This window comes from Echinops telfairi, unplaced genomic scaffold (genome assembly GCF_000313985.2).
Source record: "Echinops telfairi isolate 266 unplaced genomic scaffold, ASM31398v2 ScPeMD7_3;HRSCAF=10, whole genome shotgun sequence".
NCBI classification, from domain to species: Eukaryota; Metazoa; Chordata; class Mammalia; order Afrosoricida; family Tenrecidae; genus Echinops; species Echinops telfairi.
The window spans coordinates 29,465,288-29,526,804 of NW_022103899.1; the positions used below are offsets into that span (position 1 = coordinate 29,465,288).

Consider the following 61,517-nt stretch of genomic DNA (forward strand, 5'->3'; position numbering starts at 1 on the left):
CACAGTGACCTTAAAGGGCAGAGTAGAAGTGTCCCATTCCGTTTCTAAGGCTGTAAAGCTTATGGAAGCTGTCAGCCCCATCTTTCTCCTGTGTGGGCTCAGACCCTCAGCCTCTGGGTTAGGAACCAAACATTTTGCACTGTGCCACCAGGGCTCCTATCAGAGTAGAACTCAGCTGCAGGGTAGCTCACCAGCCTGGGGAACAGGCTGGAATATTTATGGAAATGGACTCCCGCACCTTTCACTTGTGATGAGGTTGAGGGGCTCAAACTAGCAACTGTTCGATTAGCAGCCTAGCACCAGTTTCTACACTAACTGTTACGTACTGGCACAAAAAGTAGAGTGGAACTGAGGCAGGTGGGTCAACAGGTGGTACTTCGACTAGGTCAAACATCTCTAATCCTTATTGCTCTTTCCCCAGTGGGGTAAGACATAGCTGAATGATAAAGGATCTCCCTTGAGTGAATATATGCTATTTGCTACTTCATGCTGCCTTATCTTCCATTACAGCTCTGGTATGGGAGCTTAGCATAGGTTCTAGAGATTCTGGAACATTCTCTCTCAAAAGAGAATGCTCATTACTGATGAATCTTTTTACCGAATGTTAATTATGTGACCTGTTACTAATGTTAAAGAAGTGTCTGGAATTGCATTGGTGCTGGGTTCCAGAAGCAGACGAGCCCACGGGCACCGTGCCTCGAGGCAGCTGGCCCTCAGGTGGGGGAGAGAGAAAGAACCACAAATATGTCCTGAGTAAAATAAATGTGGTCATTTGTGAAGAATGAACTGGATATTGAAATAGAGCCTGACTGGAAGCAAGCACCTAGTTTATAGAGGTTAGTAAGAGATTATTGTCAGGAGAGGCTTAGGAAAATGAAGGAAAGAACATTTTGGACAGAAGAAAAAATTCATGCTAATGGCCCGAGACCTAGAAAAACCAAACCAAACCTGGTGTTTTAGATGATTTAAAAGATGTGAGTGAGGGGAGAGTGTGCCTTAATTGGCTGAAATCCTCCAAAGAATTGTGGGTCCACTGTTACGGACTGGCTGGGTGTTGTGTTTGTCGAGTGGCTGGGGGCTTTACACTTCCTTCTGTAACAATAGGCTTGAGTTTGAGTCTCAGCTACAATCCTGTTGAACAACAGTGAGCAGAATTGAAAAGTTGGAATTCACTGAGAGTGTAGAAGAACAAGTGCAGGGCTTATGGTCCTGGTCAAAGTATCAAAGGACCTGGGAACACACAGTTGTGAGAGGCCATCCACACCCCGCCGGTAATTGGAATTGGAGATTTTAAGAGACTACTGATACTTCGTTGTCTGGTGTGACTTACTCATTTTTCTGATCCCTGATCTTGTGTGATTCAAGCTCACTAGGAAGGGTCCTTTGCGGGTGCCAGTAAAGGGCTGTCATATTACAGTCCTGAGAATAAAAGACAAGCAGTGTTCACGGCCTCTCCCTCTCCTCTCTTCCGCTCTCTCTCTCTCTCTCTCTCTCTCTCTGTACGTGCTTCAGCCACAGGCAGCACGAGCGGAGCTAGACCAGACGCTGATCACGGGCAGATGGGCCAACTTCATCTGCTTTGTAACCAGGGTCTCCAGGTTCTGAAAGTTTGGGAAAAGCTACAGCTTTATCTTCACTAACCTTCCACCCAAATGTAGCAATTCAACGATCTATTTAGACAACAAACCACAATAGTTTTAGCAGCACTAATTTTGTCATTAATGGGAATTCCAGAGCTTTTCATATCACATTGTAGTTGCTGCATAAAAAAATCCTGCGAATGCTTACCACTACTTCAAAATCACAGCACATCATGATTAAATCTTGATATTTAGTGTACAGATAGTCCCTGATATAGAACATGGTTCTGTGGGGATGACTCCATTGTAAGTCCATTCTGACATAAGCTGAATCTCTCTCTTTTTTTTTTTCTTTCAGTTTTCATTATTGCTACCTTTTATTATCAGTATCTTTATAAGTCTGATCTTTATTTGTCTTTGGGGACAAAATGCTCACACATCCACTTGCATATGTGGCAGTTTGCATTCTGAGTGAGTAGAAAAAGGGAAGAGGCTATAAGCACGTGTCTACCTTATGTTTGTGCAGAAAAACACATGTTTCCCCACCCCCAGCTTGTTGTCCAATTCAGAGACTGAACTTCTGAGAAATATAAAGGGAATGATAGATCTAAAAAGAACAGATCTGAAAGAGTCTGTTCACAATCTTGGGAACAAAGAGTGCATCTCCACAAACCTTCCTTAAGTTCTGGAAAAGAACGAACATCATTTTCTTGACATGCTGACCCTCCAAGGCCTGGAAAAAGTCCATTTAGCCAGCCGGAGCCCGCCCTGGTGCCCTGGGCTCGAGCCTAGGAGTCCTCAGAAGGGACATCTGCAAGTGCGGAGCAAATCATTAGCCAGTCTGCCACCTCCCGCCGCTCAGCCACCTCATCGATGCTATTTTTAGGAAGTCTGAATTTCTCAGCACCAACAGTTAGCCCTGAGAAGTCAGTCTGGTTTCCCAGAAATCTCAGGTGGCACCCAGAGATAAGCACTCCACCTTCATGCCCCCACGCAGAAATGAAAATGCTTCTATTTCTGCACCTTGAAGGAAGGGAGAAGGGAGAGAAGAGGAAAGGAAGGATGTTTGTCCACCTCCTCAGAGAACTGAGGAACTTAAAGCTTATGAAGCTATTCACCTTCTCGCACCCGCCACCTGCCACCGCAGGCAAGCAAGTGGTGGTTTGGGAAAGTGGCTCTTCCAAGGAGCTTTCCCTCGACTTTCCCAAAGTCGTAAGCTTAGATCGGAAGAGATGTGTCTGAGTGCTTTTAGACGAGCTGTCACCACCCATCACAATGGGCCAACGGCTCTGGCAGTGGGCTTTTATGAGACCATGTGTGTGAATTGAAAAGTGCCCAATCCACGTTCCAAACCAAATTCGCCACCGTCCACATCCATGCTGACTCGTAGTGTGCCCCTGGGAGTTTCCCAGACGGTCACTGAGCGCAGGAGTCGAAAGGCCAGTCAACTGCCAACGATGCAGACTGCAGTCTAATGCACAGCCCCCTGGTCGCCGCGCTAGTTAACCTCTAACTACCGAAACTGCCGTTTTCCTCTCAAGTGCGATGGTCTTACAGGAAGTTTCCTTCTGTTTAATTGCCCATGTCGTAGATCATCTTTTTCTCGTCTTCTCTCGCCTTTTTGCTCTCAGATTATCCTCTCTAATTTTGTCGGCCTTTCTTTCTATGACGGGAGACAGATGGGACTTTCTGCTCACGTTCAGAGGTACAGTCTCAGACACAGTCTCATAAGACAGGGCGCTATGAGTTGGCATCCACTTGATGGCGGTGACTTCTTCCTCTGATGTCTTCAGCCCCTGAGGATGGAAACATCCTCACATGTTTCTCACCTTAAATCAACCTGCCCATGACCTTCTGTCTCTCTCTGGCACCCGCTGTCCTCATTCCCTGCCCCCACCCCATGTCTGGGGACCTGCCTCAGCCATGTGGTCGCTTAGTGGTGAAGACTCTGTTTTGTGGGTGGAGCCGGAGGGTTGCCACCAATGCCCGGACTGTGAGTGAGCTTGCCTAATTCTGGGGTGCTTGTTGTGGTCACACATCTTAGCCACATTCTCCGGTAGTACTCTATCTGATTTTTAATCCCCACCATGCTGACTTAGACCCCTCGCATTAGATTCCGAACTGAGTCAGCAAGTCAAAGGGAGTACTTTATTAGCTTCCTCAAACCCCAAGACTGGAACATGCCAAGATTTAAGGAATAGGTGGGGAGGAGAAGCCAGCAATCTGATCTGTATTCATGGCTTTATTACGCTCCTGATCAGGGACTCATGTGAATGTCCCTCCCCATTCTCATGCTTCCACTGAATCGAGATGAGGCTCAGAGCATCCCTGTCAACACAGCGAGTCTGGGAGGTCATATCAATCATTCTATCAGTAAACCCCTTTCATTCCCTGACGCTAATAGGCCAATGCCTCCATGTCTGGAGCAGCGGCAGGGATTTGTCCCACTGATCCATAGCATTCACATCCGGAACGGTCCTCATTGCTCTCTCAGGACAGAGGCCAAACGAGTTGGCGAGGCATGACAGGTTTTTTATGACTTGACCTTGTCTACCTGCCACCTCCTTTGCTTTTCCTCATGCCCTTTTGTCACAGCCCAATCGATGTGATTCCCAAAGCACATCACATTCTTACAGGCTTCTAGACTTTTAAACACAATGTATAGGTTGGTCGGAAGGAACGTTTTTCTTTCCATCGTGGATCTGACTTGGAAGGAAAGTTCTTCTTTCCATCATGGATCTGGCCAAATCAGAGGGTCCTAACCACGAGAAGTCTTGGCCTGACAGTGCTGGGCAGATTAGGGACTTTCAACTCAGTGTTTCTTCCAGGCTTGCACCGGAGGGGCAGCACTCCTCTCTTTGCCAGCCCTGGATCCTCAGGATATGGAGTAACACCTTCCTTATTAGAGGCACCGAATGCAGGCTTGTTGAGTGAGTGAGCAAACTTTCAAGGTTACTGTAGACTTATGTCTTCCTAGGTGGCCCAAGTGACTAAGCAAGTGGCTGCTAACTGAAAAGTTGGTAGCTTGAATTCACCAACAGGTCCTCAGAAAAAAGAGCTGGCAATCTACTTCGTATAAACCAGCCACCCAAAAACCCTATGGAGCACAGGTCTGCTCTGGACCACATGCGTCATCATGAGCTATAGTTGAGGAGGCAGCAACTGGGTTTCTTTTTTTTGTAAGCAAACCTGGTCTTATTTATTCTGCTTAGACGCTAGTTGGGCAATTCCAATTTTCCTCGAGAAGTGCTCTATAAACAACTTGACACAGAAAAGCTGGGAGAATTTCACCCTAGGAGTGACGGCCCATGAAAGTGGCATCAGCCCCAAGTAGATTTCGGAGGTGGCTTAGAGTCCCCTGTGACTGCACACTTGATTCTGCCCCTTCATTGAAGACAAGCATGGACTAGGTTTGAGCCACTGGAAATTCTATGAGAACAAATTTAGTCTGACACTGACCTTATGAAAATGTACCCAGGATGTGGTGTGTCATGTCCGATTCATGGATGTCTCTGGAGGGTTTCTTGCAAACATAATAGATGTGTCTGGACCTTACTTAGGCCACAGCCTCTTTATCCCCGCCCCTTTCTATTTCTCTGGGGCATCATGTAACATGCTGGCTACAGCATTTTCCTTCCTCCTCCCCTCTGAGTTGCTATACCCACCTCCAGTGTCTCTAAGAGACAACCCAAAGTCTCAGGGTTATTACTTGTATCCATGGGGGACTGGCAAACACTTTGTGTATGTGTGCGTGTGGGTATTAAGATGTGGGAGGCTATTGCTTTAGGGAGAAAGACAAGGGCAGTCCTTAAAAAAAAGACCAAGGTTTTTGTATGGTATCTGATACATAGCAAATGCTTACTAAATTGTAATCATTCATATTATTATTAGCTATAACAAGAGCAACAACTTACAACTTGTTTTATAGCTCAAAGCACCAACAACAAGTGTGGGAAGTACACACTCCTGGTCCTATAGTCTCCATAGTTAGTGGAGGTTGTATATAATAGCTGGCACTCACCCAAGCCACTTGTGGGACAAACAGGGTCATGTGTTCAGAACAGAGGTCAACAGCTGTTACTCCTAAGGGGCATTCCAGAAATGTAGACAAATGTATTCAGATTGACCTTCATTATTCAGTGAGTGTGGGAACCAGTGAGAAGGGGTCCGGTGAGGGGAGAGAGCAGGGAGGAGGGGGAGGGGGAGCGGGTTCCACGGGGGTTCAGTAATGTGAGAGACCATCGAAAGTGACATTGCAGTTAGTGGCTCTATTTCCTATAGGTGATCCTGCTAACTAAGGTGTTAGGAGATGAAGGCTCTTAAAACTTGTCCAAAAAAGGAAAACCAAGCCTGTCTGTTTTCCCAAGATGTGGACAAGATTGCAATTCCTGAAGGGGTCAGAGGTTGCTTCCTTGCCATTCCACCAGTTGCACAGTAGGGAGCAGAAGCAGGTCAACTCAGGTCCAATAGAAGATGCAGCGTGAAAGGCCTTCCTTACCTTGCCCTCCCCACTCCCATGTTATTCCTTTACCAAAAATATCCAGATGTCTCAGTGGGGTCCAAAGAATTAAGAATCCAACCTGACCCAGGGCCCTTGTCATTTTTGTGCCCATGAAGCAGGCCCCTAGGCTACAGAGAGACCCAAAGAACACAGCACAGTGAGACCAGTCGGTTTTCAGTATCATAAAATTTTGAGATCGGCACAAATAGACTTCCCTGGTGACAATTTCTTTGGGTAAGTTTACACAGCTATAACCATTTATCTGGATCTGATTGGTTGGTGATACTCTTTCTCAACCTTTCATGTTGGTGCTTGATTGTCCGTATGTCATCTTCCTTCTGTTCTTCCCCACAGATTATCAAGGGAACCAGTTGCCATGGAAACATCCTTAAACTCAAATGAGCAGTGGAATCCTTGTCTTCTAGGAGGGAGGCTTTGATTCAAGTCCCTGACTACCCATCTGCCAGCTTGTGTGTTGCTCTAAAGTCAAACAGGTTCCAGATTGAGATGAACTCAGAAGAAAGGGCTCATGATCTAGTTCTGAAAATCAGCCAGATGACAGAGGACTGGGCAGGGTTTGGCTCCGTTTGCACAGGCTTGCTCTGAGTTGGGGACAGACCCGCTAACCACTAACAGCAGCAGCATCCCCTTTATCACTTAGACCAGCGGTTCTCGACCTGCGGGCCGCAACCCCTTTGGGGGCCCAGCGACCCTTCCACAGGGATGACCAAAGAGCATCGGAAAACACATATGTCTGATGGTCTTAGGAACCAAGACACCACTCCTCTATCCATCACCAGGTGGGTCGTCCACATGCAGACAGGCTGATCTGGTGAGAACGAAGCTATCTCAACCTTGGCACTGACGTTGGCTTTTTTGCATCCTGTCCCGAAATGTTGCAATGTCGTTTACTGTTGTTCTGTTAAGACTGGTACCCATGCTACACCATGCTTCAAGACAAAATTCATTGATTTGTAATTAAAAATAAACATTTCAAAATATACAATTTCATATTGTTTTTGTGATGAATCACTATGCTTTCATTATGCTCACACTAACAATGAAAATACATCCTGCATATCAGATATTGACATGATGATTCATAACAGTAGCAAAATGACAGTTATGAAGTAGCAACGAAAATAATTTTATGGTGGGGGCATCACCACAACACGAGGAACTGTATGAAAGGGTCTCAGCATGAGGAAGGTTGAGAACCACTGACTTAGAGTGACCCAATTGCTTCTGTGAGTGATCAAGGATTTTTAAATGACTGTTTTAAGCTACTTTTCACCATATAGTTCATATAATCTTTGATGAAGCCTCATTGATTGCTACTGAAAGTGTATCTTTTCATAATACTTTGTTTACCCAGTGGGGTTTGTCAATTAATATGGCTGCGTGCTTCTTCCTTAGTTTTCATTTCTTTCAGGCTTTGGTCCCGCTGCCTTGTGATAATATATATGTCTTTCTTAATATCATCTTTGTCTTAAAACAAAAATAATGTATTTCTTGCTAACAGCCAAGGCAATGCCACTCAACTAGTAGAAAGAATCTTGGACTTTGTTGGTTTCCTTCAGCCGCCATGTGAACATACGTACCTCTGTGAGGCAGAGCTTTGGAGAAAAGGAGACACTGAAATGAAAAACAAGTTTCTAGCTGGAATTCACATCAAAGAAGATATTACCCTGCGAGGCCTTGCTCTACACCAGTTAGAGATAGCCACGGGCCTTCTTGTTGGCCAGCTTGGCAGCTGTAATTCTTGAAGCTTCTTTAATGATACTTTGTAGTTTGTACTGCGATCTCCTATTATTAAAAGATTGGGCTCTACATCAAGGAGGCATCCCATGCTAATTTCTAAATGAGGGTCGTAGTGGCACTCGTGCTGTGAAGAAAATCAATCCACACAGATGCGTTGAACATATAGCTTAGGATCACTTTGGTTGATCCCCAAACCTCCATGATTGTGAAATGAGAATTCACTAAATCAGACTTCTAAATCAAAAGGTAGAGAAGATTCAAACATTGTGCAAGAGATGAAAAGCATATTGAGAGGAGCACTTGTATCCTATATGTTATACATGAGGAATTGTGTCTAAATGGTATTAAATTATTTCCTACAATCACATAGTTAAAAAATGTCCACAAAGGAACCGATCCCTAAGCATGTAGGACTTGTGTTTTCCAGCATTGTGAATGTACTCAAAAGCAGTGGATTGCAGACTGTAAAATGATTAATTTTACCTCATAGGAATGTTACCTCAATAAGGAAAAGTACATAAAAAAATTAAAGTCTATGATTTTTAGCCACCAGAATTTCCAAGTCGGGTTTCTCTTTGCTGTTCTTCCTTCAGCGTGGCAAGATGAGGTGGGCAGTAGGCACTTTGTGTAGAAGGCATATTCATCTCCCACGGCTACCCGTGAGCCTCTGGGAGATAGAGGGATGTGCCGAGTGGTCCGGGATTGACTGCAAGAGAAATGAATTGGAAAGGAAGTAGACTTTCCCATGGCTTACGTTGCCCAACTCGGCTCAGGATAGGTGGGCCCACAGGCTTACAGCAGTGAAGACCTTCCTAGTGACAAGCTCTGTGCTTGAGCTGGAGTGGTCCTGGGGTCATATTGTGAGGAAACCAGGCATGATGAATTTCTTCTTGTGAGTGTAATCCACAATTACCACCTCATAGGTTGAAGGCTCAGGATAGTGATAGTGAAGAGATTCATTCACCCACTGAGCCTCATTATGTGCCAGCCTCAAGGTGCATAGCGGTTGAGTCAGAGACTTGGATGTCCCTCATCATGTTTATAGCTGAACAGAGGACACATATACTGAACACACAAGGGCTAATAAATATGTATATACAATTACTTTTCCCTCAGGGCATGTTACCACACTGTATAAAAAGATGGGATGGAGGTTACAGCAGGGAGACCTGGCTGAAATTGGTTGGCGGTACGTAGTGCATGTGGTGGGTGATGGTGCTTGAGAAAGCATCTCTGAGGAGCCCGTGTTTCCTCTGTCTCTGAAAGGGGAAGGGGAATGTCGTCAGACCAATTAGAGAGAAGGCAGTGGAGAGGCAGAGTTGGGTTAGACCTGAAAGCTCAGCAGGCCAAGTCAGACAGATCTAAGATCTAATTCTGACTCCATTTCCTGAGGCTTGCCCGTCTCTTACCTTGAGTTTTCTCATCTGAGAAATGGCGATAATAGCACCATCTTTCCCCGGGTTGAGTGACGATTAAATAAGACTGAACATAAAGTGCTTGGTCTTTTTGGGGTCTTCCTCATCTTTTGATCTGTCATCGACAGTCCCAGGAGCAAAGAAGCTTCTCCCAGTTATTGCTTCACATTCAAAGATGTTCACAGTAAGGTCTTTAAGTAGCCAAAAAAAAAAAAAAAATGGTAACCATACTTTTGTGGGCTGTCAAGTGAATTCAGACTCCTAGCCACTAGGAGGTTGCTAAACAACTTATATAATTATATGGTTGTGTAATATCAATTACAAAGTGCTGTTTATAAAGAATTCTCTACTGCCATGGGAAAATATTCAAGATATAATCAGGAATAGTGCATATCTCTCCTGAACTATTTTAAATAAACTCTAATGTCAAGTCTGTAAAAATAGTAATAGACAGATGCATGACCATGGAGTGGAATACTAGCATTCTTTATATCTGGGTTTGGAGTCCTAGTAGCACTGTGGTCAAAGCTGCCAACTGAAAGGGCGGTCCCTTGGGCCCACCAGCCACTCTGCAGGAGCAAACTGTAGCAGTTTGCTTGTGTGGAGGTTTCAGCATTAGAAACCCAAGGAGATAGTTCTGCCATGTCCTACAGGGTGACTGTGAGTTGGAACTGACTTGACTGCAGTGGGCGGATGGACGCATCATGGGGTGCATTGTTGTTGTTAGGTGCATAATCTACTGTCAACTTGAGGAAGGGGTAGAGTCTAGCCTGTCAATCAGGCCATAGTTTAATGTCCTCATTTGGAGGCATGAGGGAGGTAAGTAGCTCACTGGAGGCTAGATACACTTTCTCTGTGAGACATTCCTGATGACAAGCCACATGGAGCTACACTGATGGAGCCAGAGCCCTGGAGCTGAAGGAGCTACATGGAGACCCACATAAGCACTGAGATGCTTCCACCACCGCTGGATCCACACGACTTTCCACTCACTGGCCTGAGATCTTCCTGAATTTGGCTTCAATGCATGTGTTGCGTGAGCCTAAAGTAGAATTTAAGGACTGGTTTCAGACATGTTGGCTAATATCAGACTTATGGACTTGATCTGGACTGGGCTGGGATGTTATCTTAATACACAATTCTCTTTGATATAAAACTCTCTCTTACACACATGTAAGTGTCTCTGGATTTGTTTCTATAGTCAATCGGACTAACACAGTGCCCTTGAGTCAGTCAAGATTTATTTTATAGTAAAAATGCCATGCAAAACATGTTGTCTTAAAAAAATAGAAAGCCAAAACCAGGCTGATCATATAATGCCTAGTTTATCAGGAAAGGAGGAAAGAATGGTTGGATAAATGTCGAGAGAACATCCAGTACAATACACGGACTCAGAGGCCAGTGGAGTAGCTGCCATGCCAATGGAGGCCCTCTCGACAGGCGTTTCACGGAGCAGGATGTAGAGTGAGGTGAGAGGCTGTGGGGAGCTTGCTATGGATTCTCTGTCCAGGGTGTAGTCCTTCCTAGTTGCTGTTGATTCCATGCTGACCCATGGAGACCCCATGTATGCAGAATCGAACTGCTCCATAAAGTCTCCAAGTCTGTGAACATGTGGATGCACATTGCCAGACTTATCCTCCAAGGGACCCTTACAAGGGTTTGAATCACCAACCTGTCAGCCAGTCATCATGCAACCATTTGTGCCACCCAGGAATCCCTTAACTCTTCGTAATTTCTTGTGGGACATAAGGTATCAAAGGACTTCGGATTACTTACTATCCTTTCTTTCTTACTTTCTTCTTTTTTAAAAATTTCCCTTTGCTTAAGAAACCACCTCTAGACATTCAGCGGGCTGAATGCTCACAAGTGGCATATATTTGGCATGGTTCCCAGAATCAAGTTGATCCCCAGGCTTACTCCAAGCAAAGCAGTGTGTGCTAAAAGCTTCATACGGCTTCTTTGCAGCCAACACAGAAGCGAAGTCCCTAATATTTCTAACTCCTTTAACCACTGATTTAAATGCTTCCCAATCCCTGCACATTGTTATCACTTGCCATTTTGTCACTTTCTATGCCCATCCCGTGAAAGACTTTCCTCCCCAAGAAGTGTTATTCCCTTTTCCAAACTGCTTTGCTTACCGATCCATAAATTTCTGTTCCATATCAAGCACTCCTTTTTACAATGATGATGCCCATGAGCAGAGAATGATTCGCACGAGCCCATTATAGAGTGGCTCTCAATGACAAGAAAACACTTTGCCCTTCAAAGAAGAGATAAAAGACTAAAGTCATCAAAATCATGTAATATCCTGTGTGAAATGTCGCAGTCACGATGCCTGTGGTTTGACTGCCTTGATTATATGTCCCCAGAGAGGTACGTCGGTCGGCAGATGACTGAGCCTCTTAGGCTTCAGCAGAAGCATCTTCAGCTCTTCATTGCTCGCCAGGCTTTATAGGGAGAAGGGGCTGGAGTTCTGGACCATCATTAGGACAATGATCCTTAGGCTGCTCTTGGCTCTCAACTTCTTCCCCTTCATTGAAGCAGGTAAAAAAAGAGAATGATTTCTGCCTTTGCTTTTGAGCTCTTGTCATCTCTGTTGGCTTATTTTAAGTGTCAAACAATCGGTGAAATTTGGCCATCTGAAGGGTAGTTTAGCCCTCTCCATGGCAGACTCGTGGATGCTCAGGCGATGGTATAGACTTCACCATAAGCCCTTTGGAATGGAAGATTTATTAGTGATGGGTTGAGTGTGTCCTAGGAATTTTAGCACATAGTTTTTGTCCTCCCCCCTTTTTTTCAATTTAAGAAAACTGCTACAAGCAGATTGATTGGGAGGGCTCTGAATACAGACTGTCCGCATTCGTATCACAGATCCATTTCTTACTAGTTGACCTGGGCTAGTATTTAAGTCTCTCATACTCAGTGTGCTTATCTATAGAATAGGAATGCTAGTTAACCCCGTCATCCCATCATTGTAAAGATAATATGAGGTAACCCATGTAAAATACTTACTTAGCTCGGGCAGTGCTCCGCTAAAAAGATGCTTGTTGTAATTGCTATGTCTATCCCAATTGAATGTGTTCAAACGTGAATTTTGGAGACATCAGGGAAGTTAGTATCATACGATGCTAATACATTTATGTTCATTCAGGATTGGTAGAACCTGTATTCTTAGATTAAGTCTCTGTAAGCTCCCAATGATGAAGAGGAGGATGATCTAGCTATAGAACTTTTAGAACATTTACTTTGGTGCAACATTCAATTTTGAAACTACAAAGTCGGTAACTACAGTTCACTACTTGTCAGATGAGGATACTGAGGGATGGTAGGATATACAGGGAGTTAATTTCAGAAGCAGGAGTCCAACTACTTTAGCCTGATTCCAGAGACTTGATCTTGAGCCTTGTTTATCCCACCTATGGCGATGTGGTTTGAAATTTCATGGATGTAGAGAAATTCAGGGCTAACTCATCTTCTGAAAAACATAGATCCAAAGAGAATTGGTTTGTTCCTTTGTTGGGCTGTGGTGAGGTGCTTATTTAACTTGCTACCAGAACTAGAAAAGAGTCCCACTTGGCTCCAAAATTGGACTGATAGGTATGGACTGACTTGTATTACTGATAGTTACTTTTTCTTTAACAATAATAATTAAGGCTTACCCACTGCTCTCAAGGCCATGTGGACTCCTAGTGACTCTGGAAGATAGCGTCGAACTGCTCCTGTGAATTTCTGAGACTGTAACTCTTTATGGGAGTAGAAAGCCCCGTCTTTATTCCAAGGAGTGGCTGGAATTTTGAACCACTGACTTTTCAGTTAGCAGCCCAATGCTTAACCACTATGCCACCAGGGCTCCTTGGAGTTAAGATGATTATTTAAAATTTTCTTTCTCATTTATTTGGGGGGGGGTGCAGAGACTGCATTTAAAAATTGTTGTTCATAAGCGCCATATTATGTGCTCTAAAGGGTGTAACTTTCCAACCTGCAGAAGTACACTAGTTACACATATACCCGTTTCTTTCATCTGATGCCAGTGAATCAGTATATTTGCCAATTTTGTGTACTTACTAAAAGATATTTATATGATACAAGATTTGAGCTATTGGTAAGATACATTATGCCCCAGTTTCTGGAACCAAACACTTAGAGCTACCAAATGCATATAGTGAGAAGCTTTAAAGTTAAAAATAAATCTTTAAATTTTATTTTAAGGGATCTTTAACAATTATTTTAAAAGAATCTTTAAAGGTTATTTTTTTTTAATGTGTGTAAAGTGTGGCCAGAAAGGAAAAGGCAGCCTCCACCTGACTGACAATTCTTCACATGGGTATTGTGTACAGACGTCTTCCGACTTGCCCTACATTTCATTTACTCTCTTTTGAAGGTTTCGTGTGTGTGTGTGTGTGTGTGTGTGTGTGTGTGTGTGTATCTAAAAGGATTATATTTTCCTTTAGGACATGTATTAAAAGGGGATAGCAAAAAGCAAGCAAGCAAGAAAGAGCAGCCAGCGAGTTCCCACACCCAGAGGGTTGGTTTTCAACTTTGTGTGAAATTTCTAACTTTCAAATGTCAATTCAGCCTGTGTCTGAGAGTCTCAGGAAAATTGGCCATCGAATGAAGTAGAAAATGGGAGAGGATGGAAAGAGATACTAGTGAAATGCCTCTTCTAGTAAGACCACTGATGAGAAGGAAAATTATTGTAACCTACATAAACATATGGACCAGTCTAAGCAAGTGGTGCAAACCAAGTGTTCCATGTGCATTTGTCTCTGTTTATAGTCTCCTTCCCTGGAGAGATTATAGATAAGGCCAAACTCTCTGGTCAAAGTGTGATCGTCCTCCCCAGCATCATAAAAAAACAAAACAACCCATATGGTATTAATGGTATATCTGTGTCAACATCTGTCCATGTACACATATATCTACACATTTGCTTATCTATCTATCTTTCTACCTACCTACCTATCATCTATCGATGTATCATCATCATCATCATCATCTATCTACCTACCCATCATCTATCTCTCAATACTGTTAGGTGCCCTGAGCCGGTTCGGACTCATGGTGGCCCTACAACAGAACAAATGCTGCCTGGTCCTTGCCAGCCTCACAATCATTGCTATGTTTGAACCCATTGTTGCAGCCACCATGTCAATCCATCTCGCTGAGAGTCTTCCTCTTTTTCACTGACCCTCTACTTTACCAAGCATGATGACCCTTTCCAGGGACTGGTCTCCTCAGAACATGTTCAAAGTGCGTGAGAAGAAGTTTCATTTTCCTTGATTCTAAGAAACGTTCAGCTGTATTTTCTGAAGATGGGTTTGCTCGTTTTTCGGGCCGGCCGTGGTATACTCTGCGAATGCCATCATTCAAAGGCATCCGTTTTCTTTGTTCGTTTGTTTTCACGCACATAATTATTTACCTGTTAATTTAATCATTCTAATCCATCGATGTCTAGCATGTCGTAAACAACTTCATCCTAGGAAGGGAAAGCTTTATTCTGACAATCCTTTAGAAAGGTCTTTCCAGCTAACTAAAGAAGTATAGTTTAGGAAACGTGAGGAAACTTTAGCTTAGAAAAGTTCATGACTCGAGTTACATGTTTCCCAACCAGACGTGCATCAGTGAGCGAATGAGAGCCACAAGAGAGGGTGTGTGTGTGTGTGTGTGTGTGTGTGTGTGTGTTTAGAACATGAACCCAATGTGGACCAACAGACCCTTGAAAGGGAAATGACTAGTGGTTGATGATAAGAGTGTGTACAGAATTCATGGCGAGTCTACATGTTTTCAGTCAATATTGGCTATATCTCAGCAAGCTGATCACCTGGCTAAAGGCGACATCAGGACAGTACCCCGCATTTTCCAGTGGGAGCATTTCTTTTCATTTCTCCTCATACTTTAACAAATACGCCGTCCACACGGTCAGCTTGGACATGAGTGATTTCCCCTCAGCCGCTGCTTTCTCTGAGAGAGGCACCAAAGGCAGGGAAGTATTGGTGTTTAATTTTAAAAAGTCACTGGCGAAGCAAAGTAATTAAAACCTTCATTTTTGATCCAGCTTTCCACAAAGGGCCCCTGTGAGGCACTTGGACACAGCGAGAGCTCAGTGACCTCTCCTGGAAGGGGGTTGGAACTCAAGGCAGGAAGATGAACACGGCGCAATGCAATGGCCCCGGAGTGTGGGCATCGAGGAGGCAGGCCGGAGCCAGGTCTCCTGACGGGGGGCACATCCACTGAAGGGTTTGCCACGCCAAGCAAACCTGACAGCTATTTCAGCAGGACAGACGTTGCTGAAGAATTTGTTTACCCCACTACCATTTCCTCAAGTAAAACACTGCTTTGTTGTTTTTTCCCCCCCAGGTAATTATTAGCAAGGATGTTTACAGCAAGGACTATAAAATGATGATCAATCTACCAATGCTAGGAATGAGAGCGAGTCATTTCCACAGATAGATTAGAAATAGAAAATGAGTCTGTGATCTGAACTTTGAAGTGCTTACTGGGGAGGGAGGGGCTCTCCTCAGGCTGCCCAGGTTAAGACACAAGCCCTCTTCTTCTAGAGCCGTTGTTTTTGCTTCATGGGTGGAGAAATGTCATACCACTGCCTCCATGCTTTTTTAAAAAATCGTTTTGTTGGGGCTCTTACAGCTCTTATAATAATCCATACATCACTTGTACCAAGCACATCTGTAGAGATGCTGCCACCGTCCTTTTCAACACATTTACTTTCTACTGGAGCCCTTGGAATCAGCTCCTCCGTTTCCCTTCCCTCCCCCCTTCCCCAATGTCTTTCACCAACCGCTGTCTCCCCTCACCCATATTTCTGTATGCGGCAGTCATGGCAATCGGTTCCCCCAGCCTGGATTCCGTGTTCCTGTCTGCATTCATCAGATGGGGGTATCTTCCTCCCAGGATTCCTGCACTCAGTGTGCTGACATTCACCAAACGAAAAACTTCGTCCTGGAGGAAAACTCTGTGGCTTATCATTCCTCCCTCCCCCCCAAATAGCGATTTATTAACTAGCATTGGCATTGATACAGAGACCCAGTCGCATCAGACTTTCTGGTGTAAACATCAGAGGGCAGGTCCTTTTTCCAGAGCATCATTATTTTGCAGTTGGCCACTGAAGGAGACTATCGCTGCTGGTTCTCATTTCTGTGAAATTATGTTTGCCTTTCTCTTCAAGGAATTAATTATTTATAGAATTTTCCAGAAGCGAGAACTTTTTTTCTCAGTAGATAATTTAGTTGAGCAACAGGAAAAAAAAAAATCAAATAACCCCAGACTATGACATCTCTGTAGCTTGCTGACGGCCTGAAGTGTGTCTGTGTAAGTGGGGAGGGCTCAGTTTTACTAAGTTGTGTTAGAGCACCTGCCTCTCTTTTTTTGTGGTCATTTCTTTGAAACTTTTGAAAGAAAATCTTGATATAGTGCTGGCACAATAAACCATGCACACCAAAATTTCAGTCTGAGATCCTGTATAAGATCCGTCAGTGCCTGAAGCTGGAGGGATGGGAACCCAGGCCCACTGAGTTGTTTTCAGGGAGGTCTACCTTCTGGCTCGTTACTCTCATTTCGACATGTGAGGAGAGGTGAACTGGATGGGATCGAGAACTACCTACTCACTGACAGAAGATCTGAAAAGAGAGTTTAGACGTCTTCAGCTTTAGTGCTTTGATGCTAATGTCTTAGCATCTTAAGCGAATCTACGTGTCACCATGCAAATCGCGTGTGCATGTATGTTTTCGTTGCTGGGAGAGAAGCGGCTCCGGTGTCACCTGACCATCATCTTTATCTTTGTCATCATCTTCATTATCTGGGGGACTCTAGCTGACAAGGTAACCACGTTGCATCAGGAAGCACCTCCTCCCAGTTTACTTTGGCCTCCGATGAAATTGTGACTCCTTTTCAGCAGGGTCTGAACCATCTACTGTGTTGAAGCCTATTCATCATCCGCAGGGTCACAAAGGAACCTGAATTATTCACACACACACCCATTTTACCCTTGTTAAATACCCAGGTGGATACATAATTTTTTTTAAAAAAAGCTTGCTGAGAAGGTGGAAAGTCACACTTTTCATTGCCTGGGGATACCTGGCACGTGCCTGGCATTGGAACAGCTCTGTGGTTGTATGTCTTTGCAGCTGCCACATAACCAGATAGCCTTTGGTATTGGACCCATATTTCAAATTGTAGAAATAGTGAGTCCAGGAGAGTTTTATATCTGACCCACAGATTCTCTGTCCCATAGAGAGTAGCTGAGAATGGAAGGGTCTGAGAAGAAGTCTGCTCGCCACCAAGAGACTCCTGGGGGCTAACAAGGGCGTGAGTCAGTCTCTGCACACTGCAATCCTGTTGTTTGAAGTGTCTGCTCCTTCGTTTGCTTGGTTCTTCATTTGTATTCAATTGAGCAGGTTTTCACGGAGCCTGTTCTACACGTAAGACATTACGGGACTCTATGTGTGGTGATCCGTGGCCAATCCCAATTTGGGCATTCAAAAAAGAATAACAGGTTGTGAAATCTTCCTGGATTTTCTTTTTCTTTTCATTTAGGTTCAATGTAAACAATATGCCACCCATACCAATATAGTTCATCAAAACGAATTATAAGCGGAACCATTTATAGAGTTGCTGAATTCAACCATAGACACACGATGGGAGGGAATTTAGACATCTGTCAGCATAGAGACAAAGAAGTGTTGCTGGCTCTTCAAAGAAGTTCATAAAAAGATGATTCTGCAACGTTTACTGGCATTTTGTGTTGTTCTTTAGCCGCACGCTTCTTTTCTTCTTTCATACTCTATTATAACTTCTTCAAGAACAATTTTACAGATTTTTCAATGTTCCACACACCCGTAAACATACTAATGCCTTTATAAATCTACTAATGCTCTTTCCCTTTTTGGGGAATGTTCTCTCTACACCTTTGCCCATCAAAATTCCACTTGTCTTATCTTAGTGTAAAACCACCTCCTTGATCTTTCCCTGCCTTTATTACAATTTATTACTTCACAGGTAAGAGGGGTGCACAGGTGTAAAACTCAATCTACCAAATATTTATTAAGCCTGCATTATATTTTCATCCTCATTGGGGTCCAGGGGCATCTGCAGAGAGGGAGAAGCATGCATAGTCTTAGTCAGCACATAAGAACTACTTGCATAATCAGTTAAATTCTCTCTTTTGCCTTCATCAACTTTATAATCTAGTTGAGAAGACTAAATAAAACAGACTACAACATCTGGAAACAGATAATTGATGATACTTGCAGTTCCTTATTTTACCATGCTATTTGATCCCTTAAGGACTTTGCATATCTTGTTTCTCATGATCGGGAATGTCCCATCCTTTCCCATCTGAAGAAGCCTTCTCTTAGATGGTAAAGTGAGGGACTTTTTCTTGGTGGTTCCCAGAAACTTTTGTGCCTCTTTTCTATTCTAATGCCCATGATAATGCTGCCATTTTGTGTTGGCATATTTAATTTCTAGACTGTGGACTCCTTGAGGAAGGATTATTTCTTCTTCTTCCTTGGGGCATTGAACATGAGTGCCACACACAATTCTGGTAACATTGTACTCAGTAACTATTTATCAAAGGTATATTAAAGGTATAAATGAATTAGAGACAAAAATGAAGCAGCACAAAATACTCTAAGAAGATTAATGGTACATTTTTATGGAAAGTTCGGAATTGAAGTGGACTTTAAAAATAGGATTCAAATGGATGCTGATATTAACAATAATTTCTAGATAACACTTACAATGAGCCTGTCATGGTTCTATCTAGTCTCCCCTTTAAAATAGTTTGGTTCCCCCCAAGTCCTATTAAGTAGGTACTATGATTGTTCCTATTGTATAGATGAGGAAATTGAGGCACAGAGCAAGTACAGCATGTGCCCATGGTCACACCACTCGTCAGTGTGTAAATCCAAATGTTCCTGCTCCAGGGTTCATGTTGCAGGGCACCAGGTTTTCTCATGAAACCAGAAAGATTGTGACATGTTTTTAGAACAGGAAGCGTCTTCTGAATGTGTGGAGCCTGGTGAATAGGGTAGAATGAGGTTAAACAAAGGCTTGAATACCGATACCTGAAATTCACACTTTTTTTTTAAGGTATCATGAAACAACTAAAAGTTTTTGGGAGCAAAGAGCATGATGATCTACGGTATAGAGACTCAGAGCAAGGAAACCACGTTATAAATAATCCTCGGCCACTTCAGGAATTGTAATAGGCTAGGATTTGGGTGGCAAGTGTGGAAATAGAAAGAAATGAGTCTTATGGGATAGATTTTGAAAGCAGAAATGCTATGGATTAATGCCGAAGTTTGGGCCAAGGATGAGAGAAAAGGAAGACTCAAGAATGATTTTAGGGTTTTTAGCTTAGTGGAGAAAGGTGGTATCGTTAACAGAAATCAAGATCTTACTGGAGTTTTATTAAGCAACTGAGTTTAATTTTAGACACATTGGGTTTAAAGTGATGGCTTGAGATGTCAAAAAACATGGAAAGTGTGTCAGAAGAAAATATTTAGGAATCATCATCTTTAGAATGAAGCTGAAACTATGGAAATGAATGGTTACCAGAAAGGAAAGGGCATAACTATTGAAAAATAGAGAGTTGTGCTGAATCTGAAAGTTACCTTTGATTAGGGGTCAGCTGGAGAGGATGAAGAGCTAGCGAAGGGGACAGGCAATGTGGCTGGATGCTGGGAAGGGATGGAGGCTACTCAGAGTGCTGCTAAAGTTAGGGAGGAATGAGTTTAAGACAGTGGTCAACAGGATTAAATGGAAAAGGGAAGGAGAGGTGACTAAAGGCTGAAAGTTCTTCGGATTGCTCTAACAAGAGTCAGCAGGATCTTTTAAGTATTGGTAGAATGAAGTAGGAAGGTTAAGAGAAAGTCGAGAGGGAAAGTCATGCTTAGCCATGAGAAAAGCGAGAACATAAAGTGAAGATTACGCGGATCTTATATCCTGTAATGCCTATCTCATTGTACTTTGTACATAGTAAAAAAAACACTCACTGCTATCCAGTCATTGTGACGCAGAGTGACCCTGTAGGGCAGGGCAGAACTGCCCTGGCGAGTTTCGGAGACTAACTTTGTTTCTGGAGTAGAAGGAGGCCTCATTGTGCTCCCGAGTGGCTGGTGGTTTTTCTTGTTGTTGGTTTTTTTGTTTGTGGCTGGTGGTTTTGAACTGCTGACATCACTGATAGCAGCCCGATGCATAGCCCACCACGCCACTAGGGCTCCTTTTGTACATAATAAAACTATAAAGAACAAACACACAAAACTCACTGCCACTGCATCAATGCCATCTCAGAGACCCTCCAGAACAGAGCAGAATGGCCTCTGTGGGCATCTGAGAGGGTACCTCTTCATGGGAGTAGAAAGCCTTATCTTTCTCCCGGGCAGTGGCTGGTGGTTTTGAGCTGGTTACCTTGTGGTTAGCAGCCCAACTCGGAATTACTAGACCACAAAGGCTTCTGTTACGCCACCAGATCATACACAGCCTGTCAACAATGTTTGCAAATGGAAGAGCTTAATTATGTGTGGCATGTGGAAAGAGCCAAAGAGTAGAAATGCTAGGCACGTATAAGAGAGAGAATAAAAGAGAAAGAGATGTTGAACTAGAGAGAGAGATGTTACAAAGTTGGAGAGGACATAGGCAATTAGTCAGGAAAGGAGACGCTAGAGAAGGGAAAGAAGGAATGTGGTTTCTCTAGGAGATGGGTTGGGAAAGCTGGGTACAGCAGATGGGGATATTCAAGAGAAGACCAATCGCTAAGAAGAATGGGGAGAAAGAGGTGAAGTTAAGGTAGATGAGTGAACTGGCTAGAAAATGGTTTAGGAAAACACACTTAAAAAGTTATCTACAAGGGTCAAAGGGATAATCCATGTCTTCACTTTGAAGACTTAGCCCAGTGTACTTTTCGTCTTGGCTGGGTCTTTAAAATGTACGGCTGGCCTGAGCCTCAGTTCAGGGCTGAGGCAAAGGGTCAGACGTTGCAGGTCACCCCTGCCTAGCATGGCGCCAGTTTCCAGGCAGGATCGTTCATCTCAGGATCTTCCTTTGTTTTTTGCAGAACAAGGATGCAGCTGTTGGACCTTAGCTCTGGGGAGGCCAACTCTGCTATTCTTTTGCCCTCTCTGTTTTCCTACTCAAAAGCTCAAGCCAGTGATTTCTGAAGGGCTGGGGATGTGGTTGGGAATTTTAATCTGTCACATGGTGACGTAACTTTTCTAGCTCTCAGTTTCCTCATCTGTTTATCAGCAGATTGGACTAGAAGACATCTCTAGTCTGAGGCTCAAAAATGCTCCAATCCAACTAGTTTCTGTCAGCTTTAACATGACTGCCTTGGAAACCCTTTGAAAGTTTTTTTTTTTGTTTTTTTTTTTCCCCCAGGAACCCTGGGCATTAGAACACTCTTGGCTTCTTTACAGACTTATTTGAAGATGGGCTCAGAATGAGGGTAGCTCAGGGTGAAAATATGGTTTTCAAATGGAGTTTCTAGATGGACGCACATGTGTTGCACACAATCTGTGACTGTAGGGTTCCTTCTGGTCTGCTTTCAGAATCCCCATCATGACATTTACGTAGAAAGCGAGGGAACTCTGAGGATCTATTGGGTCTTTTGGCAGCTTCTAGGTGGATAAAACTTGTTTTTTGAGAGTGATTTTGTGGCTTTTGATATGGGCACCACTTTCACACAAGGTAACACGCACTGCTGTACTGTCTTTTACGGTGGCCTCCAAGGATTTTGGGCGATGGGAGGAAAATCAAAGATCTTTGAATGGTAGAGCCTGCGTCCTCTTGCACCCAAGTTTAGGTTGTTTTGTGTGTAGGAAATTTTCAGGCCTAAAACGCTCCCACCCTATACAGTTGGGCAGCAGCTCCAAGAGGTAATGCAGCTAGTGATTTTGTCAAAGTCAGTAACGCCTGCCAGGCCCATGCAGAGGCGTTCCTCACAACACAGCTCAATCCCCAGCTAGCTTCCTCTAGTTCTTGGCTCCCATTTCTTACCTGCCTCTCAAACACAGCCTACCTCAAACTAAAGAGCTTTTCTTCCAACGAATTCCTTCTCCTTGTTTTTACCAAAATTTGTCAATGGCAGCTCCATTCTCTCCCTTGGTCCATGAACTTCATGTGATTTGTGGTCCCCGTTCACTGCTTGCACAAGTAGCACCAAGGTCTTGTCCGTCGTTTCTATCACATCCTTGGCTCAAGACTGACTGGCTCACCATGAGCTAATTGAAACACAGTCCTGCTTGGTTTCTGCCTCAGCTCTACCTTTGCTGTTAGTCAACCACACAGCACGGCTGTGCTCACTTTCCAGAAGCAGAAAGCAGTTAATAGTAAAAACTAGAGCAGATGAAAAATTGTGAAGAATGTCTATGAGCCATTTTCTCCTGTGTAATTGGAAAGTCCTGTTAGTCTTCAATAAACCTTGTGCCCACTTGCTTCTACCTTTAAAACGAGGCTGTTTCCTCATTCTCGCCTGCCGAGTGGAGTCCCTGGATAGTGCAAACAGTTCAGTGCCTGATTGCTAGCTGAAGAACTGGCGGTTCAGAGGCACTCAGAAGAAAGGTCTGGTGAACTGCTTCCAAAAGGTCATAGCCTTAAAAACCTTATGAAACCACTCTACACATGGGGGCATCATGAACTTGAGGGCACAAAACCTTCCAGAATTATCCATCTTGGAAGAACTCATTTTTCATGTGAATTCCGATGACTCTTTATAGGGTTTATGCATGATGGAAGAAATCCTAATACAGGTACATGAATTGTGTACGTATGCAGGATGTCTTCTAGGGAGATGATTTCTTTTATGTTTCCCCACTTCCAGAGAAACTAGTCAATTAGATCCTAGATTTTATTTGCTGAATGGGTTGGTTGTGGCAGAGTCAGAAGATCAAAGAACAATTCTCTGACATGATTGATCTGGTATTTTTTCCTTGAAATTTTTATTTTATTCCTGAGAATAGATACAGCAAAGCAGGTATCAATCCACAATCATTGCTTATGGAGGCAGCAGCCTGCAGTCAAATGCTGTATTATACTGGGAACATCCGCTTCACAAGACCGCTTCGGTGTGTTCAAGCGCAGCGATGTCACTTTGAGGGCTAACGTGCACCTGAGCTGAGCCATGGCATTTCCAATAGGCTCGTAGAAAAGCTGGACAATGAATAAGGAGGATGAGAGAAAAGGCGATGCATTTGGATTATGGCAAATGAATTATGATGTGCTTGAATTAGGAATTATGCTAAAGAATATGGAAAGTACTGTGTGCTTCCCGAAGAGCAAATACATCAGTCTTCAGAGGAGTACATCCATAATGCTCCTAAGAAGTAAGGATGGCGAGATTTTGTCTCATGTACTTTGGATGTGTTAGCATAAGTGACCGGTCCCAAGAAGAGGACACTATGCTTGGCAAAGTAAAGTGAAGGGCAGTGAAAAAGGAAGACCATCAAAGAGACAGATTGACATAGTGGCGGCACCATGGGCTCACGTGTGACATCAATGGTGAGGATGGCGCAGGGTCGGGCAGTCTTCCTTCTGTTGGACAGCACCTAACAACAGCAGCAGCATGTAAAACTGGGGGACATGGATGGCATTCTTTGAGTTGTGAAACCTTCTCCTTCTCTTCTTTTGGAGCTGTTCTTTTCCTCATTAACATGTATTACTGCCAGGTGTTGCTCTTATCAGTTTGATCGCATACAGAAAGTTGTGAAAAAAAGGCGTAGGCAGAACAGATTAAAACCAGGTTAAGACAAATTACTGCTTTGTTTTGGTTTAAGGTTTAAAGATGATCTCAGGGCAATTGCTTTAGGAGTTTATCTACCTCCATGGCTCCAAAAGGTACAGCCCATAAGAATTTGAAATTCTGTTCTGCATTTGCCCCCTTTTGATTCAGATTCTTCTAGGGATCCTTTGATCAAGATGTTTAGTAATAGTAGCCAAGCACCAACTAGTTTTTTTCTGGTCTCATGGAGGTAATTAGCTACACATGCTATGTCTTCTTCCTACTCCTGTTCTTCCTCTGCAGCACTAGGTGAACAGAGACCAATTCTTGTGGTGCCTGATGCTGCTGCTAGCTCAGTAGACCCCAGGCACAACCCCAAGAAGTAGGAGGTAGAATATGAGCACCATATACATTATTAGACCAGTTGACTGGGATGTGCCTTGAAACCATGACTCTAAATCTCTAATCCAAGGCACCAAACTCCATGAACTGTTGGGATGTATTTATGCTTAAATACAGCCTCAGTAGCTACTCTTTTCCTTCTTCTCTCCCCGCCACCAAAAAACACCCCCAATAACATAACTATCACAGAACTTTTGCCAATTCAGCCTTTTGCAGGTATACAACTATTGGCAGGAAATTTAATAATTGGCAGGGCCCCCATACCCTCAATCAGAATGATTTTTTCCATCACTATTAATCATCCTTTCCCCTTACCTCTTGCCCCTGGTAACCACTAATAAACTTTGGTCCCTATACATGTGCTTTTTCTTATATTTTTATATAAGTGAGGTAATAATGTAGTTATCCTTTTTTTGTTGTTTATTCCACTCAGTATAACTTCTTCAGGCTCCATCCATACCTTAGCCTGTATCAAACTTCATTTCTTCTATGGGATGAACAGAATTTCATTATATGTATGTGCCACAGTTTGCTTATTGCTTCTCCTGTGGATGTACTTTTAGCTATTGTGAGCAGTGTTGCAATGAACATTGGTATACAGTTTCTGTTTTCAAATCATTTGGATATACACTTTGGAATTGACCAGTTCTTGGAGAAGGACATCATGCTCAGTACAGTTGAGGACAATATGCATGCAGCAAAAAGGAAGGCCTTCAACAAGATGGACGGACACAGTGGCCACAACAATGAGCTCAAACATAAGAACAATGGTGCGGATGATGCAGGACTGGGCAGTGTTCCAGTCTGTTGCAGATAGTGTTGTCATGAGTTGGAATAGACTCAATGGCACCTAACAACAACAACAACAACAACAACAACAACAGCATGGTAGTTCTATCTTTAGTGTTTTGAGGAACTTCCATACTGTTTCCACAATGGCTGTGCCATTTTGTGCCAATACTATCAACAATGATTAAGGCTTCCAATTTCTTCATGTCCTCATCAATATTTGTTGTTTTATATATGGCACCCATATAGATGTGTAGGAGCCTTGGTAGTGCCATGGGTTAGAGCTTACGCTGCTAACCTCCAAGTTGTTGGTCTAGATGAAGCTGTCTGCTCCTGTAAAGATCTATAGCCCCAGAAACGCTATATAGGGCCTCTAAGAGTTGGGATTGACTCAGTGGCAGTGGGTTTCTTTTTGGTTCAATGTGAGTGTAATTGTATTCCATTGTGGCTTTGATTTGCAACTCTTTGGCGGCTAATGATGCCAATTTTCATGTTTGGTGGCTATTGGAATGTCCTCTGTGGTGAAATGGCTGTTAACATCATTTGCCCATTTTATGATTGAGTTATTTGTCTTTTATTGTGAAGGTTTTGAACTTTTATATATATTTTGGTTATTAGACTATTATCAGATATATGTTTATAGAAGATATTCTCCTGGTTGGTAGCTTTCTTTTAAAACTTGTTTGTAAAGTCTTTCAACAAGTTTTAATTTTTATGTGATCCCATTTATTTATTCTAACTTTTGCTTTTTGTGCTGAGGGGGCTTAAAAATGTTCATGAAAAAATTCCATTATCTTTTACCTCCATTTTTCCCATGAACTTTTTGAAGTTCCTTTGTGTTTAGACAACCCATTATCACCCATGCTTATTTTGAAAATTGTATGGCTTTAGTTATCTCCTTAATCTATTCTGAATTGTTTTTTATGAATTGCGTGAGGTATGACTCCTGTTTCATTTTTCTGCATGTGGAAATCCAATTTCCCAGCACCATCTATTAAAGAGACCCTTCTTTTCTCACCTAATGGACTTAGCACACTTGTCTAGGATGAGTTGATCAAAGATATGTGAGTTTATTTCTGGACTCTCTATCTTACTCCATTGGACTGTGTGTCTTTTGTTATACCAATATACCAAGCTGTTTTAAGTACTATAGTTGTAGAGTTTGTTTTAAAATCTGGAATTTTGAGTCCTCTTACTTTGTTCTTCTCTTTCAGTGTTGTTTTAGCTGGTCAGGGCCTTTTCCTTTGCCATATAAGTTGAGGATTGGTTTTTCTATTTCTATAAAGAAAATGGTTTGAATTTTGATCTGGAATGTACTAAATCTACAAACATCCTTAGGTAGCTTATTGATCTTTTTGCTAATTTTTCTCTTTCAAAAATGAATGCTTTAGGTTTAAATGCTTAAATGGAATTTTTTTTTTTTTGCTACTGAACAATTTGATCACTCTGAATTACTTTCTGATCATTGCATGTAGCACAATGAAATTTAAAGGGCAGGAAAAGTAACCCCTATACAATCATATCTGCATGCATAAGAACACAGAATAGGGTTAGAGGTAGTCTATAGATTAGTCTGGCCAACAAGTTGGTTAGTACATCTCTTAAGTGGTCTTCTATTTCTCTTGCCACCTGTAATCGTTTCTTCTTGCTGAACTAAGTTACTCTTCCCAGTGTCAGCTGCCGTTGAGTAGACCCTGACTCAGAGACCCCATGTGTGTCAGACTAGGCTTATGCTCCGTGAGATTGTCAACGGCTCATGTTGGGGGAGAAGATCACCGGCCACTTTGTGTGAGGTACCTTTGGGTGTATGTGGATTTTGCCATCTTTCGGTTAGCAGCTGAGCGTGTTCATGGTTAAAAATGATATTTTCTATGGATAGGAGTTTAGGTGCTTGATCTCATTGATAGCAGTGATATATACGGAGGCTTCAAAGAGTTCATGGAAAGATCATGGTAGCCCCTTCATATACAATCTTGGACAGGACTGGTTTCTGGGCTGTCCACAGAAGTCATTGATTTTGTTCTATCGGCCCCCTTTCCACAACTCTCTTTCCTGCTGTTTCCAGGACTCCCTCTGCCCACCTCGCTTTTACAGACTAGGGTAGTAACAGCTCCACTGCTGGTCGCTACAGGCCCCCCTTGTGGTTCTGCTGCCCCTCCCCGCTTCCCCCTGTCCCGTCCTCCCCCCCGCACCCCCCCCACTTTGACAGCAGTCCTTTTATCAAGAAGCTCTCCTCCTGTTGTCCAGGTTTGAATGTGCCACCTGTGCTCCATGGGAACCCTGAGGGGACAGAGTAGATGAGTGGGTGGGCACCAGGCTTACTCAAAGGCACTTTAAAAAAAAAAAAAAGATATTTTCCTCAAATCTCTATTCCTTGTGAAAATGAGGAACGTTTCAAGGTGGCAGTCAATAGACAAATGGCTAACATGTCCACAAAGTTACGTTGAAAGCGGAAATCAATGCTCTTTTGTTTTCATTTTGATAACTTGTAGAGAGTCTGTGGCCCTTTAAAGTGTAACAGGTTGTAAATACGTTTGTCTTTATCCTCCTATTGGCTCAGGCTCACAGGGGAAGGCCAGAGATGTGGGAGCCTGGTGAATGTTTCTCTTTCTAGAATCTGTAGGCGGTTAAGCCTGCAACTAAGGACCAGAGCCACAGGCTGTTGAGACCTGCTTTCCTTTCAGAAAGCAGTTTGACAGGTTCCTGAGCAAAGGACTCATTGAGCGGGGTGAGGGGTGAGGGGCAGTTCATCTCTCAAAAAGCCTGCAGAGGAGCAAACGAGCAGGTGATTCCACCTTGAAGGGCATCCTAAACCTGAACAGGAAATGTAACCATGGCCCGTGGTTCCGGAAGAGTCCCGGTGGCCTAGTGGTTAGCGTTTGGGCTGCAATCCACAAGGTCGGCATTTCGTGGGAGAAAGACAGGGCTTCCTACATCCGGAAAGAGTTCCAGTCTTGGAAACCCACAGGGCACTTCCATCCTGGCCCAGAGTTCCCGTGAGTCAGCAGCAAGTTTGGTTTGGGCTTGGTGGTGAGGAGGATGTACTTCAGTGCCAGCGCCATCGGCGTCCCCTTCACAGCGTGCTCACAAACATCCCAGGGCACGTTGTTGAAAAGGGAAAATAGTCATTTGCTTTGGTTCCTACCTAACCTGTTAAATTCGGTTCAGTCAGAATTTACAAAAAGGAAAGAATGTGATTAGGATAGTACAACCTGGTTTTTAAGCTACAAAAGAAACTCTGTCTTGCTTCGGTGAACCTAGTCAGGTTCTTTAGAAGCCCTGAAGGAAAATCACACGGGCAATTAAAAGTGCCTGTATCTTGCTGCATCCTTGACTTTGCTATGATAATTTACCTAGTTTTGAGTGCTTCTTACTCTATTTTGGTTGGCCAATCTCTTCATGCAAGTTTATTTCTCAATGGTGGAGTGCTAGGATATTGAGAAGGAAATATGGTATATTGCCAATGTTAAAATGATAAACAAATGTGTGTTGAAGACGCCCTGAAGTTAAGAGTTTGCCCATGGAGGTTTAGAGTGCCCATGTTCCATCCCTCTTGTACACATGGGCCATTTGAATGGGAAGACCTATGATGGTCCAGTAATTGTTGAAGTGAAGTAGTATCTAAGAGGCACTTCACCTGTTCATACTTTGTGTGGGTCTTACCCAGGAACCACGTCTACAAGGAAGTCTCTGAAATTGTAAGCAGAACTTTTCATCTGTGCATATTAAATGCAGAAATGTTTGGAAACATATTTTGTAAAACTATGACCATGACATCAATTCAGTCTTGCTGAATGCACAAACTTGTTTTTCTGTGTAGTCATGGTGTAAAGTATTCTTCCTAGGACGCATAGAGATAAATTTCTATAAAATGAGAGATTGGCTTAAAAATCATCTCTAAGTGTCCTAGATGAGCACTTTTTGCAGGTTAGTGATCCCATAAAATGAGAGAGGAAATAAACATGTTCATAGTCTGCTCCTCGTCTCGCACATTGACTTCTTTACACAATAGTGTTTTCTGTCTAACTCTTACTCCAGATATTCAGTGCTGTTTTCTTTATCAACTACAATTTGGAGAGTATCTAGAATCAATCATTAAATTACATTGATATTTTGATGCAACCTGGCATGAGGAAAAGAACAATAGATCAGAAATCATGAGGCATGAGTTCAAGTCCCAAGGTCACTTGCTTGCCTGTAGCCCTTGGCAAGTCACTTGACTTCAGCTTTCTGATCCGTAAAATGGGGATAAAAATGACTGTCCTGTCAACTGACTTCACAGGTTAATCTAGACAAAGCATCTTGTAGCTCTATGAATGTAGACCCTACTTACACATTTAAATCAGTGGGTCTCCTATACTGCAGTGCAATTCAAGCATGGTTGGGTCAAGTCTTAGAGAAGGATGACCATTCCACCTGTGCAGAGGGCTGACCTAATTACTAAATAGAGCAATTGAGTCATTTACAATAGGTGAGGAGGGAAAGATTTTTTTTTTTGGCAATCAAACTTTAGGCCCTTCTTATTCTTATGAAAGCACAAGCAACTTCTAATTTTCCAGAAATCAACTGTATAGCAAGATTCAAAGATTATCTATGGGAAATCTTTTAGCTCTCATTGTCTCACTTATAAGCAGCAGATAAGTACCTTCTCACCTCCGATCTTACTCTTCATGTTGCATATTGTCAAGCAGGAGTTGTGAGGGAAAGAAGTTTGAGGTTACTGCTTCCTGTCTCCACACCTATTCTGGTTTAGCATTGAGAAAAGGCTTTGCAAAGCAAAGCAGAAAATTCATCATCAAAACAACTAATCAATTCAGTAGAGAAATGTCAGTGTAGCCAAAATTTTTTTGATACTTCAGGAAAATACAATCTATGATCGACAGTCTTCCTCTTTCACCCTACCAGATTTGACCCCGCTAGACCTGGTTTAAGCACTCTGAGAAGGGGGTGAGGGGAAGGTAAAAGGGTAAGTCAGCTAAGGTCAAATTCGTCCAAGTAGAATTCCTTTTACCTAGCAGTGACTAGAAAACAGAAGGAAGGATAGCCGGGTTGGTATGGCATTGGCGTTGTTAGTGCCAGTGAATTGATGAGGACCCATAGCGACCTTAGGCACAACAGAATGCAACTGGTCCCGCGCCATCCTCATGATTGTTCCCTTGTCTGAGCCCATTGTGGCAGCCTCTGTGCCAATCCATCCTATGGAGGGCCTTCCTTGTTTTGGCTACGTCTCTACTTTACCAAGCATGATGTCCTTCTCCAGAGACTGGCCTCTCCTGACAACACGCCCAAGTATGCAAGGCCAAGTCTCACCATCCTTGTCTCTAAGGAACACTATGGCTGTATTTCTTCTAAGACGGACTTGTTGTTTTGACAGTTCATGGTACTTTCAATATTTTTCTCCAGCACCACAATTCAAATGCATTGATTCTTCTTCTGTCTTCTTTATTCAATGTCCACTTTTTACATGCATAGGACACAATTGAAAATGCTATGGCTTTGGTCAGGTGCACCTTAGTCCTCAAAATAATATTCTTACTTCTCAATGCTTTCAAGAGGTCTTGTGCGGCAGACTTACCTCATGCAACTTGTCTTTTGATCTCTTGACTGCTGGTATGGGAATCTAAATAGTCCAGTCATTTCTTCTGAGTCTAGTCTTTACAATATGGCCTTGCATTATTCAAAGCACTATGAATTCCCAGAAACTCAGAAAGCCAAAACACAGATCAAAGCCCAATACTATTTGATAGTCTGGCTATCTGCTTCTTTGATTTATCTAAATCATGACTCCACTTCAGCAAAGGGAAGAAGTGTGTGTTTTCATGTGTGCTCCAGGTTAAGAGAACAAGAGAGGAGTAAAACTACAGTATTCTACTGGAAGCCATAATGATCATACAAATTCAGTATTACTTGGAATAACTGGTTATCTCAAAAAAAATTTTTTTGCCACCCAAAGCAGAGTTCCTTCATATTATGTCTATCCAGAATAGATTTAGATTCTAAGGCTCTGTGAGGTCGTATGAGATTTTTTTCACTAGGGCTTGTCTGAATGATTGACATGAACCAAAGAAAAACCAGGTACTAGGATATGATTGTGGAAACAGGAGGTTTTATCAGTCAACCTTGAGCTCAGCTTGGACCCTAAAGTAGGAGGCTGTTAACCATAGAGTCACACATATTCAGAAAAATATTTTTAGTATAATTCTCATGTATAAGTCCAGATAACTTTTAAATTAAATGTGCTGATGTGGAAGAGAGAAGAAAGAAAACATCCATAGGTAAGTTGGATATTGTCTTTTGGGCAAATACCATATAAACAGGAACATGCACAGTTTTCCTCAACTCTTTCTTAGCAGAAAGAGTCACCAAACATTAGCTTTCCTTCCCTGCTCAATGGCTGAGTAGGGCATCAACCAAGAGAATATTGAATGTGTAAGAAATACTTAAGAAACTTATCAATTGGTACTGCTGAGGTAGAACAGGTTCAAGGAAAAGCTGATAAGTCTGAACATGTGGAAGCGTGAGTTTTGGAGGCCCCTTGAGGGGACAGAAGACAATCTCTCTTTCAGTTAGCTTATCATATTCTGATTGATAAAGGAAAAGCCGACTGTGGGGAGAAAAAGTACTGGTTCTTCCTTCTGAAAAATAATAAACTCCACTAGTCAACACATCTATCTTGGAAGAAGTACAACTAGCATGCTCCTTCGAGGCAAGGAGGGCGAAACTTCACCTCAGGTACGTACTTTGGACATGTTGTCAGGAGAGACCAGTCCCTGGAGAAGGACATCATGCGTGGTAAAGTAGAGGGGCAATGGAAGAGAGGAAGGGCCTCCCCAGGATGGATTGGCTCACAGGCTGTAACAATGGGCTTAGACAGAAGAGCAATTGTGAGGATCGCTCAGGACTGGGCGGCGTTGTGTTCTGTTGTGCATAGGATCGCTATGAGGGGGAACTGACTCACTTGATGGGCCCCAATGACAGTCAACTGTAACCTTTAAGGTAATTTGCATGTTGCTAGCAATGATCTTTCAGGCTGGAAGGTCTCTTCGTACCCCAGACATCCAACCTTCACCCCCGTTTCAGAATTGTCTCTGTTAGGGTACTGTAACAAGTGAAGACAAGATGGAGACAAAATGAAAACTTATTCAACGATCAGTGTGAGTGGACGACCAACAACCATTCTTACTAGTTCTTTTCGGCAACTCCCCACAGTGAATGCTGAGCTTCGACAGTTCCAGCCTGTAGATACTTCCTGAGTTTATCCATTTCTTTCAAAACACAGTTCAGGCCCTTATCACCTCTTACCCAGGTTACTACAGTTCTAACCTAACTGGTCACTCTTGGGCTCTTCACATCTATCCTCCACATTATTGCCAAAGTGACCTACACGCATGAAAGCAGGCAAAGATCACGTTTCTGCTTAAAATCATTCCCATGGTACATGTCACCCGCAAGCTTCTTAAGATGTGCATCTGGCTTGCTTTGCCAGTTTTGTCTGTCACAGCACTTGGTCCAGCAAAATCGAGGTAATTATCATTTCCTGCCATCTCGTTTCTCACTCTTTCTTATTCCCATTGCATCTTTCTGTCTTTGTATTCTCCTTCACACTTCCTACCGCATCCTCACACACACACACACACACACACACACACACACACACACACACAAATTCGCTCACTCTCTTTCTCAATCTCTCTCACCTCATTCCACTTCCAACACAGAAACTTATCGTCTGGCTAACTTCTACCTAGTATAAGTCTGGCAAATCAATGGCTACCTCGCCCGTCAGGACGCAGGTCAGGAGTCATCTCAGAATTCCCTCTCTGTTCCCTCCACCCTTCCCAGGAGCAGCATAGATCACTGTGCCACTATTTTCCAAGCACATTGCTATCAGTTTATGGTGCTTTCTTCTTTGCCAGATGGTGAGCGGCCCAAGGACAGGAAGTTAACCCCTGTTCCTTTCGAGAAATCAAACTTTCTCATCTGTGTGCCATCTCGGGATGCTGTCCCATGCCGAGTTAGACACTCACATTTCTCTCAAGCCTCACTTAGTCTCAACACCCCCACACTCCTTTTTATCCCACTAAGAAGTCCTGCTCTCACCTTTTCTTTACTTAGCCCACTAAGGCAGATCAGGACGAATCAGAATGCCCAATAAAATGCATCACCAGTCCCTAGCAAAAGAAACATAGTTCCTAAAGGGCTGCCAAGAAGAATGTCCTTACCTGTAGTCTCTAAAAAAGGCAGGTGGTTTGAGGGGAGTGAGTGGCAGGCAAGGAGGAGTGCTGTCATTTCTCAATGACTCTTAGTCTAAGAAAACAAAGAAAAACAAAAACAAATTGGTTTGGCATATTAGGGCAGGTTGAATCTTTCAGTTGGTCTCATATTTTCTTTTGAGTGCTTTTAGAGAGTATTTATTGAATGAATAAGAAATTATACTAAAGTTTTTTTTTAAGATACAGAGTTAAAATGCAGATTGCATGAGATTGTAGTCAGATCTAGCTACTGATAACAACTATACAGTCAAATCCCTATCTTTCACTCGCCAATATTTTATTATTATACAAAGGAGCATATCATGGTCCTTGCCCTCGTGATACTGGAAAATGGGTGCCTGGAGGAAATGCCCTTGGATCAAAAGCTAAATAAATGGAATCTTACCAAACAAGAGGTGCTCAGAAGGCCGAACCCAATCAAATGGTAACTGTCCTTGGGTTGAGGTCAGAGAGGGACAGACAGGCGCTCCACACGGTGGGTTCACACACAGCGCACACTTGGGAGCTGGGAAAGCTGGCGGTGTGTTCCCAGGACGTTGACTAAACGGCCTGGTTCATTAGGAGCATTTTGATTTGAGAAGGATGTTGGGTCAGTCTGTGAAGACCTATCTATGGCTTTCAGGAGAAGAAGTGAAGTTTTATCTGCTAGGCCACTGGTTCTCAAATCGCCTGCAAATTCAAATCACCTGATTCTAACCACCTGATTTTAAAATGCTGTTGCCTGGACACATCCCCTCCCTGATTCTGATTTAATTTACATGTACTTGGGATATTTACCTGGGAAAGCAAGGGTTTTCAGTGTCCTTGGTGATTATAACTCATTGCCACCAAGTTGATGCCGATTCATAGTGACCCTACAAGGCAGGGTAGAACTACCTCTGTGAGTTTCTGAGACTGTAATGCTTTACAGGAGTAGAAAGCCCCATTTTTCTCCAATGGAGCTGCTGGTGGTTTCAAACTCCTGACCTTGCAGTTTGCTAACTGCAATGTGTAACTACTGTGCCACCAGGGCTCCTTGGGATGATTATAATACAGACTATAAATCTGAGGCCTTTGTTAAGCCAGGCTGCCCAGTAGACCAACTCATGATGACCCTATGTGACTGAGTAGGATTGCCACATAGCGTTTCCTAAGATGTAATGTCGATGGGAGCAGGTTTCCAGGCATTTCTCATGCAGAACTCTGGTTCACAGCAGGGTGCTTAACTACTGAGTCACCAGGGCTCCTTTTGTTAAGTCATACTGGTTTCTTTTTTCCCCAAAACCATTTTATAGGGAGTTAATACAGAAATCACATCATTCCATAGTTCAATAACATCAAGCAGTATTGTATAGTTGCTCCCACAATCTGATTCAAAACATTCTTTTCCTTCTTGAACTGCTTGACCCCCCCCCACCCCCACACTGTACCCCCACAGAAACCATTATTCTAATTGCTGTCTCAAAAGGTTATCAATCCTAGGTTTCAAATACTGAAGAACAAACGAACATATAACAAAAATTCAAGAGGGTCACCCCAATGACAAAACATGTCTGAGATAAACAATATGAACAAACAGAAAACAAAAACAAAACAAAAATACAGACAATGTTGAAAGCAGATCAGGTCTAACATGCGTGTGGGGTGTTGGGAGAGGGGGTCTTGACTGACAAGGCTTTAACAGTTTAAGTCAAGGTTACCAATTTGATTGACTATGGTCATATCTCCTGCCCTCTGTGTGGCAACCAGTTTCTTCCCATCTCTCTGTTATGGATAGAGGGAAATCACTGGAGGTTTATTTCCTATTAGATCCCACAAATCTATCTTGGCTGTCATCCATAGCCTTTCGCAAACCAAATTCTCTCAATTTGGACTCTGATACCAATCCCTCTTTCTGCTTTGTATTATATGATTTACAATCCTTTGGTCACCGATGATGACCATGTGGATTTAGTTGACAGATCACTTGGCTGCTTGTTTGGAAACAAGCCTTTAAGACCCCAGATGCTATTTTATCTGATAGCCAGGCACCATCTAATTTCTTCTCCATCCTTTGCTATAGCACCCACATCTTCTGTGGTCCCTTCCTGAGGGCGAGTATCAAGCAGGGCCATGATGTAAGAACTAGTTCTTAAATTGGAGCTAGGATTTAGTGTGAGTCCCAAACTCATTCCTGGATCTATGTTTATTTATCTGCCTTTGGCTCCCTTTCAAAACCTCCTTGGTAATTTATGGTAGAGAGTTATCAATCAAGTTATCAATAAAGTTCATATTATTTTTATTAGCCCCTGTTACTATTTTTTTCCATTTTATTGGGAGTTCTGCAGATATTATAACAATCCATAGTTCAATTAGATCAAGCATGATTGTACAATTGTTGCCATCATCATTTTCAGAACATTTCCTTTCTTCTTGCACTCTTTGGTATCCCCTTCCTCTTATTCCCACCACCCCCCAAAGAACACTTGTTATTATATTAAATATTATTATTATTGTTACCCCCCCACCCCCATATCTTACACCATCCAATGGTACTGTTGAGAGAAGGATATTGGGCCAGTGTAGGCTAACTCCTCATCACAGTACCTGAATTATTCACTTATATAGAAATAGCCCTTTCATAGCTGAATGCTATTTACGCAAACAGTAGGAGTTGGTTGCCAGGGAAATTTTACAACAGTATTCACTGCGAATGTCAGTGACAGGTTTGCTGGAATTATATATATATAATCTTCTTAAAGCAGCATCAGGGCATTGATCTAGCCGGGCCATGCGTGTCCTAACAACAGTACAACAATCTTGGTACAGCCGTCTCCTACTTCCTCAGACACCATGAATTTTCAGCTGTAAGTCCTCAGATTACCAGTGTGTCTGAGTGGTTTTCAATCTTAACTATTAGAATTAACTAGGGGAACTCTGAAGGCCATATCAAGGTTAAGCAACAGAATAGGAGAAAATATTTGTAAATCATATCTCTTTGATAAGGAATTGGTATCTAAAATATATAAATAACTCTTATAAGTCAGCGGTCACAAGACAAATAACCTAATTCAAATTTGGACCAATGATCTGAACATTTCTCTAAACAAGGATCTGCAAATGACTAATAGACACCTGAAAAGATGTTCAACATCATTATTCATCAAGAGATTGCAAATCAAAACAACTTCTTACCCACGAGGATGGCTCTAGTAAGGAAAAAATGGACAACAGCAAAGGTTGTCCAGGTCGTAGTGAAATCAGAACCTTTACACTTTGATAGTGGGAATGTAAATGGGGCTGCTTTGCCCTGCAAAACAATCGAACAGTTACAAAGTTAAAAGAAGAATTCACATATGACGTAGTAATTCTATTCCAGGTAATTTAAAACAGAGAGTAAGTGTAAGAGTATTGCCAGAGGATCACAGAAACCTTTATTATACAAAGACATCAAAATGTGAAGCGGTTATTTCTCCACATAGCCTTCCTCTAGGTCCAGACTCTCCTGAAAGTGGTGGCTCCCTCTTTGTAACCCTTCCCATGTCAAAACAGCAGTTTGGGCCAACTCAAGGAACTCACGTCATGCTCCTTTGAAAGGTTATTTGCATTTTGGGAACCAAAAGAGGTCTGCAGGGGCAAGATCAGGGCAATAGGATGGATAGTGTACATTTTCAAAACAATGAAAAATCATCACAGGACTTGTTACTCTTGAAGGATGAGCAGCAGGTCCACTGTTTTAGAAAAAAAAAATCCTTGGTACGACTTTCCGGACTTTTTTCTCTCACCAATGCAGTTTCCAAGTTTCTTTAAACTCTTCCCAATAGGTTATTGTGACTTTCTTAGATCCTTTGAGCAAATTCATCAAGATAACATAAGCCCTGAGCTGACCGCTGCGCCTGACTTTGGCTGACCATGCAGAGCCCCTCAGATGCCACTGTTTTGGCTGAATGTGTTGTTGCTGAAGGTACTCGAAGGAGACTCCGACAGAGTGTGGAACTGAGTGAACTTGTCTGTAGCGATCTTCCAAGTGCAGAGACTCCTTTAAACATGTTGTGTTTGGAATAAGCCTGTGCATGGGTGACCTAGAAGCCTGGCATGCAGCAATACTTTTTTACTTACCCGCATATGCTTACACAGGAACTTTTACACGCATGATAATAGCAGCAGTGTTTACAATAGTGCAAAATGGAAACAATTGACAAGTGGAAAAGAAAAATGTGGGCGGTAGATTCATACAATGGGATATTATTTGGTTATAAAAAGTGATAACGTTTTGATATATGCCGCCACACGATGAATCTTGAAAACATATGCTAAGCGAAAGAGGCCAGTCACATATTGTATGACTGCATTTCTACAGCGTTTCTGGAATTAGACAAGTCTGTGGAGATGGAGCCCTGGTGGTGTAGTGGTTATGGTTTGGGTGGTGAACCACCTGGTCGGCAGTTCAAAAACACCAGCAGCTCCGCTGGAGACGTTACAGTGAAGCTCTCAGAAACCCACTGGGGTCGCTAGGAGCTGGCATTAACTGGTTGAAAGTGATACTTGAATTTTTAAAATAGAACCAGAAAGTAAATTAGTAGTTGCCATCTGTTAGAACAGCGGTTCTCAACCTTTGGGTAGCGACCCCTTTGGGGGTCGAACGACCCTTTCACGGGGGTCGCCCAAGACCATCGGAAAACACCTATTTCAGATGGTCTTAGGAACAGAGACACCGCTCCTCTATCCTTCTCCAGGCGGACCCGCCCACATGCAGATACGCCCACCTATGAGTACCCAGTCTGAAGACTGTTACCATGCTACGCCATGCTTGAAGACAAAATTTCATTTTTTTGTCATTAGAAATAAATATTCACAATATATAATTACATATGGTTTTTGTGATGAATCACTGTACTTTCATTATGTTCAATTTGTAACTATAAAAATATATCCTGCCTATCAGGTGTTTACATGATGATTCATAACAGTAGCAAAATGACAGTGATGAAGTAGCAAGGAAATAATTTTATGGTTGGGGGCCACCCCAACATGAGGAGCTGTCTGAAGGGTCGCAGCTTGAGGAAGGTGAGAACCGCTGCATTAGAGGGAGAGGAGAAGAATGAGGAGTGGCTGCTAAACGGGTATGCAGTTTTTTTCAGTGTGATGAAAAGGTTCTGGAAGTAGATAGTGATGGTTGATGGACAATTCTGGGAATATACAAAAATGTATTGAATGGTGTCCTTTAGAAGGATGAGTTATACCGTAATAAAGTTGCCATTAAAAAAAAGAGAGAGGAAACTACGCCCTCCCCCTAAAGACACCCCCCCCCCCAATAAGTCCCATCTTAGACCAATTAGATGGGAATTTATGGGAGTGGGACTTGGGCATGGGTACCTGTACTTAAAAAAAATTCCTGATGCGCAGCCAGCATCGAGAACGGGGTAGGTGGAAAGCTATTAGTGGTTTAGTTCCATGTGGCACCTTCCAGTCTATAGCAAACACAACACATGTGAGATCTTGAATTCATAGTAAAATTCTGGTAAAACTTCATTTAATAGAGCCTTGTTTTAATGACTTTTCAGAGTGGGCGTAGCTCCAAATAACCATTTCCCCACTTTGAAGGTGTTAAATAGACAGTAGCATTTCTCAAAAACAGTATCAAAGACTGTTTCTGTTTGTATTGGAATTTGAAGGTCCAGGTGTGTTGTAAGCACTTCGGAATTCTGGTAGAATTGTGGGTTGTAGGTTGGGCTGTGAGTCACAAGGTCACCAGTTGGAACCCACCAGCCGCTCTGCAGGAGACAGATGAGGCTCTTTGCATCTGTCATGATTTAAAGCCTCAGAAACCCACAGGGGCCCATCTGCCGTGTCCTATGGGGTCTCTAAAAATCAGAATTTGACGGGATGGCAGTGAGTTTTGTTTTTTGCTTCTAGCCGACTTAGAATTTTAGTTCTAGTGGTGTTCAGTGACTTTAGACAAACCATCTAATACCTCTAGGCTCACACAGTCATAAACCAAACAAAATACTTTTGAGTAGGTTGGTATATGTCAGGCAATGGGACACAGGAGTAAACCAGATCGATAGATTCTCTTGCCTTGTGGTGCTTCTAATCTAGTGTGAAGTTCTTTGTTGTTGAAGTGAAGAGATTGAACCAGATGGTCTTGAAGTTCTTTGCTCTTTTACTGGGAGGATAAAGAGTGGGAGATGGACCTAGAGAAATAACTCTCGTGGGGTTTCCCCCCTTCATCTGTGGCTTCAGGGGACACATTTGTGAATTTCTTGAAGAGGTTGTTCTCTCTGATAAATTAAAGCAAACTCTTTGGATTATCTCTTCATTTTCCCCTTAGCTTACTCTTGGAATGGTCCATACAAAGACTCAAGAATTTAAAAACATTTAAATTCCTTCACAAACACCTGTATCACAGCTTACAAACAGGCATAGTTTATGGCCATGCGAGACCGTCAAAGCCAATCCCAAGTATAGGAATTGAGCAGGAAGTCAGCCCAGTGCACGCCGACCATCCCAGGAATCTCAATACCGGTTCACAAATTACGGAGCCTGGGCAGGGTACTTAGTGCCACCAGAAGGGCACATTCTTCCTTCTGTTGGATCATAATCCAACATGAAAACAGGATCCATCTTACTTATTCCTCGGTGGAAAAAATGACATCAAAGGGTGCGTTTTAAACCCTAGGAATAATGATTTCCCGAAGAGCTCTTGTATTTGTCTGCTAAGAGAAAGAACTTCTTGGAATTTTGTTCATTTTGGTTAATGAATACATCTTCACTTCAGAAAAAAACCAAACCAAACAATTCTTATACCCTTGTTCTGAGCAAACTATTTTCCCTCCCCCAGGAAACAAGATATTTGTGGAGCAGGTGCCCATGCTCGTGACGAAGGACAACGCAGTCAACCTTAGCTGCAAGTACACCAACAACCTCTTCTCCAAGGAGTTCCAAGCCGCCCTCTACAAGGGGGTCAACAGGGACGTGGAAGTCTGTGTCGTGAATGGGAATTACTCCCATAAATTCCGGTTTCACTCAAACACGGGGTTCCACTGTGATGGGAATTTGGGCAACGAAACGGTGACATTCTGCCTCCGCAATTTGTTCGTTAACCAAACAGATATTTACTTCTGCAAAATCGAGGTCATGTACCCTCCTCCTTACATAGGGAACGAGAAGAATAATGGAACCATTATCTACGTGAAAGGTAATCTAGCTCTTAACCATGCACCATCTAAGGAAATGTTTCTCAGCTTCACTCTCGCCAGTGGATGGGATTAAGTAATTCCAAGGGATATTAAAAAAATGGGATAATAGATGTATCTTTTACTTAAGAGGCGATTCAAGGTGGTTGATGCTGGGAGGAGCCTTCAAGTTGGTATTATTTTGATACTCTTTGTTTTCCCTCACTGACATTGTGTGGAGAAGTAAAAATAAAGTCATAATCCGTGGGACTGGGTCACTCAGAGGAGTCTTCTCCGTCGGAGGGGTCGTGGCAGAGACCTGTTGAGAACAAGTTTGGAAGTCCCTGGGGCTCCCCTGACTTCTGACCTGCTCATGCACTGCTCTTTTGGGTTCAATAATTTCATAGAATGACTCAGACCTCAGGAAGACACCTATGGTTATAGTTTTATTATCGAAAAGGCTATCCGTGACGAGCTAGGTGCGTGAAATCTAGGAAGACTTGCAATGGGGAGTTTCTGCTTCTCAAAAGCTCATTGGAGTCACCATTCACAATCATAGAGTATAGTCAACAGTCAGGTGACAAGAAAGAGAGTAGACATGCTCTAAGCTAGGGATAGTTTGCATATTTTCATTTCTGTCATATTTTCTATGACACAGAGAACAAAGAAAATGTCTTCAAGTGCCATTCCTGCATCATTTAACCCATTTGTTTCTCTTTCAGAAAGACATCTTTGCCTACCTGAGTCTTGCAAGTTCTTCTGGGCACCGGTGATCATTAGTGGAGTCCTGGCTTTCTATAGCATGCTCATCACAGTGACCTTTTATACTTACTGGGTAAGAGAAGCGGCACTGCTTTTGTGTAACGTTTCTAATACTTATTCAATCTAAATATAGCTTGTATTTTTGCCTGTGTGATTTGTTTTCTATTTAAATGCAAATATGATTACTTTCTTTTTCCTGATTAGGTTTGAGTAGGCTCTCTCTTGAACCTGTCCAATTTTATCTGAGCTCAAAATCTGATGTGGGGCCTATTTTCCAAAAGGCAATGATTAGTGCCTCCCAGGATAAGAAGTCAAATGGGCAATTGAGAGTGGCAGGAATTAGGGACAATCACTTTGCTTTTCCTCATTTTGCTATATGCTTATAGCCCCTTGATTGTAACTACAATGGCTAAGGGAACATGGCTATTGAAATTACAATCTACCAAAGAAGCTAAGACTGTTTATCTGAGGCATATTTTTGTCTCCACTGGTGCAGTCGAATAGTGTGAGGTCAAAGCACAGTGCTCTCACTATGAATCTACCATGGCAGTTAGACTTTTCTGAGCTCTTATCGCCAAACTGGAGCTGACAATTCATTTGAATGTTCACACATTAAACGTGGTATCTTTCTCTTCACCCTCCTCAACGTTGAATTTTTGACTGAGGTTTGAACAGCTTCAATTAATATATCTATTGTTAAGGGACCTCCTTGGCGAGGAGTGTTCCCTTAGTCAGAAACTTCCTGTTCTGATGTTTACACCAGGGTGCAGAACACCTCATACTTGGCTGCTATTTATTTTCCAAGTTAGATGTATATATGAGTCATTTGCCCTTCAAGAATAAAACTCTTGTTTCTCTCGATGGTCTCCACCCTCTGACCTCAAGTACATTTAATACTGCATGAGTGTTTATTAAATTAATGAATTCAATGACCCTCATGAGGGCCAAACTAAGGACTTGAGCAAATATTCATAAAAGATGCGCATCTAGCTGATACCAAGGGCTCCAGTAGAAAGCAAATGTTTTGAAAGTGATGATGGCAACAAATGTACAAATGTGCTTGACACAATGGATGTATGTGTGGATTGTGATAAGAGTTGTATGAGCCCCTAATAAAATGATTAAAGAAAAAAAGAGTTACAGTCTCAGAAACCCATAGAGGCAGTTCTACCCTAAAAAAAAATAAATAAAAGATGTATGCCTTTAAGGCATACTTCATAAGTGTAATTCACAGGTGGGGCATTAGTCACAGCAGTAGTCTAAAAATACCATTGGTCATGAAGATGGCAAACGATCGGGTGGCCTTTCACTGTGTTATACACAGGCCACCAAGAATTGGGGCTGGTGCAACAGCAACTAATGACAACAATAATTACTGGAAGCCATGTCTTGCCAAGCTCTCCCGTTTACTGTAGTCTGAGAGATCAGAAGTAGCTCTGGATTCACCACCAGGCCCTTCTATCGCCCAGATTTGGATCCTTTTTAATTGCTGTCAGTCTGTTAACAAAATTTGTCCCTTAATTGTTCCCCCACATACTTCTAGGTCAGAAAACCTTAAGGGGCAGATGGACATTTGTCAGACTGTCTGCTGCATAATCTATACCTTCAAGGTAGGGAACAGAATGGCTCTTGCTTCTATGAGTTCCTTATAATAAGCACCATCTTGCGAATTTGCCTGGTTTGCCGTCTGTTGGAGTCTTTGGTGTACTAAATACGATTTTATGTGAACTCCCTTCATATTTCTGGATCTTAGTTTCTACTTTTAAGGTACCTGCCAGTTTGACCTTCTGTGATGATTGTCAAAGATTTGAGAATTTAGAATTTTTAGTTCTTGAAGTTTTCCCATCATGGGCCATTGGCTTTTAGGCCACTATATGACTTTCAATCCTCTTGGAATCTTGACTTTTAAAATAAAAGACCAGATACAGTGAGTACCTTTCCAGGAAATTTTGCTGACTTAGATCAAAGTGGTTTGCTAGCTTCACAGGAAGTAGTTTTGCATACTGCTTTAACTTTCAGTGACCAGAAAGCTACTGCGGATTACTTAAAAATTGTTGTAAATGTGCAGTAGCATATCAGTTACTAGAAGGAGGCACACCTTGCTAAATGACTTGAGTCACTCAAGGGAATGAATGCAGTTTTTCATTTTCAATAAGGTAGGCAGTCCACTTCCCACTTGGAGGTTATCACAGACATGAGAAGACTTGGACACAAGGTGGTGGTTGCTGCTCTCTCCCTTTGCTTCCTTTTTAGCTGTTGTTGTTCGGTGCCGTTAAGTCAGCATCAGTTCTGACTCATAGGAACCCTATGTACAGTAGAGGGAAACTAACCGCTCCTGCGCCATCTAGCAATTGTTCATATGTTTGACCCGTTGGTACAGCCATGGTGTCAATCCATCTTAGGAAAGGCCTTCCTCTTTTTAGACGCCTCTTTTCTTTACCGAGTGTGATGTCCTTTTCTAGGGACTGGTTTCCCCTGACAACATGTCCAAGTACTTGAGACCAAGGCTTGGCATCCTTGCCCCCAAAGAGCAGTGTTCTCCCAAGACAGATTTGTTGGTTCTTTTGGTAGTTGGTGGTACTTTTAATATTTTTCGCCAGCACCATAATACAGATGCATAAATTCTTCTTGAGTCTTCCTTATTCACTATCCAACTTTCATATGCGTAGTAAGCATTTGAAAGTACCATGGCTTGGGTCAGGTGCACCATAGTCCTCAAAGTATCTTCCTTGCTTTTCAACACCTGAGAGAGGCCTTGTGCAGCAGATTTACCCAAAGCAATTTGTTGTTTGATCTCTTTACTGTTGCTTCCATGAGCATTGATAGTGGATGAAATACTTGAAAACTTCAATCGCATCTCTGTTTATCATGATATTGTCTATTGGTTCAGTTGTGAAGATTTTAGTCTTCTTTGCACTGCACTGTAATCCATACTGAAGGCTTTAATTCTTGTTCTTCGTCGGCAAATAAGTCCTCCTCACTTTCAGCAAATAAGATGGTGTCAATTGCATATTGCAGGTGGTTAATAAGCCTTCCTCCAACCCTGATGCCACACTTCCTTGGCATCACTACTACTGTCTACTGAGGCCCATCTTGCTCTGTCTTGAGAAAACTTCCCAGTTAGCTGGGAATTGGGAAGTCTCAGTACCTGGAATGTCTTCTCATATGTGCCTTCTTTCATTCTATAAGGTTACTCAGTAAGAGCTCCCCTTAATTCAATGGGTCATTTTAAACCAAAGCCTTTGTGTTCCCTGACCATAGGAATGTGAAATCAAAACACATCTATATTCCATAGGATAACACAGCCCCCCCCCCCAACTTTTATTTTTGCCATGGTGGGGGGGTTCTTTCCCTTGCTGAGCTAGACAGTCATGCCATTCAGGATCCCTAGGTAAACTCCGGGTACTTTTGCCTGGTTATTTCCCTGGGATTCTATTTTTGGCAGGTCTGCAGGGTGTGCTGGTGCATGTTGCTGCTTTCTGGAACTTCCGGAGGGCCTGCCATGTGCTGCCTTAGGTCGTTCTAGGCTGACTGGGCTTTTGGGAGCAGCTGCAGATTCTATCTCAGTCCTTGACCTGTTGCTGACATTTGGGTAAATAAAGAGCACCCTTCTGCCAGACTGCCAAGACCAGCACCTGCTACTCTTACTCCCTGTCCCATTCATTCATTCAGCTGAACTCAAAAACCTATTCTCTTCCCTATTCTACAGGAGACTTAAAAAAAAAACCCAAAAACAAAACCCAAAAAAACAACAACACCTTGTCTTCCTCACAGAGATCACAACATGTGGATAGTGTCTTACAGGTAGTATCTGCCTTTACATCCAGAAGCCTCTTGAAGACTGTCTTTAAGTGAATTTCCTAGTGTCCAGCTAATGTTCCCATGGAACAAGTGGGCACCAACTGGAGTGGGGAGGAAACGGGGGAGTGGCCCTGAAACCACACATCTTTAGCAGACACTGAATTATATAGAGGTGTATAAATGACTTAGTCACACTGACCCAGCCAATGGGTTCTCCCTGCAGATATATATGCATCTGCTAGAGGCTAATGGGTGCTATGGATTCTGCATAGTGTTCTAGCCGGGCCTGATCCTATTCATCTCACTGCCTGTGTTTAGGGTTATCGTGACAAGGAGCTAATCCCTCATCTTATGAAAACAGGGGGACTACTTACAGCAATCCTTTCATCATCTTTGGTTGTAACCCGGAAAATCTCATGTTCATTATTAGGACCTCTTTACCAGAGTTATAAAGGAGCCAGGGTGGTATAGAGGGTGATGCAAGGGGCTGCTAACCCCAAGGTCAGCAATTCGAACTCATCAGCTGCTCAGCAGGAGCAAGAGGAGGCTTTCTGCTCCCATAAAGATGCATCGTCTTGCAAATCGACAAGGGCAGTTGTACTCTGTCCATAGGGTGGCTGAAAATCACAGTTGACTTGAGGGCAGTGAGTTTGGTTTGGCTACCAGTGAAAGGTTTCTGAATAGGGATGGGTGTGTCTGGAGGTAAAGACTATCCCTCGGGAGTCTAAATGTCTCCTGGGATTGTTCAGCATTCTTACATACGTTGCTTGGGGCAGGCATTTCCTCGCCTTCATACATGGCCTGATAAAACTTCTTGCCCAAGAGAGCCCTAGTAGTCCACTCATCGGAAGGCTGTAGAACCAAGATAGTTGAAGAACAACTGTACTTGCCCATTTGATTTCCATGCCTATCTGTCTGTGACTGAATCCCACAATTAAGCATACAATGTATAAGTAGAACTTTCTTCTTAGTTTTAGGTAAGTCAATCCTCCACCATTTCCAATCTCAAATGACTAAACTTGTATTTATCATCTATCTTTTAATTCTGTTTCTCCCACTGTCTCATGTTCTCATTTTGTCTGTGGTTGAAATGGCATCCTTCCAGTCACCCAGGCTCAAATCATTAGTCATCCTTGGGTATTAGAACTGAACAGGAAGGAAGAGTTAAGCAGCCCAATGAGTTGTCCAGCACTGTAAAATCTTGGTTATTTTGGATTCTACTGCAATTAATTTATGAGGATTCTAGACTCTGGATGAGCTGAAGGTTGCCTTTGATTAATTTAGAAAAACATGTTAAGTAAATGACTAAAAAGATGGCCATGGTGATTTTAGACCCATTCAAGGGAGCAAGGGTCTCCAAGTGTATGCACATATGGACAGTGGCTATATTAATTAGATACAGCAATACTGGATATATATTTTGGAATTTGCATCATTAAGAGTAACATGAGTGCATTTCTCTAAAGTATTTCCTCTGATCCAGGATTTCTAAGTTAATTTATAAGAGTTAATTCCACTGGGTTAGTCACAATCCAAGTTTAAGGTATTTAAGGAATGATGGCGTCTGGTTTCATTTGATAACTGATGTTCTGACTTTTTGCTCCCGAAATAGAATTTCAATTTACAATTTTGTTCATCTGAGAAAAACTCCCAATACATCTCCCTCTATGTTCCTGATGCCCTCCACATTGACATTTCTCTTTTTGGCAGATAAGGAATAAGAGCAGCAGGATCCTTCAGAGCGATTACATGAACACGACTCCCCGGAGGCCTGGGCCCACCCGCAAACACTACCAGCCTTATGCCCCAGTGCGTGACTTCGCAGCCTACCGCTCCTGACACAGACACCTATCCAGATGTGAGCCGGCTGCTGCCTCTTCATCTGCTCAACATCACTGATCTGGATAGGAAAAGACTGCCTCTGTCTTCAGCCGGCCACCTCAGGCTCCTTCCGGTTAGGTCACCAGTGTCCATTTTCTTGGGCATCTGACTAGATCAAATATCAAGATGATTTGGTCCCCTGTGGCAGGTTAAACCTTGCTTTCCCATCATCCAACTTCAAACTTGGCATGCGTTTATGTGCTTGGTTGGGAAATTAAGAGAAAACAAGTGAGCGGATTTTGTTGCCTTGAAATCTGTTTCCACGTTGCTGGCTGTGGCCCTTCCATTCTCACTCCCTGCACATCTCAATCAGGTGACGCGTGATGACCCAAAACTTGATAGAGAAGGAAGGCTAAACAAAACGCCGCTGTATTCTCAGTTGCCTTGTCGTCAATTCGGACTCATGGCAACTACAAGTGTCAGAGTGAACAATGCATTCCATAGAACTTTCATTGGCTGATTTGGGGGAAGTTCTCCAGATCTTTTTTCCAAGGCACCACCCATCCAGGGGACGGGGCTAAGCCCCCAACCTTTTGGATGGCAAAAATCCACCTGTTACCTATTTCTACCACCCAGGGACTCCTAGAACACCATCCTGTTGATTAACTGGGTATGCAGGATTGGGGTAGGTTAAAGTAGGGGAGAGGAGGAGGATGGTGAGACTGAAAATGTTTTTAAATCATTCAAACATAGCTTCTCATTCATGAAATGAGCCACTTAGTTGTCTGTTGAATTCTGATCATATTTAGTCATTTTTTCCAATGAGATCCTCTCAAAGCAATGCTAGGCAAACAGGTATGCTCTCTCAACTCCCTGTGCTGGGAATTCTGTTTAATTTTTCACCATATTGCTTTAAAAGGATGAAGTAGCCCTGTACACGAAGGAAACATAGGCACCAGGAAATCAGTTCACTTTATGCCAAAATTATTTGAATAAAATGAAGGATTATTTGTTTAGCAGCTTATTTCCGTCAATCCTTTAAGAGATTTTCTTTTCCACACATCTCAGGTTTTATCAATTGGTCTTTTTAATGTCTGAGTGGAAATCTGAAACAGAACACCGGCGAGACATCCCTAGGAGCAGAGAAGATGTTCTGCAAAAGGGATGTTGGCGTTCATTTGGATGTTAGCACTCGTTAGAAGAGCCCTTCTGAAGGCAGCAGAGTGGACGGGCAGGACTAGATCTTGCCATGTGTTGAGATGTACCAGCACATGGTGACTGGCAGCAGGTAGAAGCTGGTAGGAAGGCAGAAGGCAGAAGGAGCCCTGTTGAGAATGCCTTTAGAGGAATTTTATGTAGCTTAGGGTTCCGAGCTTCAGGTTTCTATGGATTCAGCTGCCTATTTACCATGGCGGTCCATTGACACAGAAAACTATTTGGGTCTTGTGTTGCCTTCCAATGGGATGGCAACAAAATTCTGAAGAGACCCTCCAAGACCTGATTCTGGAATGGCCACAAATAATTTTCTGCCTCTGGTTTTGGGTCAAATGGAGCATGCTAAGGACCTTTAAGAATGGGCTCTCCTGGTCCCTTTACAATGTGCTCAGTGCTTTCAATGATTCTGATGTTGGAGGAATCTTTTAGAGGAAGGGAAAGCTGGTTCCAATCCTGGATTGACCTTTGACTGGCTGAATGGCCTCAACCAATTCACTGCCTTACTAAGATTGTTCAGATACGAAACAGAAAATGACCAGAAATGTCTGTTCTTAGACTATAAGATCCATAAAGTCTAATTTTCCCCCTGTTGGTCTCTGGCACTTAGCACTGTGTTTGGTATATAAATGTTAGATACTATTATTATTGTCATGTAGATAAATTTTGTAAAAAGAGTAATGACCTAAGAAGAGAAAGAATATTGTAACACAAGTTTAAACCCACTACCCAGAGATGAGGTGCTATAAAATATGAGAACCTCTAAAATTTTATTACATTCCTGTTTCTTGGACTATTTTAACATGTAGTGAAATGTGAGTATTCCCACCCACCCTCCTTTCTTTTATGTAAATAAAAAAATTACTTTTTTTAATGTGTGGAAGAAGAATTTCATGATTCCAGATTTTTTTAAAAAATTGTACTTTGGTTGTTTTTTAAAAGTATTCCCATTCCATTAATTTGATTAATCCATAAAAGGTCAAAGTCAACAGCACTTGGATGGTGAAGGACTGTTGAATTTACACTGGCACACATGCCCCATTGCCAGTCTCTTGGCACACAGAATTCTTCAGTCCAAGTTACGAAATTGTATTTGAAAATGACAGAGTTGGGGAATTTTAGAAAGGGCAATGGGGAAAAAAATGGAAAGATTTGATCTTGGGTAGTAAATGGTTTTATTTTATGACTGGAAAAGGCGATTAATTGAAAATGAATCACACTTGAGATTTTCCTTGCTCACTCCGAGTAGAACCAAAGTGCAAATGTTATATGAGGAAGTCTGTTTTCACTATTAGTGTGAACCATGAGAAATGCTCTAAACGAACGGGCTGGAACAATGTCTTTACAGTTCCAGAGATGGTCCTTAGGAAGAAAACAATATCATTTTCTGCTACTCTCTGGAGAACTTACAATTCATGATAGCCTTGTAAGTTTTTTTACGATGAGCTTATGTATTTTGAGGGTGAATATTCCAACGTAAAGAGATAGAATGTGTACTCTATTCTGCATATCCCATGATTAACATTTTTATTGAACTACCATGATATAAACACGTTAATAGCAGGTTTTAAAATTTATGCTTGAATGTTGTTTTTCAGAGCAGGTATGTTGTATTTTGGCAAGAACTCTGCAGGAACTGACCATGTAAAAGAAGTATTAGACAAGTCCTCCCCAGTTTTAAATAAGATTGGAAATATTCTTCCTTCTAGTTTGACTAGTTCCTTCATAAGATTTTCTCTTTGTTGTTTCTAACGCATGTTGCTGGGCCTAGAAACCAACCACAAAGATTTGGGGGTTACAAGTCACAGATTAAAAACAGGCATCCTTTCAAATATTAGTTTTGCTATATAAACAAGGCATATTTCATTTGACAATGTATTTGCTTGACTCTAGCCACAATTTTTTTATTAGACCAATGGTTTTCCACATTGCGATGTTGGGCTGAACTTACCCATGCATTCTGTATTACGTGAGATTGCCTTGCCTTTATCAGTCCCTTTGATGAAGTAATTGAGCCACCCCGTGACCAAAGCTATTCTACTGGGGGTGCTGATAGCCAAGTATATGTCTGATATCTCAACCCAACTTTTTGTACTGCTGGATGTGTGACCATGGTTAGCCAAGGGACTGGTCCCAGAATATGAAATTCAATTATATGTTGAAGGTTGAACATGGTGCCATCTAAACCCTTCACCGCTTTAGATCTTGTACTAACCCAGGTCAAAGACAGTGGCATGGACTCTTTAAAGAACTTGGGAGGGATGAGTCTTTGGCATCTGCAAGGACATTTAAGGCTTAGGATGGCTCTCGCTTTATCATAGGTATATGCCAGCCCTCCTGGCATATTTCTCCACAAACAGAACAGGCTGGCTTCCCCTCGAGAGCCTTTACATGTACTAGTTTCTCTCTGAATGTTCCTCCCTACATAACTGCATGACTTGCTTCCTCACCACTTTGGGTCCCTGCTCAAACGATTCTATGCTTCTGTTATTAGGTGCCATTGAACTGACTCTTACACACAGCGACCTAATGAACAACAGAACAAAACACTGCCCTGCCCTGTGCCATCCTCACAATCACTAGGTTTAAGCCCCTTGTTGCAGCCACTGTGTCAATCCATCTCCCTACTGGTCTTCCTCTTTGCCACTGGCTCTCCACTTCACCAAGCATCATGTCCTTTTATCCAAGGGGTGGTCTCTCCTGACAACATGTCCAAAGTATATGAGAGGAAATTCTCACCATCCTTGCTTCTAAGGAGCATTCTGTTTGTACTTGTTCCAAGACTGTACCCCAATTAAAGCCCTCTCCATCTCATACCTATTATTTACTTTCTTTGCTTGTTTTCCTTCATACTACTTCCATTATCTCTTACCTAGATGTTTTACCTACTTATTTGTTTATTATTTGCCTCCTCAACTGGAAAGTAAGCTCCATGAGGGGAAGGATGCTGTTTGTTTTGTTCATTATCAGCCCCAGGCATGCCGTAAATACTGATCAACTGAATGAGTGAATTTTACATGACTTTATGAATGAATAGCCAGTCTAAATGTCCTAATCACACTCTGAGAAAGAGAACACCTATATTGTTTTCCACTTTTCTATGAATAGCTCAAACATTCATTTTATTGGAAAAACAGGAGGCGGAACACAAATGCAGCCAAATCTGGTGAAAGAAAACCTGATATATGCTCACTTACATTTTAGAAATTGTGTGCAGTGAAGAAAATCAAAACTCTTAGAAGAATCATCTTTAAAAGTCATGCTGAATAAACCAGTCAGGAGTGAATTGATTTCTCATTAGAGACCCCAGATTTGCTCTGAATAGAGTATTGACTATGTTTTTTTTTCTTCTTTAAATTATTTTGTTGGGGGCTCATACAACTCTTTTCACAATCCATACATACATCCGTTGTGACAAGCACATTTGTACAGTTGTTGCCATCATCCTTCTCAAAACATTTTCTTTCTACTTGACCCCTTGGTAAAAAAAAAAAAAAGTGGGTGAACGGAGACGTTGGACAGTGTAAGACATGACAAAATAATAATAACTTACAAACGATCAAAGGTTTGCGAGGGAGGAAGGTGGGGAAGGAGGGAAAAAATGAGGAGCTGATACCAAGGGCTTAAGTATTGATTATATTTTCAACCTGTCTTTAACCTAAGGCTTCTGAAAATGTTGCCTGAGGTTAGTTATAATTCTTTCTTATTATTGAGCTGCTTCCCTTTTTAATGGAGTGATTTTACCCAAACAGATCCTCTAAATGCTTTAGCTCAAAGATGGCAGTGCTGAAGACAATGTACGCTTGTCTCATCGTATGTTCTCATCATAGCCGAGCACACTAATATCTTGCCATACTTTAAAAGATAAAGACAACCGCAAACATCCAACTAATGTGACATTTGGAACAACTTGAAAATGCAAAATCCGACTTACGTTAACACAGGTCTCAACTAGGTGCCAACTAACACACTATCATTGTGTTGGTAGGAGAAGGCTCTTGAACACCAGAGCCCTAGGCAGGTCTGGTACTCCCTTAGCCATCCCTAATTCTTTTACTGCAAACAAAGGTCAGTGTCTGGAGGCAAACGGGAGTGCCATGAGTTCACCTTTATAGCAAAGCTTTCTCTGCCAAAATGGAGTTCGCTACATTGAAATTTAACCTCATTAAAACAAACAAAGGCCTTACGTGTCTCCTCCAACCTATGAAAAGCAGAAGTTAGCCGGGGACTCAGGGGTACAACACCCCAGACCAGAGCCACTGCCGCTGAATTGATTCTGACGCCCAGTGAGCCTGTGAGACAGAGCAGGGCTGCTTCTTAAGGGCTTCCGGTGCTGTAAATCTTTTCAGGAGTAGACAACCTCTTCTTTCCCCTGAGGATTGACTGGTGAGTTTGAACCACTGACCTGGTGCTTAGTAGGACAGCAAGTAACCCACCCTGCACCATCAGCTGCTAAATGAATCTGCTCAATAAGCTATCCTTTTCCTGGATTATTCAATGGAGGGTAGCCCGGTTCTGTGAAAAGGTTCTTGTATCGAGAAATGAAAAGTCAGTATGAAAGAAGATGGGACTCAGGCCTTCTTCACCTCAATCCCTAAAGTCCCACCAGGTTCGAGCTGCCCAACTCTGCAAATATTATCACTCCCAGCCCTGTCCTCATCTCTTCTCTCCAAACCAAAAACCCAGGGCCAACAAATCAGACCCAACTCACAGAAACTCTACAGGGCAGGGTAGAACTGCCCCCAGGGCATCCCCCCCCCTCCCGCTGTGAATTTCTGTCGACCCAGACTGCGCATCTCTCACCCCGGGAGCCCCAGGTGAGTCTGAATTACAGGTCCTTCCATGGTCACTAGAGAGCTTTCACCGCTGTGCCCTACGGTCCTTTCTTTTCTCTACTCTGATGAAATACACAAAAATCCCTTTTTCCAGGGATCCCCCTCTCATCCTGTTTGCAACAGAGCTAATAGGTAGGTGAGAAACCTCAGGAAAACTTCTGGATTTAGGGTGGTGGCTGGGCTGTCCCATGAAGCTGCAGAAAGATCATGTGGGAACAATTTTGGAATCTTGTTTGGAAACTTGGCTTTGACAATTGTCTGCCTGAGCCTCTTAAACTGAAGCACTGGCTACATCCTGACTTTTTGGCAATGGGGCTGAGAACATTTCTATCCTTCAAGAAAGCATCAGAGTGGTTGGGCTTCTCTGTGTTCTCTGATTTGGCTTCAGAAGAAAGATGTGCTTTTCCTTCCAAGATTCACAGGCTCCTAGCACCGAGAACAGTGCTTCTCAACCTGTGGGTCGTGCCTCCTTTGGGGGGTCAAATGACCCTTTCACAGGGGTTGCCTGATTCATAACAGTAGCAAAATTATAGTTATGAAGTAGCAACGAAAATAATTTTATGGTTGGGGGGGGTGGGTCACCACAACATGAGGAACTGTATTAAAGGGCCGAGGTATTAGGACGGTTGAAAACCATGGACCTAGAAAAAGCCAGGCCTTCATCTAGACACCATGGGTGGTACACTTGCTCAATGGGTAAGGTGACCAGACGTCCCACTTTTGGTGGGACAGTCACGATTTTTGGCGTTTTAAAAAAGTCCCTATTTTTGGAAAGAATGCACGACAAGGTAGGGAACGGTCTATTTGGTCCATATAGACCAACTTTTTAGTCAAGGACACTCTCCCCCCCCCCCAGGTCAATGGTGTCCCGCTTTAAATCTGGTCACCTTATCAATGGGCCTTTTGTTCATCTCAGCATGTGACACTGGGCTCCACTCTTGAAAAATATCTGGGAGGCACGTTGGGTGACTCAGGGACGTCAACTCTTCCACTTTGAACCCACTTTGATTGAAGCCAGACACGTGTGCTTCCCGCCTCCTTGCTCTGTCTTCGTCTTCTGGAGCTGCCCGGAACTCCAGGGCACAGAGAGTTGCAGAAAGGTGAATCTGTCTCAGGGTAGTGGTAGATTGGCTTTTCATTACTTCATTGGGCAGAGCTAGCTCAATGATGGATTTAAAATACCTCTTTGGCTCCAAAGTGCAAATTGTGAGAACTAGGTGGAAATGTCAGTTGAGACAGAGGAGCAGCAAACAGCTTTGTTTTCCTATAGATGTGGTTTTATATGGCGATGATGACACACAAAGATGAAAAATGTGCAGCTTGAACTCAAGTTCTTATCTGAGTGAGCATCTCTGCCAGTGCTGGAGGATATGTGTGGGTGTCACCTGCACGGAGAGAGAGACAGAGAGAGGCTTTGTTTCAGGAAGAAAAAACCAGTTAATCAGAGATGAACAGTGTCAAGTGGTGCTGTTTATTTCATTAGCTTTGTATTTGATTTCCTTCCCTTGCTAATCCCCAAGTCTGAATTTAGTCTCTGAAATATGTGAGCGTGTGGTGAGTGAGGAGGAGGTGGAGAAGTGGGCTTGAGTGCACGGTGGCAGCTACCAGTTATTTCAGTAACTTCTTCAGTCTCTTGGGCACGTGCCTAGCACTTGGATAGGTTAGCTTCCGAAGTGAAGATTATTGCTTACTTTTGGAGCTAGCAGCTCAGGGGTAGATAGAGTTGACGTTGTTGTTTGAGCCCTTCTGCATATTCCTGTATTTCTCCTTCTTCGTTTGTTTTTGGTTGTCTTGCCTCTTCTTCCTCTTCCTCCACTCAATGACAGTTGAAAGAGCACACACCCAGCTCTGGAAATGGGCTCGGTACTGGGGATGTGAAGGTGATCAGCAGTGCTATTTTTGGCATACTTACCAAATGTAGAGCAGATATTTTGTACTTTCTTGCACTAACACTCCTACCCCCTTCCTGCCCCCCTGCTCACACCCTGTTCCTTGGATAACCGTTTGGTCCTGAATGCGGGCCTCTGATTCTAATGTGATGATGGGATAGCCTTTTCCTTGTTGCCCCAAATTTATTTATCTTATGAGATGTTTTTATTTCATACCTCTCCTACTTTTACTGTCTCAGGCCAGAGCTTAACAACATTTTTTCCTGTTAAGGGTCAGAGAGTAAATAAGGCCGACCGTGCACTGGGTGGAGCCTCAGCTGCAGCTGCTCAGCTCGAGTAGAATGCAGGCAGTCATGGGAGACATGCCAACAAACTGACATGTCTGCATTTCAAGAAAACCTTTACAGACACTCACATTTGAATTTCAGGTAATAGTCACATGTCATGCAATATTATCATTTCCTGTTTTCTTTTCCTACCGTTTAAAAACGTAAAAGTAATTTTTAGCTCATAAGCATCTCAAAAACAGGTGCTGGGGAAATGGGTTAAATGTAGCCCGAGAGCTGTTGACATCTACCTTACATCTACCTTACAGCTAAGCCACAAGTTTAGTGTTCAGTCTGGATTCCTACAGAGGCTTCCTGGGAGTGGTTAGTGTCAAACCTTTGTTTTGAGAAAAGGGCATGGGCCAGTACAGTAGGGGGAAGATGGCCGTGAACAGGAGGGAAGCCACTTTAAACAGCAGCAATGGGATATTCTAAGTCAAGGAGATCAAATGTTATTTGCGGATGATAGTGTCTTCTCAATATGATAACAAACTTTACAAATTGTGCTTACTCTTTGCTCAAGTCCTTTTTAGACCTTATCTCTCTTTCTCTAACCCCTCAGCCCCCACCCCCACCCCCACCTCCACCTCTACCCCTAGGCATCACACCCTTATAGTTTCCAGAGAAACAATATTCCCTGATAATTCTTCCAAATAGACTCACCAGAAACCAAGCCCATTGCCTCCAAGTAGATTCTGGCTCAGAGTAGAAATGCCCCAGTTGGCTTCAGAGATCGTACATTTTTACAAGAGCTGAAAGCCTCATCTTTCTCCTATGGACTTGAGCTGCTGACCTTGCGGTTGGTCCGCCGACGTGTAACCTACTATGCCACCAGAGCACCTCTTTCAAGTATGGCATGCCTAATATCCAACTTGAGGTGAGTGGAGCAGAAATCACTAGCAGCTGCCTCGGAATTGGCCTCCTACTTTCCATCCATTTTACTCTTTCAATCTGTACTTGGCTGCTATTTCTGAGGTGACCAAGAACAATCTCTATACACACTCCATGCCCAGATCTAAACACTTAGCATGTCCTAGGTGACTGATGAAATCAATTTTTCTTACCTTACCATCTCTTACTCTCATTATCCATGCATAAATAGACCTGGTTACTGCCAATGCATAAATAGACCTTGAAAGCAGCCCAATATGTGGGTGGCAACCTAAGACACACACCCCTTCACACCATTTGGGCAATTTAAAAATAGAGACAAATGTAGCATGTAGCTTGATCAGTCCAGCCAAGATCAGGAAATAGCCTATAAGGTCAGATAATGAATGTGATTCATAAGGTCAGATGTGAGTCATGAAGAAAGCTCAGAGGAGAAAACAACGGGACAGTCATTCTGGGGAGAAATGGGAGAGGGAACAACAAGTGATCCAAATTGTGGTGAGGAGGGTGTAGGAGGCCTGGTAGAGCATGACCAAGGGTAATGTAACCAAGAGGAATTACTGAAACCCAAATGAAGGCTGAGCATGATAGTGGGATAAGAGGAAAGTAAAAGGAATAGAGGAAAGAGTTGGGAGCCAAAGGGCATTTATAGAGGTCTAAATAAAGGCATGTACATATACAAATATATTTATATTTGAGGATGTGGAAATAGATCTATGTGCATATATGTATAGGTTTAGTACTAAGGTAGCAGATGGACATTGGGCCTCCACTCAAGTACTCCCTCAATGCAAGAATACTTTTTTTCTATTAAACTGGCATTTCATAACGCTCACCTTCCCAACACAATTGCTGAAGACAAACCGGGTGCATAAGCAAATGTGGTGAAGAAAGCTGATGGTGCCCGGCTATCAAAAAATATAGTGTCTGGGGTCTTAAAGGCTTGAAGGTAAACAAGCGGCCATCTAGCTCAGAAGCAACAAAGCCCACATGGAAGGAGCACACCAGCCTGCGTGATCACAAGGTGCCAAAGAGATCAGTTATCAGGCATCAAAGAACAAACATTCATATCATTGTGTGCTCACCTTCCCAATATGATCGCTGAAGACAAATGTATGCATAAGCAAATGTGAAGAAAGCTGATGGTGCCTGGCTATCAAAAGATCTATTATCTGGGATCTTAAAGGCTTGAAGGTAAACAAGCAGCCATCATTGGTTTTCCCAGATGTACATTTGGTGGGCTGTGCTTCAGGAGTCCTATGATAATAAACTTGCTAGTTCTGGCCTCAGAGGTGAAAAAACAAGTACGTTTTTGTCACCTGGAGAATACTGCATCTGAGGTTAATTCTTGGAAGCTTTCGGTGAAGGCGGAATCTACTGATTTTCTAGTTACCAGTACATGAGCGGTCTAGACAATGGGTTGGCCAACTGCTGCTCTGGAGCTACACGTGGCTCTTTGAGGATGACTCCCTGTGGCTCTGAAGTAAAAATGAAAAAGGTCTAAAGAATATTATTCAGACAATGGTGATTTCATTTGTTTATAAAAATATATTTATGGCCCTTGAATAATTTTTAAGTTGTTTTGAGGGACACAATTGACTCTTTCATCTCAAAAGTTTACAGACCCTTGGACTAGATGAAACCCCAATTTCTATAATATTTTTGTGTTTCTTATTCCTTATATAGGTTGGTTCATTTATACACTTAGATGTTATATATGTAATACATAAAATATGAAGTTATTATGTTCTTTTAGGATTTTCTTCTCCAAATAAATGCCATTGTTTTGGATTTTCCTCCATGATTACATTTCCAAGTTTTACAGACACAATAGTTTTGCATTTGAGATTTGTCAGTCATTATTATTATTATTATTTAAACATTTTATTGAAGGCTCTTACAGTTCTTGTAACAATCCACACATCAATTATATCAAGTACATTTGTACATATGTTACCATCATTATTTTCTATTGAGCCCTTGGTGTCAGCTCTTCTTCCCACTCCCCCTCGTGTCCCCTTGATAAATTATAAATTATTATTATTTTCATATCTTACACCTGTCTCCCTTCCCCCATGGTTTCTGTTGTTTGTACCCTGGGGGTGCAGGGGTGTGGTTATGTGTCGATCAGTTCCCCCTTCATCCTCTCCTCACCTTCCCCCTGCCCTTCTGGTATTGCTACTCCCATTCCTGTTTCTGGATTCCATGTGTCATGAACTCTTATGTCCTATCTGTACCTTATCTGTACCTGTGCACATGCTCCAGTCTAGCCCGCTGTGATGCCTGTTACTGGTCTCTTCGACACCTCATGATCACACAGGCTGGTGTGTTTCTTCCATGTGGGCTTTTGCTTCTCTGCTAGATGGACGCTTGTTTACCTTCAAGCCTTTAAGACCCCAGATACTTTTGATAGCTGGGCACCATCCGCTTTCTTCACCACATTTGCTTATGCACCCATTTTGTCTTCAGTGATTGTGCCGGGAGGGTGAGCATTACAGAATGCCATAAGAAGAAAGTGTTCTTGCATTGAGGCAGGGCAGAGGCCCGAAGTCTGTCCACAACCTCAGTGTATTGCCATATACAGTGAACCCTCGGTTATCGCGGTTAATCGGTTCTAGACCCTACCATGATAAATGAAATTCCGCGAAGTAGATTCCTTATTTGTAAATCAAATATTTTCGTAGTTAGAGCATAGAGGACATGAAAAAACACCCTTTAGTCACCATTACACTCGTATTACCCAATTTATTAAACGAAAAAGGGAAAATACAGTAAAACATTTTGGATGTTACAATTATCATTTATTATATTATTTATGGCATCAAGCGTGTACAGTATGAGCCAATCAGTGGCAGTAATGACAGAGCATGCGCTGTTACGCAAAAACCTCGATAGAGTGAAGCTGCGGACGTCGAAGTGCGAAGTAGCGAGGGTTCACTGTAAATATATGTACATGGGGCAATACTTCTATTTTTATGAATTAGTGTATTAACAGATGTACATACCTATGCTTATACCTCTATCCGTATCTTTGCTTCCTGTATCATTCCTCTGTTCCCTGTCGCCTTCCCCCTGCTCCACTATCACACTTGCCCTACATCTACCTCTTAGTAATTCTTCTCAGCTAGATTGTTGTTGCTCCAACACCCCCAGGATCTCTACATCCTTGTTTCTGCTGATTTTAATTCCCTGGTTGTTCCCTGTCTGTGGCATTGATTGCTCACTGCTCCCTTCCCTCACCTGCTTCTCCCCCAGTCCTTCCAGGACCGTCGGTCCCGCTGCTTTCTCTTCAGCTTGCTTCACATGCCTGTCTGATACAAGTAGGCAACCCAGTAACAACAGAGTCCAAACAAAAAGAAAACAAATGTTTGAAAAAAGAACAAAACAAAACAAAAAACACATAATTTCAGGTCTGCCTGCTGACCTCTATGACTGTCTCCCCACTGGTCCTGGGGGAATTCTGGGAGCTGCCCCTCCTAGTCTATTTTGGGGATTCTTCAGGGGCTTTGTGTCTTTTCTTTGCTCCCATTGCTGTTCTGTGGTGTTCCCTTCTTGGTTCCCCCACTGTGGGGGGCATTCAGACTGGACTAACTCCCCGCTGTGTGTCCCCATTATTGTCCTCTGTGTTCGTCTGAGTTAACTAGAGAAACAAATCCAGAAACATGCATATGTGTGTCAGAGAGAGTTTTATATACAAGAGCAATTGTATGTTGAGAAACATCCCAGCCCAGTCCAGATCAAGTCCGTAAGTCCGATATTAGCTCAGAGGTCTGATATCAATGTATAAATTCCTCCTCAGACTCATGAAACACAGGCAATGATGCAGAATGCAGGAAGATCACAGGCCTGTGGGCAGAAAGTCTTGTGGATCCAATGGCAGTGTAAACATCTCAGCGCTGGCAGAGGTCTCCATGTGGCTCCTTCAGCTCCAGGGCTCTAGTGTAACTCTATGTGTCTTGTCAACAGGAATGTCTCCCAGGGAGTGAGTGTGTGTCCTGCCTCCAGTGAGCTGCTTATCTCCTCAGCCCTCCAAATGAGGTCATCAAGCTGCAACCTGATTGACAGGCTAAACTCCACCCCTTCACTCTGAAATCTCAAATTGACAACAGATGATATAACTACCACATCTTCTGTCTCAGTATGCTCCAGTGAAGGGACAACATGTCTGGAGCTGTTGTCGGCCCTACAGTCCTCTCTGCACATTAGCAGCTCTGTGCAGGGACCGTTGTCCTCCAGGCTCGGTGTGCCGATATGGGGTCTAGACCGTCTCTTTCTTTTTCCTTCTTGGTTTACTTCCTTGTGGGTGTGACGTGCTGTCCCCTTTCCCCAACCTGTAGGTTTAGTGTTGTCCTCTGTAGCACATACCTCTAGGGAGGGGGTCAGTTTGGCTCTGATTGGGGCTGGCCGTGCAAACCAATCTTTCCAGGCATTCCTCTTGATGGTTACATTGCCCTCAGAGTTTGGTGTGCTATGGTGGGGTCCGCATGCACACTCCCAATTCTGTGGAGACATAAACAATACTCTCCCCCTGGGTGGGCTAGTGCCCTGCTCCCCCTGTGCCATCCTTCCCTTCTTTGTGTTCGAATAACATGTACCTCCTTGGGTTTGGTCCAACCTCCACCTGACTGCTTCTACCTCAGCCCAGATAGTGTGAGATAAGTGGCTTTTCTTCAATACCTACTGTGCTGATTGTACTTATCTCAAGGGACTCATGTTGTACTTGTCCTTCTGTGATTGGCTAGCTTCACTTAGCATAATTTCCTCCAACTCTTCCCATGAAATGATGTGTTTTATGTGACCATCAGTGCTTTTTAGTACTCCATTGTATGTATGTGCCAGAGTTTACTAATCCACTTGTCTATTGATGGAAATTTAAGTTGTTTCCAATTCTTTGCAATCGTGAATTGTGCTGCAATAAACATTGGAGTGCAAATGACTGGTTATGGTTTATTTCTTATCTCTTCTGGGTATATGCCAAATAGGGGGATAGCTGGGTCATAAGGTAGTTCAATTTCCATTTGTGTTAAATATCACCAGATGGCTTTCCACAGAGGCTGTACATATCTACATGACCACCAGCCGTGAAGAAGAGTTCCTCTCTCATCACATCTGCTCCAACATTTGTTGTTCTCTTGTGGGGGGAGGTCAGATCCTTGAGATCTCCCAGCCTGATCCCTGCTGCTGGAGACCATGGATTAAGCTTACGACCATTAGCTTGGTTCCTGTAGGCCGAGTTTTCACCCTACTGATAATGGTTCCTATGGAGACCCAGGAACAGGTCAAAGTTAATCTGCCATCCTAAATCTAGGATCTTCCCATTTTGTCACATGTATACCCCCAATCCCTCCTCTTCCTATTGCATGTATGTCCCTAGACCACCCCCTCTCATTACTGT

The 61,517-nt window shown here is 42.8% G+C and overlaps 1 protein-coding gene across 1 annotated transcript; it reads left to right on the forward strand.

The window, feature by feature from the left end:
* Positions 1-11,646: 11,646 nt before the first annotated feature.
* On the forward strand, positions 11,647-46,987 carry CD28 (CD28 molecule). The gene is given in 5 exon segments (XM_045296676.1): positions 11,647-11,688; positions 11,690-11,801; positions 40,252-40,608; positions 41,308-41,420; positions 46,859-46,987. Coding segments are annotated over 5 exon segments (753 nt in total).
* The last annotated feature ends 14,530 nt before the right edge of the window (positions 46,988-61,517 follow it).